Genomic DNA, 71,522 nt, shown 5'->3' with positions numbered 1-71,522 from the left:
TATATAATTTATATATTTGAATATTATTTCACATTTGATTTGTAATGTTGAATGTTCAATAAAAAATGTATGTTAGAAAGGATGTACTTGAATTATTATTATATATTATCATTATGTCAGTGTTTTAAAATGGTCTTACAACGGTGCCGACAATATTATCGTTTATCGCAATAATTTCTGGGAAAATGTATCGTCCAACAAAATTAATTATCGTGACAGGCCTAAGTTAGACTAAAAACATCATAGATACAGCCAACACATAAACACACATAGTTGAAGCCAGCTTTCGACATAATGATTAAGACAAAGCTTCATGCATTTATTTTAAGGCAGGTCAGACTGAAACAAACAAAGAGCCTTAGGGGAATCATGCTTTAGCAGGGTGGATGCTTCTATCATATAACCTCAACCATCAATTTCTTTCTACAGGGAGACTCAGGTGGACCAATGATGATCAAAAAGGGTTCAGTCTGGGTCCAGAGTGGCGTCGTGAGTTTTGGACTAGGCTGTGCCTTGCCGAAGTTTCCTGGAGTTTACGCCCGTGTGTCCCAGTACGAAGACTGGATCAAAAATCACACTGGCTCCAGCAAACCAGGCTTTGTTGACTACATGTCCCAGGGAGTTGATAGCGACTTGGACTTTGTCTGTCCCACCGCCTATCCCACCACCCAACACCCCTATCCCACCACCTATTACCCCTATCCCACCGATGACGGCAGTGTGTTTGGCAGTGGTGAGAGAGTGATCTCCTCACTCGGCCTTCTCCTTATGTCTCTCTATGTGCTGGTTGGAGGCATATAAACATGGAGATGTTGAAGTAAGACAAGTTTAGGGTTTCTGTGCCCAAATGGCTCATTCACTTGATTTGATATGAGCCCTAATTGTTCGAAAATAGAAAATATGATTTAAGATATATAACTGAAATGTTTTAATTAGCGATAACCCTTCTTGTGATTTAAAATTATATAATAATTAAAATGTGATTTTCCTCATTTCTTCCTTTAATCAAAGTGTTAAACTTATCTTGATTCCATTTCCGGTGGATAGTCAATCATTTTGCAGATGACTGGATTAAGTTTGAAAAAAAATGTTCAATGATTTTGCATTGTCTTGTAAAGATTGTTTTTCCATACATAACGGGATAAAAAAATAAAATAAAGAATTATCTTTTGTGTAATAAAATTGTTTCCTTTTTGGGTCAGCAGGCCTATGAATAAGGTGACTAGTTTGGGTTGATGAGAGTCTTGAGAACGAACCAAAACAGTAAAGTTTGGGAAACCAAAACAGTGCGCTGAAAGACACTAAAACGCTAGTGCTAACTCTTTCTAGGTTAATTCCTGTATTGTATTATGTAGGGCTACCCTCGACTAAAGATTTTTCTAGTCGACCAATAGTCGTCAATTAAGGCGATTAGTCGACTAATCGGTGTACATGATACATTATGATTCTAAATTTTATTTATTTTTCTCCCAAAATGGTTTCAGTTCCAAAGGCTGATAAAGAGCGTTATTATAACAGCATGGTACGTTGTGCTGCACATAAAATATAAAATAAAACTGTAATAATTCAAAACAAGCATTGAGGTACCACACAGAACATTTAGTTCTAGTTTCTATTATTCATATCTGATGATAACAACCCAATAAATACTACAGAGGAAACAGAAACACATATGAGCGTTGGCAAAAATCCCTCCATGCAAGCTTTATCGTTTTGAGGTCAGAATGATTATATTGTAGCGTCTCGCTATAGGAACACAGGGAGGCTTTGTATGTCTTTTATCCGGGAGTTTATTAATAACGATCACAGGTTACTGTTGGCCGTAGTCACGCCAAAACAATTAAATTACTCGGTTAAATCCTCACTCACAGACTCAGTCAGCTCTCTCGTAGCATTCCCCAGCTCTCTCTCTCTAGGAACCTCAAAACAGTGACACGTTCGCTGATATTCTGAAAAATGTAGCTTTTTAAAAATAAATTATATAATTTTTATTTTTCAACTATTCGACTAATAGAAAATTGCTCGATTAATACTTTATTATTCGAATAGTGATTAGTCGACTATTTGGGGGCAGCCCTGGTATTGTGTGTGTGTTTATCTTCGTTTTGCTTTCGTTATAAAATTACCTTAATGTAGTTTTCAAAGTTTGTCCAAGTTGCAAGAATTGTTGACTCAACCTAAAGTTTAAGTAACATAACGTAACTTCCCAACTTTGTGCTAAACTAGGCTAAACACATAGATACATCTACCAGATTAACCTAACCCTAACCCCTAACCCTACCTAATCTAAAGTTTAAAGGGGACCTATTATGCAAAATGCACTTTTTGATTTCTTTTATACATAAATGTGTCCCCGGTGTGTCAGGGAACTCACAAAGTGTCAGAAAACACAACCCTCTCTTTTCCTCCGTACCCACATCTCTAAAAAAAAAAAAAAAGGGGGGGGGGGGGGGGGGGTGCTAACAAGCAGATCCAGAATTTTCGCTCCCATTACGTCATTGGCGACATCCGGCCGACGTGACACGTCCCGACCTATCGTCTCCGGAACACGTGACACGTCCCGACCTATCGTCTCCGGAACACGTGACACGTCCCAACCTATCGTCTCCGGAACACGTGACACGTCCCAACCTATCGTCTCCGTAAATACTGTAAAAAAAATTTTTTTTTTAAAACGGAAATTTTCTGGCGACGGGGGCGCCAGAAAATGTCCGTTAACATGTAAAAAAAAAGTTACTTACCTTACCACAAGTAGCCTCTATTACTGTAATTTTACATGAAATCTTTTTATTTTAACATATATTATTTGTTAGAATAGAGTCATAAACCTCTAGAAAACGGAATAATTATCTTTAAAAAATGATAAAAAAAAGCTAAAATACATAAAATTACTTTTATTATTACAAAAAAGTACCGTGTATCTAAGACCATTTACCATTAAAACACAAAGAAAATAATGTCATTTTACTTTGCAAAAGCCTTAGTTTACATTAACTATCACATTTTTTGCCAAAAAAATCTGTAATTTTACAGGAAATCTTTTTCTTTTAACATATATTAATTGTTAGAATAGTTATACACCTCTAGAAAAACTGAATAATTTTTTTTTTAAATGATCAAAAAAAGCTGAAAGAAAGAAGATTACTGTTGTCATTTGAAAAAATACCGTAAATTCAAGATTCAAGGCTTTATTGTCATTTGTACATTAGCTTCAGTGTAGACATGGCAATGAACAACTGAAGTCACAGGCTCCTCCAACAGTGCAACATATATATAGAACATAGAACAAATAAAATAGAATAGAAATAGTGCAAGAAGAGTCTATATGCAAGTAAACGGAATATGATTGCACTGCCGTACCAGGCCGTGATGCAGCCAGTCAGGATACTCTCTATGGTGCACCTGTAGAAGATGCAGAGTATCCTGGAGTCCATGTTGAACTTCCTCAGCCTGCAGAACAATTACATCATAATGTCCAGGGACTTTTCACACAGAGAGAAAACATACACATGTTGAGAGGAAACTGCATTTTTTTTAAAACCACCCATTCGAACAAATTCCAAACGTCATTGCATCACAACAGAAGGTGTTCATCTGTGGAATAACTGTAATGATGAGCTGAAATACTGTGCAACTTTATCTAAACTAAAACTCTTATTTAGAAACCAAATCCTGAATGGTTCCGAGCAGGACCTGACCAGAAACGTTTTTAAGCTAAAATACGATAAATATTATTGTTTGTTTTGTTTCTAACATGTTCAATAAATTGACTAATACAATTTTGTTTTTAAAGAGCCGCTGTTTTGGTGATGGTGTTAGTGTGATGAGTCCATGTCAGGTCCTCAGTGATGAGTCAGGTCCTCAGTGATGAGTCCATGTCAGGTCCTTAGTGATGAGTCAGGTCTTCAGTGATGAGTCCATGTCAGGTCCTCAGTGATGTGGACCCCGAGGAACCTGAAGCTGCTGACTCTCTCCACCGTAGTCCCATTGATGGCGATGGGGACGTGTCCCTCTCTCTGCTGCTTCCTGTAGTCCACAATCTGCTCCTTTGTTTTGCTGACGTTGAGATGGAGGTTGTTATCCTGGCACCAAGATGTCAGGTTTTCGACCTCCTCTCTGTACGCCGTCTCGTCGCCGTCGGTGATCAGGCCGATGACGGTCGTGTCGTCAGCAAACTTCATGAAATCTAAGACCATTTACATGTAAAACAAAGTAAACATGTCATTTTACTTTGCAAAAGCCCAAGTTTACATTAACTGTCCGATGTTTTGTAGAAAAAAAAATCACAAATATATACAATATATTATTGAAAATAATATACATCACAAAAATAAAAACAATAAATAAAATATATTTTAAGTAATAATAAAGCAGAATAGACCGGCAATGAAACATTTCAACATTTAACAATAGCCAACATTTTGTTCAAAAGATAACGATTATAAACACTAAAGAAATCTACCAGTTATGTGCGTGCGTGTGTACATGACTGTGTGTTTCAACTCTCTCCATTCAAAGTCAGCGACGTTTGTAATTAATGAATGCACCTTTATCTTTATCGAGTGCTGTTTGTGTTTGTATTCCTTCCTCTCCACTCTAGTCCCCTTGTCCGGATTGATCTTGAATAGGCACCTGTTAAGACAGAAGTACACTTACATTTAGTGTTTAATTACACATTCTGTGGATGATACAGCCATTAATTGTCTTTACAGTTATACAGCTTGAAGTCAAAGGGCAATGCTACTCTTAAATGTACTTTTCATTAACTGTTATGATCATATCTGTGCATTTAAAGCATTGGTTTGAATAGTTTTGTTATATAAAGTCGTCACTTGGCATCACTATCACACTGGACAGTATCGCAGCAGGTTTGTAAACAGGAGCAAGCGGTCACTTGAAGATCATTTGAATGTGGGTAGCTACGAGTCCCATCTTGAGAGGTTTGTGTGTAACTGGGGCAGATGAGGTGCATGTCAGTAGCAGAGTGAGCGGTGTAAAAGCATCGTAGTTAACCGAAATAAGTTTTAATGTGTTTGTTCACTGCAATAATACCAGGTTTTCTTTTGTTGTCGACAAACGGCCCTCTTTCCGTCATTTTCATTGAGCTGAAGTAAACATACCACCGATTGGCTAAGAGTGAGTTTGAGCTTTTAGGGAGGAGCCAAAGCACACCACTGCAAAGGAAAGGGGTACGCTGAATTTACAACCCAAGACAAAACGAGAGCATAATGCGAAACAGAATGCAGCACAATAATCTTTTTATCTCGATTATCTTGTATTGTCAGGAGCACTTATCGTGTGTCAGAAATGTGCACAATCCTCTACTCTGTGGTTTAAGATGGAATTACTTAATAATTACAATTCAAGTCTTACCTCTGCAAGAACTCCAGGGTAGCTCCCAGTTCTGAGCGATAACTGATGTTGAGGCAGTAATATGCTGCAAACATCAGCATCAGGGACAACATTTAGGACACTGCCACTGACGATGGTCTGGTCCTCTGCTATCATGTAGTGTCCAGCTGTCAGGGGAGAACTCCCTTAAGGTACACAACAGGAAAAAGTCACAAAACATTTATAAATCCAAAAAATATTTAGTGCAGATTGTTTTGTTTTTTTACTGGTGATCACATGGCCAATTGTATTTTAGGAATGATCAGCTCCTGCAGCTTTCTTTTCTTTCTTAAGTGTTTCCTAATGTTAACAGTGTAGAAAATGTCACATCATAAAGGGATAGTTTGGGTGTTTAAAGTGGGGTTTTATAAAGGTACTTATCCATAGTCAGTGTATTACCTAGAGTAGATGATGGCCGGCAGGGGCGGACTGGGAAACGGTGGACCTCTGTCGCCTGTCAGCTTAACTTCAATGATGCCGTTTAAAAACAGCAAACCGACCCGGCCGTTCGGTGATTCTACAGATGGTCAGTCCGCCCCTGCCGGTACCGAAGTGGGCCGAGTGGCCCGATCGGCCCATCGGGATTCGCCCCGAACGTCCCGATGGCCAGTCCGCCACTGATGGCCGGGATGCCCCGAGCAACCACCTGGAAGCAAAGCAATGTACTGCTCTGGACAGGGTCAGCAGAAAAACATATTTTAGCCACCTCTTGATGATTTCCATATCCTTTCACTGTTTGCATAGCAATACCATATAGGACATTGAGAATTTATAACACTTGTAATATGGCAAGAAATCTTACTTGAGGATCTCTGGCTGCTGTTTATTCTTGGTAGGTTGCAATTACTGGTACTGCAGCTACAGTAACAGCTGAGGGAAAAAAAAGAGACACAAGTTTGCACATGCTTAAGCAAAAATAACTTAAATAACACAGCAGTAGCTTTAAGTACAGTAATACCACTCAGAGTTCCCGTTATGACCGGTAAAATATGCTGAAGACCGGCAAATCTCTCTCCGGTCAAAATAATTTCCCTTTAGCACAATACCGCATCAGTTGCGCCACTTATGTGACAGACAAGAATAGTATGTGACAGACAAGAATACCGTAATTGCAATGCTAATACCAATTTAGCATAGTGGTAGCACTAACTGCTAACACGGTTTTGATATTCAGAGTCTGGCTGTTAGTGCATGTTCAATGTTATGGGCTAAATTGTACATGCTAGTGTGATAAGGCCTAGGGGAAGATGCTAATGTTATTTAACTTCTAGATCCTTTCATTTTTTACTTAGAGTGAAACTCAATATGTTTTTTGCATACTGTGCGCCAATCACTCTGTGTTTTAAATATTGAGTCACACATTTTAGAACATTGATACATTTCTAAAAGCTACTTTCCTAACAAACATGGTGCAGTTGTAGCAATCGCTACGAGAATGCACTCTGTGTTAGCTGCACAAGGCACTTTGCGGTAGCTTCACGTCTCTGATGATCTGAAAAGCTAAATGATGTCAGAAATGTACACAGCTTTTTCTTGTGTTGAAACAGATCAGTAGGTCAATGTTACTTGGGTTATGAACGCACAACAGTTGGTTGTTTGTTAGTAGAGTTGCTTTACTGTAATCGCAATGCTAATACCAATTTAGCATAGTGGTAGCACTAACTGCTAACAAGGTTTTGATATTCAGAGTAGGCTGGCTGTAAGTGCTTGCTAGCATGTTCAATGTTATGGGCTTATGCTAGTGTGATAAGGCCTAGGGGAAGATGCTAATGTTATTTAACTTCTAGATCCTTTCATTTTTCGCTTACAGTGAAACTCAATATGTTTTTTGCATACTGTCTGCCAATCACCGTTAGCTGCACAAGTGACTTTGCGGTAGCTTCGCGTCTCTGATCATCTGAAAAGCTAAATGATGTCAGAAATTGGCACAGCTTTTTCTTGTGTTGAAAGAGATCAGCAGGTCAATGTTACTTGGGCTGTGAACGCACCGAACACCACAACTGCTCCCTGGCGCCGGCTATCTGGCAGCCTCTCTGCGATCCCCTCTCCTATCCGCATGTGGTTGTGTTTGTGCATGTATATGCTCTGTGTGTTTGTGCATGTACAGTATATCCTCCCTGTGTGTGTAATGTGTTTAAACACAACAGAGTGGGGGAAGACATTTCCCTCTGAGTAATGAATACATGATATCTTCTTCTTCTTCTTCTTCTTAGAAATCATAAGTGAATGGTCACATTAGGTTTGCCTGCAGTGAATGCTGACAGCTATGAGCTAGTTTATAGATGTATCATGGCATAGCCAAATCAAATCAAATCAGGTTTTATTTATAAAGCACATTTAAAAGCGATTTTTTGGTCGAGCCAAAGTGCTGTACATGTAATAAAAAACACATTACTACAAATCACAATAAACGACAATAAATTACAACAGATATATCTTAAAAACAAAATAAAAATAAAACACACGGAAAAGTCAGGAGTCGTGCTCCGCTCTAACTAGAAGGCCAGAGAGAAGAAGTGTGTTTTTAGTTTAGATTTAAAAACCCCTAGGGTCTGGGCCGACCTCACATGGAGGGGCAGAGTGTTCCAGAGCCTAGGGCCAGCTGCTGCGAAGGCTCGGTGCCCTCGGGTTTTTAGCCTGGTCTTGGGCATTACCAGCAGCAGTTGGTCAGCAGACCTTAAAGCTCTGGCTGGGGTGTAGCGCTGGAGCAGTTCAGCTATATAGGCCGGAGCCAGCCCATTTAGTGCTTTAAAAACAAATAAAAGAATTTTAAAATCAATTCTGAACCGAACTGGAAGCCAGTGCAGTGAGGCCAGAATAGGGGTGATGTGGTCACGCTTTTTGTGGCCAGTCAGCAAACGTGCAGCAGCGTTTTGGACTAGCTGTAAGCGTTTAATTGAGGCCTGGTCCATACCCACATACAGAGCGTTACAATAGTCCAGTCTCGAGGTTACAAAGGCGTTAATAACCCTTTCTAAGTCATTAAAAGATAAATACGACTTGGTTTTGGCCAATAGTCTTATTTTAAAAAAGCAGGATTTTACTACGGTGCTGACCTGCTTGTCGAATTTAAAAGTGCTAGTGAAGGTCACTCCAAGGTTCATGACCGAGGGGAGGATGTTTTTTTTGATAGAGCCCAGAATATCAACCGGAGAGGCTGGAGGTTGCGGTCCAAAAAAGATGACCTCGGTCTTGCTCTCGTTGAGGTTGAGGAAGTTTTTGCTCAGCCAGGATTTTATCTCTGCTAAGCAGTCCATCAACTGCTGTAGTGAGTGTGTGTCTCCTATATAACCCACAGGCTGTTACTGGTGGGTTATAGTATCATTTTATATCTGAATTGTGCTCTGGTAGGAATTCGCACCCAACATGCTAACAGTCAAGTTTTTTTTTAACTCTATGGTTTTACACAGTTTTTATAACATGAAATTCACATATTTAACAATTAAATCTTCAAATTAATAGAAATGTAGCAATAAAGTGAAAGTCAAAATGTGTTAAAATGTAGTTTTTTTTTTACTATAATAGGATAGTCAATACCTGTGTTTTTTCAGTTTATCAATGTAAAGTAGTGGTTCAATTAAGCAAAATTACTAAATATTTCTTTCTTTACTCATATATTTTCTTGCAATTATACATTTTTTAAATGAGTATTAACAGTATTTGTTATGTATTTGACAGTTATATATAGCCATAACAAAAGTATTTTTTAGTAGAATTACAGAAAATGCAGCTAATTTTGCCAACAGAAAATCATTTATTTTTACGGTTAGTTTTGTTAAATTCGCATTTAAAAACTGCTAAAAAACAGATAAATAATGTATTCCATTTCTACAGTTTTTTTTTGTTAAAATACATGACACATTTCAATAAACCGTTTATTCTTGTAAATTGAATATGATTTTCTGTAATTATGAAATACAATAAAAAACTTTTTTTTTTTACAGTGTACAGTCGCAGCTGTGTGTCTGTGTATTTAGCAGGATGTCTGCTGGAGGCTTAGAGTAAAGTTGTTATATATATAATACATATAATGGCACTGTTCTAGCGGTAAACACTTAAGAAAGAACATGTCAAACTATGTGCTGTATCAGAAACAATGCACGGCGTGTTTTGGGAGTAATATGCTGTGTGTTTACATTAGCAAGCATGCTAACACTCAGAGCTAACCATGGAGCTAACGCTGTAGGCTACTGGAGAGAATATGTGTAACGTAAATGTCCTTGTGGTAAACCCTGCGATAAAGCTTGAAGTGGTTAGGAGCATAACATGGCATTTAATCACCGCAGTGTTTAGCTGAGATCTCCCGGTAGAAATCTCTCTCTAGCAGAGACATAAGAAGAAGACATAACTTCCATAATGTGTGCTGAGCTAGGCTGAACACATAGATACATCCAACAAATTAACCTAACCCGACTTCACCTCAAATTTAAGTGACATAATGTTAATTCAAGACTTTGTGCTAAACTAAGCTAAACACAGATACATCCAATAAATTAACCTAACCATAACCCTACCTTGTCTAAAGTTTAAGTAACATAACTTCCAGACTTCGTGCTAAGCTAAGCACATAGACACATCCAACAAATAGGTACATAGGGATGTCATTAGACCAATGTTTTAAGATAAAAATAAATATTGTGGCTCAAAACTAATATCTGTCAAGCGCTCCGTAATAAAATATGGACCTTTTTTGATCCACGTAGGGATATTATAAAAAAACATAATGTCCTTTGTAGAAGATGAACTCCACTCATAAGTCGACTGTGCAAACCTGAAAAACTGGAAGCTGTTCTGCTCTGTCATTCTCCAGATAGGAATCAGATCAGATAGGAATAGAGATTACTCATGGTAGCACACCCACACAAGAGCACACCCACACAAGAGCACACACACACACACACACACACACACACACACACACACACACACACACACACACACACACACACACACACACACACACACACACACACACACACACACACACACACACACACACACACACACACACACACACACACACACACACACACACACACACACACACACACGTTATCCTGGCAAGGAAGTGAAACTCTCCCCTGGCCTGCAGGATCAATGGTGTGAAAAATAGCATGCACTGATTCTAAGGGTGTGTGAGCACTCATTAGGTGTGTGTTTATGTGTGTGTGTGTGTGCGTGTGCGTGTGCGTGCGTGCGTGGCTGATCGAACAACTAACTAGCAAGCAGCCCGGAGGAACTGTCTCATTGTTGTTCCGTGGATGGGATTACTTTAGTCTCAGTGGTGTGAATTGTAAATCGAGAGAGCTTTCTATTGGTTTAGAATAAAATCACCAATGTTGCACTTGATGCAGAAGATTCTCACTGAGTTGAAACTCCTAACAAGCACAAAAAAAGGAATTTGTCGATTAACCACAGTCATTAAACGCATGGACATAGTGCTGAGAAGAGGTTTAATCAGCCATTACAAAATAAGACACCTATAGGCAGCTTGACAAACATTAAGCAACACTTTTTATCTACTAAACTTGGGTTATTGAACAGTGACGTCCAATGGAGCAAAAGACGGAAGAAAACAAAGGTCACGTTTTTTTTTTATGTAACTTATGACTGAACTTTCTAATCGTGAGAATTATTGTTTTTTTCATGTTAGACTAAAAGGAATCGTAAAAGTTAAAACTAAAAAGAAATGAATGTGAACTATTTCATTTATATCTGAATGAACTTTTATTTGAGATACCTCTGCAACACTGGGAGCTTCATGCATGCTGCAGACACAAAGGCAACAAGAAAAACAAGTTAAAATATGTGTTAACTTCTGTGTGATCGGTTGTCACATTTAGAAATAAAAAAATGTGGATGAAAGCTACGGTATAAAGTTGTGGGCGGAGCTAGGTATGAGGTATTAAATTATGAGCACAGAGGGAAGAAGGCACAGTGAAAATGGCTCTCTACCAATTTCTGTGTGGTTCAGCGGTGATGATCATCCTCTTATCCAATGGTGAGAACGTTTATGTGATTTTTCTTTAAACGATTACAAATGTTTTGTTGTTAAATGATATTATGCTAATGTGTTTGAGTTGATGTTGGTATCTCAAGGGACCAAAATAGTAGAGATTGTGTAGCTGATCTCTAAATCTTCCTTCAAATTAAAGAGTAAATATTTCCTCTACTAAAACTGGAAAATGACTGATTTTATAATGTAATCAAAAGCGCATGTGAAGGACAATCAATTAAAGTCACTGAAGTGTCAGAGTGCTTGTAATCCGTGCGGCTTGATTTTGATTTGTTTCTTGCACTATTTTCATTGGATCCACTCTTTCTATTTCTTTATTTAAAAAAGTATTAATAAAATGGTCAGCAAAAGTATTGGCACTTTGATTTGGGTTAATCTTTGAAATGGTTTTGTCTGCTGGAGAGGCAGTGCAGAAGTGAAATATTCCAAACCAGGTTTACCCATCTGGGTCAATGGACCGTAAAGTAATATGAAACCCATTGTAGTCATTGTGTTTTTTTTAAAATCCTCTCAAAAACACAAAAGGAATATTTTGTCTCCCCGTCGTTAGCAAATGAGTCGAATAAAAAAACAAAATAATTGGATTTAATAGAAAATTAAACTGGTTGAGCCGATTTTTTGTTGCCGTATATTCAATTTGTATTTTCTTTTGCACTCATGAGTTCTCTGGTGTTCTCGTGTTCACTTGTTCTGTTTGGTTGCTGAGAAAAAAATGAGCACGAGTGTGTGACAAAGTGTCACAATCTGTGAAGTTCATCAAACTAATGTCAAAAGTAAGGCATTATCAGTAAGTACATCAATAGTTTGGAATAGGCTAGACTGCAGATTTTGTGACACGACATCGCAGACTTTAAAGTGAACTGATAGGATATGTTTTAGTTTTCAAAACATTTCGGAAGAGTCCATTTCTGCCTTCAATAAAGCAGGCCCTCTGTTAAACTACCACATCTCAGGTCTGTTGTTGATGTGTGCTCATAAAGGCATGCAAGGGTGGAACGTAAGTGTATTTACTGAAGTACAATGATGAAGTACTTTACTTGAGTATTATCTTTTCATTCTACCTTAAACTTCAAATCCACTACAAATCAAAGGGAATATATTATGTACTGTAATACTTTCACTTATCTAGATACTAGGTAGTTTACAAAATAAGATGTTTACATTAAAAAAATTATTTATTTTTGTACAACAGAACTAGCCAAGTCAATCAATCAACAAGCCATGTTCTATGAATTATCAATTACACATTTATCCAACTATAGTCACTCATCTGACCTCAGTAAAATTTGTTTTTCACAGTGTGGTATTAGTAAGTTTACTTAAATAAAGGATGTGAATTGTTCGTCCACTAAATGCTTGTCATCGTTTGTTTCAACCAAGACGTTTGCATAACATTTTTCTGTCTGTGTTCTCAATTTCAGGATGTCATTCACAACAGCAGCCAGGTAAGCGTATATGAGCAACATAACAAGTTCTTCAAGATTCCTTCAGTGAGTTATGTGTGGAGGAAACTTCTGTGTAGTAATGCATGGAGTCACCGACTCAGGAAGGAGACACGGTGAGAGTTGGAGCTTTGATGTCAAACACTGATGGGTTTATTCAGAGTATTCGGCCGGAGGATTCACATCACAAATCAAAGAGTCAGAGGTTCTGACCACACGGTAGAGTTGCCACGTCAATTCTGAAGAACCTCTCTCTATGCTAGACCTTTTAACAGGTTCACAGAGAGAAATCAACATCTCTGAAGGAGTAGACTAAACACTGAATCACCTGCGTCCGACGCTCATGGCCTCAAGGATTTCACATCCTAGAGCCCACAAACACCGATAAAGAAGTGCCTCAGTGTTCCCACAACAATTACCCTTCGTGCCAGTCAAGTTGACCGGTCACACACTGGTGACAACAACACATATGGCACCAAGGCCTTTCCTTAAAGGAGATAACATATGTCAGAGTAAAAGGTTAGATATCTAGAAGAATTATTCCTTAACAAAGCACTGGTTCTACATGTCCATGTCTAATCCGTTATCTTTTCTCTGTCAGCATGTGGCCAGGCACCAAACAACCCCAGAATTGTGGGAGGTCAAAATGCGGCGGCAGGAAGTTGGCCCTGGGTAGCCAGTATACAAGTGAATGGCAAGCACCTTTGTGGAGGGTCTCTGATCAGCGATATGTGGGTTCTGACTGCTGCTCACTGCGTCATTTAGTAAGGAGTCACCATTGATCAAGTTTTCTTTTAGACATTTTACAGGAATTGTTCATTTGTTGCTTCCTAGTTGAGAGCCAGATGAGACAATTGATATCAATCAGTACTCTGGATGCTAAAAGTCACAAAAATACATGTACTATTTTTATTCTTTGTCTTCAAGTAATCCCCTCACCATGACGGTTGTTCTGGGCCTCGAAAGCATGTCTGGTCCAAACTTGAACAACGTGTCAAAGGCAATTGATAAGATCATAGTCCATCCTTTGTTCAACATCTGGAATTACTACTATTGGTACAACAACAACGACATGGCTCTTCTGAAGCTGTCGAGCCCGGTGAACTTTACAGACTACATCCAGCCAGTGTGCTTGGCCTCTGCAAACAGCACCTTCTACACCGGTGTTAGCAGCTGGGTCGTTGGTTTTGGTGCCATCTCAAGTGGTAAGCTCACTGACTAAAGACACAATGATGTCTATTGTCTTTTTTAACACCAATATTAATCTTAACGTTTGAACTATCTCTGATTAGGTGGCCCCTATGCCAACACCCTGCAGGTCTCAGTAGTGGGAAACAATGAGTGCAAATGTTCCAACCAGTACTACCCCTATTTCACAGACAACGCTATCTGTGCTGTGTTCAGAGCTGGAGGGAATGATTCATGTCAGGTAACCAACTTTTTGTGATTTACTTTGTGACACTTTCTTCAGAAATGTATTGTACAGGCCAGGGGGATGAAAGAGAGAAGGAAAATCTACATTTTTAAAAATGTCAATAGGCGTGTGGCTTTTATAACCAGTAGATACGTTTCAAAATAATCCTAATATGCATCCCTGAATTATGATCTGTAATATAATATAAATGAGCTGCAATTCATGCACGTTTACAAGCTTGACTTTTTACTTTTGCTATAGTTATGTTAGAATTACTTTATTTACAAGGTGTGTCCCTGTTGCATGAAGTGTTGACTTAAGTTTAAGCAATAGAACGTCACTGAGGGAAAAACCTCCGCACTTTGTGTTAAGCTAGGCTGAAAACATAATAGATAGAGCCAACAAATAAACACACAGAGTTGAAGCCAAATTTAGTTCTTGTAACTTTTATTCAGACATGGAAAAAGCCAGCTTTCGACATAATGATTAAGATAAAGCTTCATACATTTAATTTAAGGGAGGTCAGACTGAAACAAACAAAGAGCCTTAGGTGAATCATGCTTTAGCAGGGTGGATGTTTCTATCATATAACCTCAACCATCAATTTCTTTCTACAGAGAGACTCAGGTGGACCAATGATGATCAAAAAGGGTTCAGTCTGGATCCAGAGTGGCGTCGTGAGTTATGGAACAGGCTGTGCCGCGCCGAATGATAATGAAGTGTACGTCCGTGTGTCCCACTACGAAGACTGGATCACAAATCACACTGGCTCCAGCAAACCAGGCTTTGTTGACTACATGTCCCAGGGAGTTGATAGCGACTTGGACTTTGTCTGTCCCACCGCCTATCCCACCACCCATTACCCCTATCCCACCGAGGACGGCAGTTTGTTTGGCAGTGGTGAGAGAGTGATCTCCTCACTCGGTCTTCTCCTTATGTCTCTCTATGCGCTGGTCGGAGGCATATAAACATGGAGATGTTGAAGTAAGACAAGTTTAGGGTTTCTGTGCCCAAATGGCTCATTCACTTGATTTGATATGAGCCCTAATTGTTCGAAAATAGAAAATATGATTTAAGATATATAACTGAAATGTTTTAATTAGCGATAACCCTTCTTGTGATTAAAATTATATAATAATTAAAATGTGATTTTCCTCATTTCTTCCTTTAATCAAAGTGTTAAACTTATCTTGATTCCATTTCTGGTGGAAAGTCAATCATTTTGCAGATGACTGGATTAAGTTTGAAAATAAATGTTCAAAGATTTTGCATTGTCTTGTAAAGATTGTTTTTCCATACATAACGGGATAAAAAAATAAAATAAATAATTATCTTAATAAAATTGTTTCCTTTTTGGGTCAGCAGGCCTATGAATAAGGTGACTAGTTTGGGTTGATGAGAGTCTTGAGAACGAACCAAAACAGTAAAGTTTGGGAAACCAAAACAGTGCGCTGAAAGACACTAAAACGCTAGTGCTAACTCTTTCTAGGTTAATTCCTGTATTGTATTATGTAGGGCTACCCTCGACTAAAGATTTTTCTAGTCGACCAATAGTCGTCAATTAAGGCGATTAGTCGACTAATCGGTGTACATGATACATTATGATTCTACATTTTTATTTATTTTTCTCCCAAAATGGTTTCAGTTCCAAAGGCTGATAAAGAGCGTTATTATAACAGCATGGTACGTTGTGCTGCACATAAAATATCAAATAAAACTGTAATAATTGAAAACAAGCATTGAGGACACACACATAACATTTAGTTCAAGTTTCTATTATTCATATATGATGATAACAACCCAATAAATACTACAGAGGAAACAGAAACACATACAGATGGAGCCTCTTATTTTGGACCCCAGCATACAGCTTCCTGCCGACTGCCAGTCAGTTGCCAGCCAGTTGCCTGCCAAAGACCAGTATTCAGAAATGTTAGGCCCTCCCACTATTCTCCAATTTCAGGGTTTAACCAGGAGATGGCGCTGTATATTAAATAACTAAGACTTAGTTTTTCACAATAGAAAATGCAGATATTATATAAAAAACTAAAGTTAAAATCTTGTTTTTAATGCCCCAAGAGCAATAACATCTTGTCACAAGCTTTTTGGAAGAAAAAGACTGACTCAAGAGACCTGTAGTTGACTAATTACAGGCCTCAATAAAGTTCTGCCATTGGTTGTGAAAAACAACGGTGGACATAGTGGAAAGTGAAATTGACATTGTCGAATTTAATAAAAATACAAGATAATGTATCTGTGTACGTGTTTTACTATGTGATCTGCACTTATCAAACATCTAATTAAGGCGAGACACGAATTTAGGCACGTTAATAACATTTTAATGAAGTTGAATACAGTATATTCATATTTGTCAGTGATTTCATGAAAAGTTAAAACAAAAAAGAAATGAAAGTGAACTATTTCATTTATATCTGAATGAACTTTTATTTGAGATACCTCTGTAACACTGGGAGCTTCATGCATGCTGCAGACACAAAGGCATCAAGAAAAACAAGTTTAACTTCTCGTGCATTGCTTCTTCAAATATGTGTTGACTTATGTGGGATCGGTTGTCACATTTAGAAATAAAAAAATGCGGATGAAAGATGTACGATATAAAGTTGTGGGCGGAGCTAGGTATGAGGTATTAAATGATGAGCACAGAGGGAAGAAGGCACAGTGAAAATGGCTCTCTACCAATTTCTGTGTGGTTCAGCGGTGATGATCATCCTCTTATCCAATGGTGAGAACGTTTATGTGATTTTTCTTTATGCGATTACAAATGTTTTTTTGTTAAAGGATATTATGCTAATGTGTTTCAGTTGATGTTGGTATCTCAAGGGACCAAAATAGTTGAGATTGTGTAGCTGATCTCTAAATCTTCCTTCAAATTAAAGAGTAAATATTTCATCTACTAAAACTGGAAAATGACTGATTTTATAATGTAATCAAAAGCGCATGTGAAGGACAATCAATTAAAGTCACTGAAGTGTCAGAGTGCTTGTAATCCGTGCGGCTTGATTTAGATTTTTTTCTTGCACTATTTTGATTGGATCCACTCTTTCTATTTCTTTATTTAAAAAAGTATTAATAACATGGTCAGCTAAAGTATTGTTACTTTGATTTGGGTTAATCTTTGAAATAGTTTTGTCTGCTGGAGAGGCAGTGCAGAAGTGAAATATTTCATACTAGGTTTACCCATCTGGTTCAATGGACCGTCAAGTAATATGAAACCCATTGTAGTCATTGTGTTTTTTTTTAAATCCTCTCAAAAACACAACAGGAATATTTTGTCTCCCCGTCGTTAGCAAATGAGTTGAAAAAACCCCAAAAAGAATGGGATTTAATAGAAAATTAAACTGGTTGAGCTGATTTTTTGTTGCCGTATTTTCAATTTTTTTTCCTTTTGCACTCATGAGTTCTCTGGTGTTCTCGTGTTCACTTGTTCCGTGCGATTGCTGAGAAAAAAATGAGCACGAGTGTGTTATTGGAGAAAGTGTGCTGTGTGAAGTTTATCAAACTAATGTCAAAAGTAAGGCATTATCAGTAAGTACATCAAGAGTTTGGGATAGGCTAGACTGCAGATTTTGTGACACGACATGGCAGACTTTAAAGTGAACTGATAGGATATGTTTTAGTTTTCAAAATATTTCGGAAGAGTCCATTTCTGCCTTCAATAAAGCAGGCCCTCTGTTAAACTACCACATCTCAGGTCTGTTGTTGATGTGTGCTCATAAAGGCTTGCAAAGGTGGAACGTAAGTGCATTTACGGAAGTACAATGATGAAGTACTTTACTTGAGTATTATCTTTTCATTCTACCTTAAACTTCAACTCCACTACAAATCAATGGGAATATATTGTGTACTGTAATACTTTCACTTATCTAGATACTAGGTAGTTTACAAAATAAGATTTTTACATTAAAAAAATACCACAGTGTGGTATTAGTAAGTGTACTTAAATAAAAGATTGTTGTTGAAGATAAATTGTTCCACCACTAAATGCTTGCCATCCTTGGTTTCAACCAAGACGTTTGCATAACATTTTTCTGTCTGTGTTCTCAATTTCAGGATGTCATTCACAACAGCAGCCAGGTAAGCGTATATGAGCAACATAACAAGTTATTCAAGATTCCTTCAGTGAGTTATGAAAAGCACTGGTTCTACATGTCCATGTCTAATCTGTTCTCTTTTCTCTGTCAGCATGTGGCCTGGCACCAAACAACCCCAGAATTGTGGGAGGTCAAAATGCGGCTGCAGGTAGTTGGCCCTGGGTAGCCAGTATACAAGTGAATGGCAAGCACCTTTGTGGAGGGTCCCTGATCAGCAATATGTGGGTTTTGACTGCTGCTCACTGCAACCCAGAGTAAGGAATCACCGTTGATCAAGTTTTCTTTTAGACATTTTACAGGAATTGTTCATTTGTTGTCTCCTAGTTGAGAGCCAGATGAGACAATTGATATCAATCAGTACTCTGGATGCTTAAAGTCACAAAAATAAATTTACTATTTTGATTCTTTGTCTTCAAGTCGCAACATGATGGTTGTTCTGGGCCTCGAAAGCATGTCTGGTCCAAACTTGAACAACGTGTCAAAGGCAATTGATAAGATCATCGTCCATCCTATGTACAACTTCTTCGATAACGACAACGACATGGCTCTTCTGAAGCTGTCGAGCCCGGTGAATTTTACCAACTACATCCAGCCGGTGTGCTTGGCCTCTGCAAACAGCACCTTCTACACCGGTGTCAGCAGCTGGGTCGTTGGTTTTGGTGACATCTTTAGTGGTAAGTTCACTGACTACAGACTAGGGATGTTAAGATTCACCGATTCACATCGGTGCACCGGCATAAACGTTCAAGATGCGAGAGCACCGGTTGAAAGAGTGCACATCGGCTACAGTTTGGGTTGAACTCGCGATGCATCGATTGTAGCGTCTTTGCATCGGTAAAAAAACGATTCATTCATATAATATCCTCTCATCCTGTCAGCACTCAGCAGAGACGATGTTTGATCTTTGCTTCGCACTACGGAGGCCGAGAGTCTCAGTTATCAACACACATGGAAGTCGAGGAGAAAGAGAAACACAGCGCACCGAAAAATACCTACAAATAGATAGATAGATAGATAGATAGATAGATAGATAGATAGATAGATAGATAGATAGATAGATAGATAGATAGATAGATAGATAGATAGATAGATAGTACTTTATTGATCCCAAATTGGGAAATTGTTGTTGTTACAGCAGGCATTTTACAATAAAACAAAACTACAAAATATACAAGAATAGAAAGAAAAATAAAATAAAATATAAAATATAAAATATAAAATATACATGTCGAAATAGAAAATATACATGCAGATATTATATATATATATATTCAAAATATATGGAATATGGAGTATAAATATTGAACAGATTATAGAGTAAAATGTACAACGTGGTTTTATTTCAAGAGAAACTATGGAGCAGAGAGTTCTCTTCCAGCCAGAGGTGATTTATTGTACAGAGTTATTGCAGTGGGCAGGAATGTTTTCCAGTATCAGTCCTTGTGACAGGGGAGCTGCAGCAGTCTGTTGGAGAAGGAGCTCCGTTGACTGTCCAGCTGCAGGTGGAGAGGATGGCTGGGGTTATCCATGATGGACAACAGCCTGTTCAGTGTCCTCCTCTCCACCACAGCTTCAAACGTTTGGCAACACTTCGGATTTTTCTAGAAAGACGGTCAACTTGAAAAATCGCTCGCAAATTGTAAACGATGCCGTGCCGCTTTAAAGTACACAAGTAGCACGAGGAACTTAGCGACGCACATAAAGAGGCGACATGGGGTCTGCGGCTGAAAAGAAAAACCTGAAATTTAGACATTTGAGTTAAATCACTCAGTGAGGTGTAATGTCAGAGAGAGTGGTGTTTAGTTTACAACAGCCTGTGACTGCCAATAATAGTTTAAATGTCTTCCTTACAATTGTAAGCATTTATGAAATACCTGTTTGTGAAAGGTTATTTGTATTTTTGTATTGTTCGTATAGAAACCACACCACTGCTTTCTGCTCACTGGTCAGTTAGCCTATGGATGAGTGTTAAGCACATCAGGCTGGCAGTTGTATGGGCATTGCACTATGGTAGTTGTTATTTGCACATTGTTAATCATGGGCAATGCATCCTTAAATTGTTTAACTGTGAGGTGTTATACAATTGTACTGTACTCTGGAGAGTTTTTTAAGATAAAAAAGGTAAAAAAAAGAAACAGCATGATGGGATGCGCAGTACTAGTAGAGAGAACCAAATATGTAAAGCACTTTTTTGTTAATGTATGATTTGCTGCATATAAGGAATAAAACAAAAATCCTCTGTAGTACCATATTGAAGTATCATTATTTTGCATTGTGTTGAATCGCATCGTATCGCCCCGTATCGCATAATGTTGAATCAAATCGTATCGAACTGTATCGCAACAGGGGTGAATTGTATCGTATCGCATCGCCTGGTGTTTCAAATGTATCGTATCGTGGTAACGTATCGAGATGCGCATCGCATCGGCCTCAGTGATGGAGATGCACATCCCTACTACAGACACAATTATGTATTTTGTCTTTTTTATCACCAATTTTAATCTTAACGTTTGAACTATCTCTGATTAGGTGGCCCCAATGCCGACACCCTGCAGGAAGTGAGGGTCCCAGTAGTGGGAAACAACGAGTGCACATGTGCCTACCCATTTCTCACAGACAACATGATCTGTGCTGGGTTAAGAGCTGGAGGGAATGATTCATGTCAGGTAACCAACTTTTTGTTTATTTACTTTCTTTAAATACACTTTCTTCAGAAATGTCTGAAAGACTTTAACCACCTTTTTTTAACTTTAACCCCAATAATGACAATACACATAGGGGACTTTAACCATCTACGGAGGGCCTTTGATCGCAAAAGCACGCAGGGGACTCCAGCCCCTATAGACGTGGGGGACTTTAACCAACAAAGCAACAAATAAACACAGAGTTGAAGCCAAATTAAGTTCTTGTAACTTTCATTCAGATATGGAAAACCTACGGGGGGACTTTAACCCCAATAATGAAAGGTACATTCATTTAAGTTACAGTGCAGTGTGAGATACACACATCTGAAATGTTTAGGTGTGACTCTCAATCATTGCTACATTTTTAGCAGAAATAGATTTCTATGACCTTTCTTTCTTTTTTAAAGTATCCTTTAGTAATCTCAAGTATTTCATGCTAAACAAACCCCCCTTTGGAAAATTCTAATCTAATCCCATGGTACCTTTTAGTTTTTGCCGAAACTATTCCTCTTTTTTAAATGCACATTAGTTAAGTTTACCTTGTCTTTCTAGGACTTTTTTGGTATCCTCCGCGAACCAGGGTTTTGAAACGTTTTCAAAACGGCATACGGGGGGGACTTTAACTCCCAAAACACGCAGGGGACTCCAGCCCCTATATACGTGGGGGATTTTAACCAACAAAGTAACAAATAAACACACAGAGTTTAAGCCAAATTAAGTTCTGGTAATTTTAATTCAGACATGGAAAAAGCCAGCTTTCGACATAATGATTAAGATAAAGCTTCATACATTTATTTTAAGGGAGGTCAGACTGAAACAAACAAAGAGCCTTAGGGGATTCATGCTTTAGCAGGGTGGATGTTTCTATCATATAACCTCAACCATCAATTTCTTTCTACAGGGAGACTCAGGTGGACCAATGATGATCAAAAAGGGTTCAGTCTGGGTCCAGAGTGGCGTTGTGACTTTTGGACGAGGCTGTGCCTTGCCGAAGTTTCCTGGAGGTTACACCCGTGTGTCCCAGTACGAAGACTGGATCACAAATCACACTGGCTCCAGCAAACCAGGCTTTGTTGACTACATGTCCTCAGGAGTTGATAGCGACTTGGACTTTGTCTGTCCCACCGCCTATCCCACCACCCAACACCCCTATCCCACCACCTATTACCCCTATCCCACCGATGACGGCAGTGTGTTTGGCAGTGGTGAGAGAGTGATCTCCTCACTCGGTCTTCTCCTTATGTCTCTCTATGCGCTGGTCGGAGGCATATAAACATGGAGATGTTGAAGTAAGACAAGTTTAGGGTTTCTGTGCCCAAATGGCTCATTCACTTGATTTGATATGAGCCCTAATTGTTCGAAAATAGAAAATATGATTTAAGATATATAACTGAAATGTTTTAATTAGCGATAACCCTTCTTGTGATTTAAAATTATATAATAATTAAAATGTGATTTTCCTCATTTCTTCCTTTAATCAAAGTGTTAAACTTATCTTGATTTCATTTCTGGTGGAAAGTCAATCATTTTGCAGATGACTGGATTAAGTTTGAAAATAAATGTTCAAAGATTTTGCATTGTCTTGTAAAGATTGTTTTTCCAGACATGACGGGATAAAAAAAATATATAAAGAATGATCTTTTGTGTAATAAAATGGTTTCCTTTTTGGGTCAGCAGGCCTATGAATAAGGTGACTAGTTTGGGTTGATGAGAGTCTTGAGAACGAACCAAAACAGTAAAGTTTGGGAAACCAAAACAGTGCGCTGAAAGACACTAAAACGCTAGTGCTAACTCTTTCTAGGTTAATTCCTGTATTGTATTATGTAGGGCTACCCTCGACTAAAGATTTTTTCTAGTCGACCAATAGGCGATTAGTCGACTAATCGGTGTACATGATACATTATGATTCTACATTTTTTATTTATTTTTCTCCCAAAATGGTTTCAGTTCCAAAGGCTGATAAAGAGCGTTATTATAACAGCATGGTACGTTGTGCTGCACATAAAATATAAAATAAAACTGTAATAATTAAAAACAAGCATTGGACACACACAGAACATTTAGTTCTAGTTTCCATTATTCATATCTGATGATAACAACCCAATAAATACTACAGAGGAAACAGAAACACGTATGAGCGTCGGCAAAAATTCCTCCATGCAAGCTTTATCGTTTTGAGGTCAGAATGATTATATTGTAGCGTCTCGCTATAGGAACACAGGGAGGCTTTGTATGTCTTTTATCCGGGAGTTTAATAATAACGATCACAGGTTACTGTTGGCCGTAACCACGGCAAAACAATGAAATTACTCGGTTAAATCCTCACTCACATACTCCGTCGGCTCTCTCGTAGCATTCCCCAGCTCTCTCTCTCTAGGAACCTCAAAACAGAGACACGTTCGCTGATATTCTGAAAAATGTAGCTTTTTAAAAATAAATTATATCATTTTTTTTTCAACTATTCGACTAACGAAAAATTGCTTGATTAATACTTTATTATTCAAATAGTGATTAGTCGAATATTAGGGGGAAGCCCTAGTATTAGGTGTGTTTTTATCTTCGTTTTGCTTTCGTTATGTTAAAATGACCGTAAGTTTGTCCAAGTTGCAAGAATTGTTGACTCAACCTAAAGTTTAAGTAACATTACGTAACTTCCCAACTTTGTGCTAAACTAGGCTAAACACATAGATACATCTACCAGATTAACCTAACCCTACCTCATCTAAACTTGAAGTAACATAACTTCCAGACTTCGTGCTAAGCTGGGCTGAACACATAGATACATCCAACCAATTAACCTAACCCGACTTCATCTAAAGTTTAAGTAACATAACTGCCAGACTTTGTGCTAAGCTAGGCTGAACACCAACATCCAACAAATTAACTTAACCCTAACCCTACCTCATCTAAAGTTTAAGTAATGTAACTTCCAGACAATGTGCTAAGCTAGGCTATACACATAGATACATCCACCAAATAAGTACATAGAGATGTCATTAGACCAATGTTTTAAGATAAAAATAACTGATGTGGCTCAAAACTATTATCTGCCAAGAGCTCTGCAATAAGATGAGATGGACCTTTATTGATCAACCATAGGGATATTATAACATTATAAGTCGACTGTTCAAACCTGAAAAACTGGAAGCTGTTATTTTTCTGCTCTGTCATTCTACATAGCGCTCATCAGATAGGATTACTCATGGTAGCACACACACACACATATATTTATGTTATCCTGGCAAGAAAGTAAAACACTCCCCTGGCCTGCCGTTGGAGGTCCCGCCGACTACTGTCCTGCCGGGGGTCCTGCCAACCCTATGTCCTGTGCCGTTGGAGGTCCCGCCGACTACTCTTCTGCCGGGGGTCCTGCCAACTCCATGTCCTGTTTCGTTGGGGGTCCCGCCTACTACTCTTCTGCCGGGGGTCCTGCCAACCCTATGTCCTGTGCCGTTGGAGGTCCCGCCAACTACTGTCCTGCCGGGGGTCCTGCCAACCCTATGTTCTGTGCCGTTGGAGGTCCCGCCGACTACTGTTCTGCCGGGGGTCCTGCCAACCCTATGTCCTGTCCCGTTGGGGGTCCCGCCGACTACTCTTCTGCCGGGGGTCCTGCCAACTCCATGTCCTGTGGCGTTGGGGGTTCCGCTGAGGGTCCTGCCAACACCACGTCCAGTGTCGTTGGGGGTCCTGCCGACACATGATCCGCTGTGGGTCCTGCAAACCCCATGTCCTGTCCTGTTGGGGGTCCCGCCGACACCTGCTCCGCCGGATTTCATGCCAACACCAGATCCTGTCCTGTTGGGGTTCCCGCCGACACCTGCTCCGCCGGGTTTCCTGCCTACACCATATCCTGTCCTGTTGGGGGTCCCGCCGACACCTGCTCCGCCGGATTTCCTGCCAACACCAGATCCTGTCCTGTTGGGGTTCCCGCCGACACCTGCTCCGCCGGGTTTCCTGCCAACACCATATCCTGTCCTGTTGGGGGTTCTGCTGACACGTGCTACGCCGGGGGTCCTGCCAGCTCCATGTTCTGTTCCGTTGGGGGTCCTGCCGACACCTGTCCCGCCGGGGGTCCTGCCAACTCTGTATCCAGTCCTGTTGGGGGTCCCGCCGACACCTGTTCCACCAGGGGTCCTGCCAACTCTGTGTCCTGTTCAGTCGACACCAGCCCTTGCTCCATCCGGTGTCCCATTGACACCAGCCCATGTCATGTCCAGGATCCCGTCTACGCCTGTCCCGTCGGCTCCAGTTCCTGTCCGGCCGACACCGGGTCCTGCCCGGCCTCCGGAGCTGTCCCGTCAGCGCCTTCCTGCCCGTCCTCCGGAGCTGTCCCGTCATGGCCTTCCTGCCCATCCTCCAGAGCTGTCCCGTCACCCGCCTTCTTGTTCGCCCTCGAGCCCGGCCCCCTGAGTGCCGCGGCCTTCGCCCTCGAGCCCGGCCCCCTGACTCTTCCAGCCGCTGCCTTCGCCCTCGAGCCCGGCCCCCTGAGTGCCGCGGCATTCGCCCTCGAGCCCGGCCCCCTGAGTTCCCCAGCCGCGGCATTCGCCCTCATGCCCGGCCCCCTGATTCGCCCGCTGTGGCCTTCGCCCCTTTTTTAACTCTGCCTTGCACGTCTGGGATCCGTCCCTTGAGGGGGGGGTAATGTCACGATCTGTCTGTGTTGTGTTTTGTCTTGTCTTATTCTGTCTCTGGTTTCCTGTTTTATTTTGAAAGGTGTTCACCCCCTGTCTTGTCTGTTGATTCCTGTCTCTGTGTTTGCCCTCCTGTGTCTGATTTCCTGATTGTGTTCACCTGGTGCCCCTGTGTTTTCTCCTCCCTCCTCACCTGTGTCTTGTTGTGTGATTAGTCTTGTGTGTATTTAAGTTCTGTTTTTTTTTGGTTAGATCCTCGTTTGTCTTTGACTGTGTCACGGGGTAGTGTTCTGTTTTCGACTTTGTTACCTTGGAATAAAGGAATTATCTTTGAAATCTGCATTTGGGTCCTGCCTGCTTCACTCAACCCTGACATTTTTACTCTCTAAACGTTAATTTTCAAATATTCACACATGAATGCGACTCCTATCCCAAGCAGGCCGCCGCGCATCGTTTGTGAAAAACCTGCAATATGTTCTGCGTGGCTGATCGGAAAACTAACTAGCAAGCAGCCCGGAGCAACGGTCTCATTGTTATTCCGTGGATGGGATTAGTCTCAGTGGTGTAAATTGTAAATCGAGAGAGCTTTCTATTGGTTTAGAATAAAATCACCAATTTTGCACTTGATGCAGAAGATTCTCACTGAATTGAAACTCCTAACAAGCACAAAAAAAGGAATTTGTCGATTAACTACAGTCATTAAACACATAGAAATAGTAAGCCATTGCAAAAGAAACACCTATAGGCAGCTTGACAAACATTACCGAACACTTTTTATCTACTAAACTTGAATTATTGAACAGTGACGTCCAATAGAGTAAAAGATGGAAGAAAACAAAGGTCACGTTTTTTTTTTAATGTAACGTATGACTGAATTTTCTAATGGTGAGAATTATTGTTTTTTTTATGTTAGACTAAAAGGAATCGTAAAAGTTAAAACAAAAAACTGGTGAAATTAATATGAACCATTTCATTTATATCTGAGTGAACACTGCAACACTGGGAGCTTCATGCATGCTGCAGACACCAAGGCATCAAGAAAAACAAGTTAGACACAAAGGCATCAAGAAAAACAAGTTAGACTCAAGGATTTTTGTTCACATTCCCGTGCATAGCTTCTTCAAATATGTGTTAACTTCTTGTTGTTACGTGTAACAATAGAAAAATGCGAGTTAAAGGTGAACGGTTTAAAGTTGTGGGCGGAGCTAGGTATGAGGTTCAGGGTATTAAATGATGAGCACAGAGGGAAGAAGGCACAGTGAAAATGGCTCTCTACCAATTTCTGTGTGGTTCAGCGGTGATGATCATCCTCTTATCCAATGGTGAGAACGTTTATGTGATTTTTCTTTAAACGGTTACAAATGTTTTGTTGTTAAATGATATTATGCTAATGTGTTTGAGTTGATGTTGGTATCTCAAGGGACCAAAATAGTAGAGATTGTGTAGCTGATCTCTAAATCTTTCTTCAAATTAAAGAGTAAATATTTCATCTACTAATAACTAGAACATGACTGATTTTATAATGTGATCAAAAGGAGTTCAAGTGCATATGAAGGACAATCAATCAAAGTCACTGAAGTGTCAGAGTGCTTGTAATCAGTGCTAACCGTGCAGCTTTATTTGGATTTTTTTCTTGCACTATTTTGATTGGATCTAGTCTTTCTCTTTCTTTATTTAAAAAAGTATAAATAACATGGTCAGCAAAAGTATTGGTACTTTGATTTGGGTTAGTCTTTGAAATTGTTTTGTCTGCTGGAGAGGCAGTGCAGAAGTGAAATATTTCAAACTAGGTTTACCCATCTGGGTCAATGGACCGTCAATTAATATGAAACCCATTGTAGTCATTGTGTTTTTTTTTAAATCCTCTCAAATATTTGGCTCCCATCGTTAGCAAATGAGTCGAAAAACCCCCCAAAAGAATGGGATTTAATAGAAAATTAAACTGGTTGAGCTGATTTTTTGTTGCCGTATTTTCAATTTTTATTTTATTTTGCACTTATGAGTTCTCTGGTGTTCTCGTGTTCACTTGTTCTGCGCGATTGCTGAGAACAAAATGAGCACAAGTGTGTTATTGGACAAAGTGTCACAATCTGTGAGGTTAATCAAACTAATGTAAAAAGTAAAGCATTATCAGTAAGTACATCAAGAGTTTGGGATGGGCTCAACTGCAGATTTGGTGACACGACATGGCAGACTTTAAAGTGAACTGATAGGATATGTTTTAGTTTTAAAAATATTTCGGAAGAGTCCATTTCTGCCTTCAATAAAGCAGGCCCTCTGTTAAACTACCACATCTCAGGTCTGTTGTTGATGTGTGCTCATAAAGGCTTGCAAAGGTGGAACGTAAGTGCATTTACTGAAGTACAATGATGAAGTACTTTACTTGAGTATTATCTTTTCATTCTACCTTAAACTTCAACTCCACTACAAATCAATGGGAATATATTATGTACTATAATACTTTCACTTATCTAGATACTAGGTAGTTTACAAAATAAGTAAGATAAAATAAGTTAATTTATTTTGGTACAACAGAACCCGCCAAGTCAATCAATCAACAAGCCATGTTTTATGAATTATCAATTATACATTCATCTAACTATAGTCAATCATCTGACCTCATTAAAATGCCAATACAGGAACTATGTGTGTAGTATTTTCACAGTGTGGTATTAGTAAGTATACTTAAATAAAAGATTGTTGTTGAAGATAAATTGTTCCACCACTAAATGCTTGCCATCCTTGGTTTCAACCAAGACGTTTGCATAACATTTTTCTGTCTGTGTTCTCAATTTCAGGATGTCATTCACAACAGCAGACAGGTAAGCGTATATGAGCAACATAACAAGTTCTTCAAGATTCCTTCAGTGAGTTATGAAAAGCACTGGTTCTACATGTCCATGTCTAATCTGTTCTCTTTTCTCTGTCAGCATGTGGCCTGGCACCAAACAACCCCAGAATTATGGGAGGTCAAAATGTGGCTGCAGGAAGTTGGCCCTGGGTAGCCAGTATACAAGCGAATGGCAAGCACCGTTGTGGAGGGTCCCTGATCAGCGATATGTGGGTTCTGACTGCTGCTTCCTGCAGCTTTTAGTAAGGAATCACCATTGATCAAGTTTTCTTTTAGACATTTTACAGGAATTGTTCATTTGTTGCTTCCTAGTTGAGAGCCAGATGAGACAATTGATATCAATCAGTACTCTGGATGCTAAAAGTCACAAAAATAAATGTACTATTTTTATTCTTTGTCTTCAAGTAACCCCCTCACCATGACGGTTGTTCTGGGCCTCGAAAGCATGTCTGGTCCAAACTTGAACAACGTGTCAAAGGCAATTGATAAGATCATAGTCCATCCTATGTACAACTTCTTCGATAACGACAACGACATGGCTCTTCTGAAGCTGTCGAGCCCGGTGAACTTTACAGACTACATCCAGCCAGTGTGCTTGGCCTCTGCAAACAGCACCTTCTACACCGGTGTCAGCAGCTGGGTCGTTGGTTTTGGTGCCAACTCAAGTGGTAAGCTCACTGACTACAGACACAATGATGTCTATTGTCTTTTTTAACACCAATATTAATCTTAACGTTTGAACTATCCATTAGATGGCCCCCTAGCCGACACCCTGCAGGAAGTGAGGGTCCTAGTAGTGGGAAACAATGAGTGCACATGTGCCTACCCGTACAAAGATCTCACAGACAACATCTGTGCTGGGTTCAGATCTGGAGGGGAGGGGTCATGTCAGGTAACCAACTTTTTGTGTATTTACTTTGTGACACTTTCTTCAGAAATGTATTGTACAGGGGGATGAAAGAGAAAAGGAAAATATGTATTTCAATAGGCGGGTCGCTTTTATAACGAGTAGATACGTTTCAAAATAATCTTAATATGCATCCCTGAATTATGATCTGTAATATCACATAAATGAGCTGCAGTTCATGCACGTTTACAAGCTTGACTTTTTACATTTGCTATAGTTATGCTAGAACTACTTCATTTACAAGGTGTGTCCCTGTTGCAAGAATTGTTGACTTAAGTTTAAGCAATATAACGTCACTGAGGGGAAAACTTCCAGACTTTGTGTTAAGCTAGGCTAAACACATAATAGATAGAGCCAACAAATAAACACACAGAGTTTAAGCCAAATGAAGTTCTTGTAACTTTCATTCAGACATGGAAAAGCCAGCTTTCGACATAATGAGTAAAGGGGACCTATCATGCAAAATGCACTTTTGTACGTCTTTTATACATGAATATGTGTCCCCGGTGTTCCAGGGAACTCACCAAGTGTCAGAAAACACAACCCTCTCTATTTTCCTCCATACCCAAATCTCTAAAAACGGGGCTGCAACGGATCTGATAAAAACTGATCCAGATTTGAACACTGTCCTGACGTCAGGACGGTGGCGCTACGGCTATTGGGCCAACCCTCCACCTATCAGGGGAATGTGGGGTTGGGCCACGGCCGGCCATTGCCGCTCGAAAGCACTGGAGACGCTGTAGTACATATGCCAGGCCTGTAAGTGGCGCTGTAGTCTGCCACAAAAGCAGCGAAGAAGACTTCCCGCCCATAGTTACCATGGTTACCCTTCTGTTTATTTTGCAAATTAGAAAAGTGCTGGTCAAAGGTCTTCTTTGTTATTTATTGAGCTTTAAAACAAATGAATAACGACTCTATAGGCCTATAATAATATAATAAAACCATAGACTGTATATATAAATAAAACACGGAGGACGGAGATCTATTTTTCTCCCCCTCTTCTGACTTGATCAGAGCACGCTCCCCTCTCCTGAAGGCGGCGTGGTCAGCTGCAGCTCACATAATCAGTCCCCTGCAAAAACAGGGATGGAGAACAGCAAATAGAGCGAAATGAGGCATGGCTAAAATGCATGATCTGTTTGGTATTTTTAAAACAGAAACGTATAAATATACCTTATATAGGTATGGCCCTACAATATATAATTTAAATATAGCATGATAGGTCCACTTTAAGATAAAGTTTCATACATTTATTTTAAGTCATGTCAGACTGAAACACACAAAGAGCCTTAGGGGATTCATGCTTTAGCAGGATGGATGCTATCATATAACCTCAACCATCAATTTCTTTCTACAGGGAGACTCAGGTGGACCAATGATGATCAAAAAGGGTTCAGTCTGGGTCCAGAATGGTGTCCTGAGTTTTGGGGGAGGCTGTGCCTGGCCGAATTTTCCTGGAGTTTACGCCCGTGTGTCCCAGTTTGAAGACTGGATCAAAAATCTCACTGGCTCTAGCAAACCAGGCTTTGTTGACTACATGTCCCAGGGGGTTGATAGCGACTTGGACTTTGTCTGTCAACCAATCCCCACCCCCACCCAACACCCCTATCCCACCACCCATCACCCCCATACCACCGATGACGAAAGTTTGTTTGGCAGTGGTGAGAGAGTGATCTCCTCACTCGGTCTTCTCCTTATGTCTCTCTATGTGCTGGTTGGAGGCATATAAACATGGAGATGTTGAAGTAAGACAAGTTTAGGGTTTCTGTGCCCAAATGGCTCATTCACTTGATTTGATATGAGCCCTAATTGTTCGAAAATAGAAAATATGATTTAAGATATATAACTGAAATGTTTTAATTAGCAATAACCCTTCTTGTGATTTAAAATAATATAATAATTAAAATGTGATTTTCCTCATTTGTTCCTTTAATCAAAGAGTTAAACTTATCTTGATTTAATTTCTGGTAAAAAGTCAATCATTCTGCAGATGACTGGATTAAGTTTGAAAAATAATGTTCAAAGATTTTGCATTGTCTTGTAAAGATTGTTTTTCCAGACATAACGGGATAAAAAACAAAAATAAAGAATTATCTTTTGTGTAATAAAATTGTTTCACTTTTTGGGTCAGCAGGCCTAGGTGACTAATTTGGGTTGATGAGAGTCTTGAGAACGAACCAAAACAGTAAAGTTTGGGAAACCAAAATAGTGCGCTGAAAGACACTAAAACGCTAGTCCTAACTCTTTCTAGGTTAATTCCTGTATTGTATTATGTAGGGCTACCCTCGACTAAAGATTTTTCTAATCGACCAATAGTCGTCAATTAAAGGTAGGGTAGGTAAGTTTGAGAAACCGGCTCGAGATACACTTTTTGTTATATTCCATGGAATGCTCTTAACATCCCGATAGCAATGAATATCTTAAGTGCTTTGACAAAAAATCCATAAAAACATGTCATCTGTGGAAGCCGTAATACTGTAAAAAGCACGACCAATCATTTTAGCCGGCCCGGCTAAAATAACTGGATGGCCTAATTGGTGTACATGATACATTATGATTCTAAATTTTTAATTTTTTTTTCTCCCAAAATGGTTTCAGTTCCAAAGGCTGATAAAGAGCGTTATAACAGCATGGTACGTTGTGCTGCACATAAAATATAAAATAAAACTGTAATAATTAAAAACAAGCATTGAGGTAACACACAGAACATTTAGTTCTAGTTTCTATTATTCATATATGATGATAACAACCCAATAAATACTACAGAGGAAACAGAAACACATATGAGCGTCGGCAAAAATCCCTCCATGCAAGCTTTATCGTTTTGAGGTCAGAATGATTATATTGTAGCGTCTCGCTATAGGAACACAGGGAGGCTTTGTATGTCTTTTATCCGGGAGTTTATTAATAACGATCACAGGTTACTGTTGGCCGTAACCACGGCAAAACAATGAAATTACTCGGTTAAATCCTCACTCACATACTCTGTCAGCTCTCTCGTAGCATTCCCCAGCTCTCTCTCTCTAGGAACCTCAAAACAGTGACACGTTCGCTGATATTCTGAAAAATGTAGCTTTTTAAAAATAAATTATATAATTATTTTTTCTTCAACTATTCGACTAATGAAAAATTGCTCGATTAATACTTTATTATTCGAATAGTGATTAGTCGAATATTAGGGGGAAGCCCTAGTATTAGGTGTGTGTTTATCTTCGTTTTGCTTTCATTATGTTAAAATGACCTTAAGTTTGTCCAAGTTGCAAGAATTGTTGACTCAACCTAAAGTTTAACCTCTTAAGCACGGCGGTCCCCCCATTGGACCCCTCCCACCGTTTTTTTTTTCGAGATAATGTCTCAGGGCTTTTTAACATTTATGAAACTATTAATGTGTAGCACCAGATTAATGGGAAGAATCTCAGCTAACTGAAGATATGAACCATTTTTACCAAAACAAAACACAAGTCTCATAAGAAGCGTCTAAATGACCCCTGAGCGAAAAAATTCTAACGCACTGCGGCACACAATTCAAGATAAAGATACCCTTATTACTTATCGTAGCTGCACATACAATATAGCCGATTAAAGCTGAGACTCCACAGATTATTTAGGTATAGTATCATCACTGAGCGATCCGAACTTGCGACAGGGGAAGCAAACACAGACATCACAACACGTACCTTTACAGAGCTTTTACGGCAGATCGTCTCACCGTAGCTGTCAATTAGGTCAAAAGATGTGTTCAATGGCATTAAAACGAAGACAAAAAAATGCTACAACTGTTGATCCATAGGTTGATAATGTACCTGTGCCTTTGAAAAAATTATTTATAATCCATAATTCCATTTTTTATGTAAACATCGGAGCGGAAAAGTTAGCTGCTAATGGTAGCCACCAGAGTGTATGCAGCTTCCGGTGTTGGTAACGCGTCACTCTCACTCCTTATTTGTTAACGTTTTGGTGTGTATATAACTTTCCCTCGATTCCATTGGCTCTAGCGGTTATAAAGAGATTTCATTCATCAAAATCGAGCAAGGGGGGCCAGAGATAGGTCAAATTCACCCAAATGACCCCAGAAGTGGGGTTTTTTGGCTAAATCTCTCTAAAAAGGTCAAATTTCACTTGTTTTGCATCAATCTTGATACAGGGTACTTATTATATGTAGTACTTTGGATTCCTAAAGCTTTTAGTCTACTAACCCATCATCCAAGGGTAGTTTTCCCTATAAGTAAAAAAGAATTTTTGGACGGACACTATAATTTACAGTTTTTTACTATGTAAAATCTGAATTTTCTTTAAAATAAAAAACATCTATATTGATTCTGACTTTTCTACATCCAACTCACAGGTTTATCATTACTTTGAGAATAAAGATTATTAATTTAACCCTTTTAGAAGGGAAGATATGGTCATTTGTTCTGGGAATGTCATTTTCGAGCCTGAGACCTGAAAAACAGGCTCAGGGCTTAAGAGGTTAAGTAACATAACGTAACTTCCCAACTTTGTGCTAAACTAGGCTAAACACATAGATACATCTACCAGATTAACCTAACCCTACCTCATCTAAACTTTAAGTAACATAACTTCCAGACATCGTGCTAAGCTGGGCTGAACACATAGATACATCCAACCAATTAACCTAACCCTAACCGAACTTCACCTTAAGGTTAAGTAACATAACGTAACTTCAAGACTTTGTGCTAAGCTAGGCTAAACACATTGATACATCCAACCAATTAACCTAACCCGACTTCATCTAAAGTTTAAGTAACATAACTGCCAGACTTTGTGCTAAGCTAGGCTGAACACCAACATCCAACAAATTAACCTAACCCTAACCCTACCTCATCTAAAGTTTAAGTAATGTAACTTCCAGACAATGTGCTAAGCTAGGCTATACACATAGATACATCCACCAAATAGATACATAGAGATGTCATTAGACCAATGTTTTAAGATAAAAATAACTGATGTGGCTCAAAACTATTATCTGCCAAGAGCTCTGCAATAAGATGAGATGGACCTTTATTGATCAACCATAGGGATATTATAACATTATAAGTCGACTGTTCAAACCTGAAAAACTGGAAGCTGTTATTTTTCTGCTCTGTCATTCTACATAGCGCTCATCAGATAGGATTACTCATGGTAGCACACACACACACATATATTTATGTTATCCTGGCAAGAAAGTAAAACACTCCCCTGGCCTGCTGTTGGAGGTCCCGCCGACTACTGTCCTGCCGGGGGTCCTGCCAACCCTATGTCCTGTGCCGTTGGAGGTCCCGCCGACTACTCTTCTGCCGGGGGTCCTGCCAACCCTATGTCCTGTGCCGTTGGAGGTCCCGCCGACTACTGTTCTGCCAGGGGGCCTGCCAACCCTATGTCCTGTCCTGTTGGGAGTCCCGCCGACTACTCTTCTGCCGGAGGTCCTGCCAACTCCATGTCCTGTGGCGTTGGGGGTTCCGCTGAGGGTCCTGCCAACTCCACGTCCAGTGTTGTTGGGGGTACTGCAGACACCTGATCCACTGTGGGTCCTGCCAACTCCATGTCCTGTTTCGTTGGGGGTCCCGCGGACTACTCTTCTGCCGGGGGTCCTGCCAACCCTATGTCCTGTGCCGTTGGGGGTCCCGCCGACTACTCTTCTGCCGGGGGTCCTGCCAACCCTATGTCTTGTGCCGTTGGAGGTCCCGCCGACTACTCTTCTGCCGGGGGTCCTGCCAACCCTATGTCCTGTGCCGTTGGAGGTCCCACCAACTACTGTCCTGCCGGGGGTCCTGCCAACCCTATGTCCTGTCCCGTTGGGGGTCCCGCCGACTACTGTCCTGCCGGGGGTCCTGCCAACCCTATGTCCTGTGCCGTTGGAGGTCCCGCCGACTACTCTTCTGCCGGGGGTCCTGCCAACCCTATGTCCTGTGCCGTTGGAGGTCCCACCGACTACTGTTCTGCCGGGGGTCCTGCCAACCCTATGTCCTGTCCCGTTGGGAGTCCCGCCGACTACTCTTCTGCCGGAGGTCCTGCCAACTCCATGTCCTGTGGCGTTGGGGGTTCCGCTGAGGGTCCTGCCAACTCCACGTCCAGTGTCGTTGGGGGTCCTGCCGACACCTGATCCACTGTGGGTCCTGCCAACTCCATGTCCTGTTTCGTTGGGGGTCCTGCCGACTACTCTTCTGCCGGGGGTCCTGCCAACCCTATGTCCTGTGCCGTTGGGGGTCCCGCTGACTACTCTTCTGCCGGGGGTCCTGCCAACCCTATGTCTTGTGCCGTTGGGGGTCCCGCCGACTACTCTTCTGCCGGGGGTCCTGCCAACTCCATGTCCTGTGGCGTTGGGGGTTCCGCTGAGGGTCCTGCCAACACCACGTCCAGTGTCGTTGGGGGTCCTGCCGACACATGATCCGCTGTGGGTCCTGCAAACCCCATGTCCTGTCCTGTTGGGGGTCCCGCCGACACCTGCTCCGCCGGATTTCATGCCAACACCAGATCCTGTCCTGTTGGGGTTCCCGCCGACACCTGCTGCGCCGGGTTTCCTGCCTACACCATATCCTGTCCTGTTGGGGGTCCCGGCGACACCTGCTCCGCCGGATTTCCTGCCAACACCAGATCCTGTCCTGTTGGGGTTCCAGCCGACACCTGCTCCGCCGGGTTTCCTGCTAACACCATATCCTGTCCTGTTGGGGGTTCCGCTGACACGTGCTACGCCGGGGGTCCTGCCAGCTCCATGTTCTGTTCCGTTGGGTCCCATTGACACCAGCCCATGTCATGTCCAGGATCCCGTCTACGCCTGTCCCGTCGGCTCCAGTTCCTGTCCGGCCGACACCGGGTCCTGCCCGGCCTCAGGAGCTGTCCCGTCAGCGCCTTCCTGCCCGTCCTCCGGAGCTGTCCCGTCATGGCCTTCCTGCCCGTCCTCCAGAGCTGTCCCGTCACCGCCTTCTTGTTCGCCCTCGAGCCCGGCCCCCTGAGTGCCGCGGCATTCGCCCTCGAGCCCGGCCCCCTGAGTTCCCCAGCCGCGGCATTCGCCCTCATGCCCGGCCCCCTGAGTTCGCCCGCTGTGGCCTTCGCCCCTTTTTTAACTCTGCCTTGCACGTCTGGGATCCGTCCCTTGAGGGGGGGGGTAATGTCACGATCTGTCTGTGTTGTGTTTTGTCTTGTCTTATTCTGTCTCTGGTTTCCTGTTTTATTTTGAAAGGTGTTCATCCCCTGTCTTGTCTGTTGATTCCTGTCTCTGTGTTTGCCCTCCTGTGTCCGATTTCCTGATTGTGTTCACCTGGTGCCCCTGTGTTTTCTCCTCCCTCCTCACCTGTGTCTTGTTGTGTGATTAGTCTTGTGTGTATTTAAGTTCTGTTTTTTTTTGGTTAGATCCTTGTTTGTCTTTGACTGTGTCACGGGGTAGTGTTCTGTTTTCGACTTTGTTACCTTGGAATAAAGGAATTATCTTTGAAATCTGCATTTGGGTCCTGCCTGCTTCACTCAACCCTGACATTTTTACTCTCTAAACGTTAATTTTCAAATATTCACACATGAATGCGACTCCTATCCCAAGCAGGCCGCCGCGCATTGTTTGTGAAAAACCTGCAATATGTTCTGCGTGGCTGATCGGAAAACTAACTAGCAAGCAGCCCGGAGCAACGGTCTCATTGTTATTCCGTGGATGGGATTAGTCTCAGTGGTGTAAATTGTAAATCGAGAGAGCTTACTATTGGTTTAGAATAAAATCACCAATTTTGCAGTTGATGCAGAAGATTCTCACTGAATTGAAACTCCTAACAAGCACAAAAAAAGGAATTTGTTGATTAACTACAGTCATTAAACACATAGAAATAGTCAGCCATTGCAAAAGAAACACCTATAGGCAGCTTGACAAACATTACCGAACACTTTTTATCTACTAAACTTGAATTATTGAACAGTGACGTCCAATAGAGTAAAAGATGGAAGAAAACAAAGGTCACGTTTTTTTTTTAATGTAACGTATGACTGAATTTTCTAATGGTGAGAATTATTGTTTTTTTTATGTTAGACTAAAAGGAATCGTAAAAGTTAAAACAAAAAACTGGTGAAATTAATATGAACCATTTCATTTATATCTGAGTGAACAATGCAACACTGGGAGCTTCATGCATGCTGCAGACACCAAGGCATCAAGAAAAACAAGTTAGACTCAAGGATTTTTGTTCACATTCCCGTGCATAGCTTCTTCAAATATGTGTTAACTTCTGTGTGATCGATTGTTACGTGTAACAATAGAAAAATGCAAGTTAAAGGTGAACGGTTTAAAGTTGTGGGCGGAGCTAGGTATGAGGTTCAGGGTATTAAATGATGAGCACAGAGGGAAGAAGGCACAGTGAAAATGGCTCTCTACCAATTTCTGTGTGGTTCAGCGGTGATGATCATCCTCTTATCCAATGGTGAGAACGTTTATGTGATTTTTCTTTAAACGGTTACAAATGTTTTGTTGTTAAATGATATTATGCTAATGTGTTTGAGTTGATGTTGGTATCTCAAGGGACCAAAATAGTAGAGATTGTGTAGCTGATCTCTAAATCTTCCTTCAAATTAAAGAGCAAATATTTCATCTACTAATAACTAGAACATAACTGATTTTATAATGTGATCAAAAGGAGTTCAAGTGCATGTGAAGGACAATCAATTAAAGTCACTGAAGTGTCAGAGTGCTTGTAATCAGTGCTAACCGTGCAGCTTTATTTGGATTTTTTTCTTGCACTACTTTGATTAGATCTAGTCTTTCTCTTTCTTTATTCAAAAAAGTATTAATAAAATGGTCAGCAAAAGTATTGTTACTTTGATTTAGGTTAATCTTTGAAATTGTTTTGTGTGCTGGAGAGGCAGTGCAGAAGTGAAATATTTCAAACCAGGTTCACCCATCTGGGTCAATGGACCGTCACGTAATATGAAACCCATTGTAGTCATTTTTTATTTTTTTTTTTAAATCCTCTCAAAAACACAACAGGAATATTTTGTCTCCCCGTCGTTAGCAAATTAGTCGAAAACCCCCCAAAAAGAATGGGATTTAATAGAAAATTAAACTAGTTGAGCAGATTTTTTGTTGCCGTATTTTCAATGTTTTTTCTTTTGCACTTATGAGTTCTCTGGTGTTCTCGTGTTCACTTGTTCCGTGCGATTGCTGAGAAAAAAAGTACGGCTTCCACAGATGAATTTTTTAAATGTATTTACTGTCAAAGCATTTAATATATTTGTTAAGTATTACTTTGTAATAGTACCCTTACTCCATGTTTAATGGTACGTCCCATTGTGACGTCATAAGCATGATAAGCGCAGAGCGCTATATGTCACATGTTGATTATGCAGCACTGCCATGCTGGTTCATGTCCCTGAATAAATGGATGAGAGAAGAAAAGAGACTGCGCATACTTTATTAGTTTAACAATATTCATTGCTATCGGGATGTTAAGAGCATTCCATGGAATATAACAAAAAGTGTTTCTGAAATAAATTACATACCCCACCTTTAACTGATAGGATTGAAGATTGAAGAAGATTGAAGATTCAACTTATTGTCATTACGTAGTACAGGCACTATGTAACGAAAGGGTTTCTCTGCATTTGACCCATCCTAGTGTTAGGAGCAGTGATAGCAGGATATATCTTAGTTTTCAAAATAAGTAGTTAAACTATCACATCTCATGTCTGTTTTTGATGTGTGCTCATAAAGGCATGCAAGGGTGGAACTTAAGTACAATGATGAAGTACTTTACTTGAGTATTATCTTTTCATTCTACCTTAAACTTCAACTCCACTACAAATCAAAGGGAATATATTGTGTACTGTAATACTTTCACTTACCTAGATACTAGGTAGTTTACAAAATAAGATTTGCATTGCAGAAGTGCATTTAACAGAACTAGCCAAGTCAATCAATCAACAAGCCATGTTCTATGAATTATCAATTACACATTTATCTAACTATAGTCACTCATCTGACCTCAGTAAAATTCCAACACAGGAACTTTGCATGTAGTATTTTCACAGTGTGGTATTAGTAAGTGTACTTAAATAAAAGATTGTTGTTGAAGATAAATTGTTCCACCACTAAATGCTTGCCATCCTTGGTTTCAACCAAGACGTTTGCATAACATTTTTCTGTCTGTGTTCTCAATTTCAGGATGTCATTCACAACAGCAGCCAGGTAAGCGTATAGGAGCAACATAACAAGTTCTTCAAGATTCCTTCAGTGAGTTATGAAAAGCACTGGTTCTACATGTCCATGTCTAATCTGTTCTCTTTTCTCTGTCAGCATGTGGCCGGGCACCAAACAACCCCAGAATTGTGGGAGGTCAAAATCTGGCTGCAGGAAGTTGGCCCTGGGTAGCCAGTATACAAGTGAATGGCAAGCACCGTTGTGAAGGGTCCCTGATCAGCGATATGTGGGTTCTGACTTCTGCTTCCTGCAGCTTTTAGTAAGGAATCACCATTGATCAAGTTTTCTTTTAGACATTTTACAGGAATTGTTCATTTGTTGCTTCCTAGTTGAGAGCCAGATGAGACAATTGATATCAATCAGTACTCTGGATGCTAAAAGTCACAAAAATAAATGTTGTATTTTAATGATTTGTCTTCAAGCCGCCCCAACGATGTGACGGTTGTTCTGGGCCTCGAAAGCATGTCTGGTCCAAACTTGAACAACGTGTCAAAGGCAATTGATAAGATCATAGTCCATCCTTTGTACGACATATTGGATTACTACGGGGGGGACCACAACAACGACATGGCTCTTCTGAAGCTGTCGAGCCCGGTGAACTTTACAGACTACATCCAGCCGGTGTGCTTGGCCTCTGAAAACAGCACCTTCTACACCGGTGACAGCAGCTGGGTTGTTTCTTTTGGTGCCATCTCAAGTGGTAAGCTCACTGACTACAGACACAATGATGTCTATTGTCTTTTTTTTAAACCAATTTCAATCTTGAACTTTCTCTGATTAGGTGGCCCTTATGCCGACACCCTGCAGGAAGTGAGGGTCTCAGTAGTGGGAAACAATGAGTGCAAATGTTCCAAACAGTACTCCCCCTATATCACAGACACCACTATCTGTGCTGTGTTCAGATCTGGAGGGAATGATTCATGTCAGGTAACCAACTTTTTGTGTATTTACTTTGTGAAACTTTCTTCAGAAATGTATTGTACAGGGGGATGAAAGAGAGAAGGAAAATAAAAAATAAATGTATTTCAATAGGCGGGTGGCTTTTATAACCAGTAAATACGTTTCAAAATAATCTTAATATGCATCCCTGAATTATGAACTGTAATATCACATAAATGAGTTGCAGGTCATGCACGTTTACAAGCTTGACTTTTTACTTTTGCTCTAGTTATGTTAGAATTACTTTACTTACAAGGTGTGTCCCTGTTGCATGAAGTGTTGACTTAAGTTTAAGCAATATAACGTCACTGAGGGAAAAACTTCCAGACTTTGTGTTAAGTTAGGCTAAAAACATAATAGATACAGCCAACAAATAAACACACAGAGTTTAAGCCAAATTAAGTTCTTGTAACTTTAATTCAGACATGGAAAAAGCCAGCTTTCGACATAATGATTAAGGTAAAGATTCATACATTTATTTTAAGTCAGGTCAGACTGTAAGAAATAACAAACAGTATTAGGAGATTCATGCTTTAGCAGGTGGATGCTTCTATCATATAACCTCAACCATCATTTTCTTTCTACAGAAAGGCTCATATGGAGCAATGATGATCAAAAAGGGTTCAGTCTGGGTCGAGATTGGCATCGTGAGTTATGGACGACGCTGTGCCACTCCGAATGTTCCTGAAGTGTACACCCGTGTGTCCCAGTACGTAGACTGGATCAAAAATCACACTGGCTCTAGCAAACCCGGCTTTGTTGACTACATGTCCTCAGGAGTTGATAGCGACTTAAACTTTGTCTGTCAACCAATCCCCACCCCCACCCAACACCCCTATCCCACCACCCATTACCCCCATACCACCGATGACGACAGTTTGTTTGGCAGTGGTGAGAGAGTGATCTCCTCACTCGGTCTTCTCCTTATGTCTCTCTATGTGCTGGTCGGAGGCATATAACATGGAGATGTTGAAGTAAGACAAGTTTAGGGTTTCTGTGCCCAAATGGCTCATTCACTTGATTTGATATGAGCCCTAATTGTTCGAAAATAGAAAATATGATTTAAGATATATAACTGAAATGTTTTAATTAGCGATAACCCTTCTTGTGATTTAAAATAATATAATAATTAAAATGTGATTTTCCTCATTTCTTCCTTTAATCAAAGTGTTAAACTTATCTTGATTTCATTTCTGGTGGAAAGTCAATCATTTTGCAGATGACTGGATTAAGTTTGAAAATAAATGTTCAAAGATTTTGCATTGTCTTGTAAAGATTGTTTTTCCAGACATAACGGGATAAAAAAATAAAATAAATAATTATCTTAATAAAATTGTTTCCTTTTTGGGTCAGCAGGCCTATGAATAAGGTGACTAGTTTGGGTTGATGAGAGTCTTGAGAACGAACCAAAACAGTAAAGTTTGGGAAACCAAAACAGTGCGCTGAAAGACACTAAAACGCTAGTGCTAACTCTTTCTAGGTTAATTCCTGTATTGTATTATGTAGGGCTACCCTCGACTAAAGATTTTTCTAGTCGACCAATAGTCGTCAATTAAGGCGATTAGTCAACTAATCGGTGTACATGATACATTATGATTCTACATTTTTATTTATTTTTCTCCCAAAATGGTTTCAGTTCTTAAGGCTGATAAAGAGCGTTATTATAACAGCATGGTACGTTGTGCTGCACATAAAATATAAAATAAAACTGTAATAATTAAAAACAAGCATTGAGGACACACACATAACATTTAGATCTAGTTTCCATTATTCATATCTGATGATAACAACCCAATAAATACTACAGAGGAAACAGAAACACGTATGAGCGTCGGCAAAAATTCCTCCATGCAAGCTTTATCGTTTTGAGGTCAGAATGATTATATTGTAGCGTCTCGCTATAGGAACACAGGGAGGCTTTGTATGTCTTTTATCCGGGAGTTCATTGATAACGATCAAAGGTTACTGTTGGCCGTAACCACGGCAAAACAATGAAATTACTCGGTTAAATCCTCACTCACATACTCCGTCAGCTCTCTCGTAGCATTCCCCAGCTCTCTCTCTCTAGGAACCTCAAAACAGAGACACGTTCGCTGATTTTCTGAAAAATGTAGCTTTTTAAAAATAAATTATATCATTTTTATTTTTCAACTATTCGACTAATGGAAAATTGCTCGATTAATACTTTATTATTCGAATAGTGATTAGTCGACTATTTGGGGGCAGCCCTGGTATTATGTGTGTGTTTATCTTCGTTTTGCTTTCGTTACAAAATTACCTTAATGTAGTTTTCAAAGTTTGTCCAAGTTGCAAGAATTGTTGACTCAACCTAAAGTTTAAGTAACATTACGTAACTTCCCAACTTTGTGCTAAACTAGGCTAAACACATAGATACATCTACCAGATTAACCTAACCCTACCTCATCTAAACTTGAAGTAACATAACTGCCAGACTTTGTGCTAAGCTAGGCTGAACACCAACATCCAACAAATTAACCTAACCCTAACCCTACCTCATCTAAAGTTTAAGTAATGTAACTTCCAGACAATGTGCTAAGCTAGGCTAAACACATAGATACATCCACCAAATAGGTACATAGAGATGTCATTAGACCAATGTTTTAAGATAAAAATAACTGATGTGGCTCAAAACTATTATCTGCCAAGAGCTCTGCAATAAGATGAGATGGACCTTTATTGATCAACCATAGGGATATTATAACATTATAAGTCGACTGTTCAAACCTGAAAAACTGGAAGCTGTTATTTTTCTGCTCTTTCATTCTACATAGCGCTCATCAGATAGGATTACTCATGGTAGCATACACACACACATATATTTATGTTATCCTGGCAAGAAAGTAAAACACTCCCCTGGCCTGCTGTTGGAGGTCCCGCCGACTACTGTCCTGCCGGGGGTCCTGCCAACCCTATGTCCTGTGCCGTTGGAGGTCCCGCCGACTACTGTTCTGCCAGGGGGCCTGCCAACCCTATGTCCTGTCCCGTTGGGAGTCCCGCCGACTACTCTTCTGCCGGAGGTCCTGCCAACTCCATGTCCTGTGGCGTTGGGGGTTCCGCTGAGGGTCCTGCCAACTCCACGTCCAGCGTCGTTGGGGGTACTGCAGACACCTGATCCACTGTGGGTCCTGCCAACCCTATGTCCTGTTTCGTTGGGGGTCCCGCCGACTACTCTTCTGCCGGGGGTCCTGCCAACCCTATGTCCTGTGCCGTTGGAGGTCCACCCAACTACTCTTCCGCTGGGGGTCCTGCCAACTCCATGTCCTGTTTCGTTGGGGGTCCCGCCTACTACTCTTCTGCCGGGGGTCCTGCCAACCCTATGTCCTGTGCCGTTGGAGGTCCCGCCGACTACTGTTCTGCCGGGGGTCCTGCCAACCCTATGTCCTGTCCCGTTGGGGCTCCCGCCGACTACTCTTCTGCCGGGGGTCCTGCCAACTCCATGTCCTGTGGCGTTGGGGGTTCCGCTGAGGGTCCTGCCAACACCACGTCCAGTGTCGTTGGGGGTCCTGCCGACACATGATCCGCTGTGGGTCCTGCAAACCCCATGTCCTGTCCTGTTGGGGGTCCCGCCGACACCTGCTCCGCCGGATTTCATGCCAACACCAGATCCTGTCCTGTTGGGGTTCCCGCCGACACCTGCTCCGCCGGGTTTCCTGCCTACACCATATCCTGTCCTGTTGGGGGTCCCGCCGACACCTGCTCCGCCGGGTTTCCTGCCAACACCATATCCTGTCCTGTTGGGGGTTCCGCTGACACGTGCTACGCCGGGGGTCCTGCCAGCTCCATGTTCTGTTCCGTTGGGGGTCCTGCCGACACCTGTCCCGCCGGGGGTCCTGCCAACTCTGTATCCAGTCCTGTTGGGGGTCCCGCCGACACCTGTTCCACCAGGGGTCCTGCCAACTCTGTGTCCTGTTCAGTCGACACCAGCCCTTGCTCCATCCGGGGTCCCATTGACACCAGCCCATGTCATGTCCAGGATCCCGTCTACGCCTGTCCCGTCGGCTCCAGTTCCTGTCCGGCCGACACCGGGTCCTGCCCGGCCTCCGGAGCTGTCCCGTCAGCGCCTTCCTGCCCGTCCTCCGGAGCTGTCCCGTCATGGCCTTCCTGCCCGTCCTCCAGAGCTGTCCCGTCACCGCCTTCATTTGGGTCCTGCCTGCTTCACTCAACCCTGACATTTTTACTCTCTAAACGTTAATTTTCAAATATTCACACATGAATGCGACTCCTATCCCAAGCAGGCCGCCGCGCATCGTTTGTGAAAAACCTGCAATATGTTCTGCGTGGCTGATCGGAAAACTAACTAGCAAGCAGCCCGGAGCAACGGTCTCATTGTTATTCCGTGGATGGGATTAGTCTCAGTGGTGTAAATTGTAAATCGAGAGAGCTTACTATTGGTTTAGAATAAAATCACCAATTTTGCAGTTGATGCAGAAGATTCTCACTGAATTGAAACTCCTAACAAGCACAAAAAAAGGAATTTGTCGATTAACTACAGTCATTAAACACATAGAAATAGTCAGCCATTGCAAAAGAAACACCTATAGGCAGCTTGACAAACATTACCGAACACTTTTTATCTACTAAACTTGAATTATTGAACAGTGACGTCCAATAGAGTAAAAGATGGAAGAAAACAAAGGTCACGTTTTTTTTTTAACGTAACGTATGACTGAATTTTCTAATGGTGAGAATTATTGTTTTTTTTATGTTAGACTAAAAGGAATCGTAAAAGTTAAAACAAAAAATTGGTGAAATTAATATGAACCATTTCATTTATATCTGAGTGAACAATGCAACACTGGGAGCTTCACGCATGCTGCAGACACCAAGGCATCAAGAAAAACAAGTTAGACTCAAGGATTTTTGTTCACATTCCCGTGCATTGCTTCTTCAAATATGTGTTAACTTCTGTGCGATCGATTGTTACGTGTAACAATAGAAAAATGCAAGTTAAAGGTGAACGGTTTAAAGTTGTGGGCGGAGCTAGGTATGAGGTTCAGGGTATTAAATGATGAGCACAGAGGGAAGAAGGCACAGTGAAAATGGCTCTCTACCAATTTCTGTGTGGTTCAGCGGTGATGATCATCCTCTTATCCAATGGTGAGAACGTTTATGTGATTTTTCTTTAAACGGTTACAAATGTTTTGTTGTTAAATGATATTATGCTAATTTTTTTCTTGCACTATTTTGATTGGATCTAGTCTTTCTCTTTCTTTATTTAAAAAAGTATTCATAACATGGTCAGCAAAAGTATTGGTACTTTGATTTGGGTTAATCTTTGAAATGGTTTTGTCTGCTGGAGAGGCAGTGCAGAAGTGAAATATTCCAAACTAGGTTTACCCAGCTGGGTCAATGGACCGTCAAGTAATATGAAACCCATTGTAGTCATTGTGTTTTTTTTAAATCCTCTCAAATATTTTGTCTCCCCATCGTTAGCAAATGAGTCGAAAAACCCCCCAAAAGAATGGGATTTAATAGAAAATTAAACTGGTTGAGCTGATTTTTTGTTGCCGTATTTTCAATTTTTATTTTATTTTGCACTCATGAGTTCTCTGGTGTTCTCGTTTTCACTTGTTCTGCACGATTGCTGAGAACAAAATGAGCACGAGTGTGTTATTGGACAAAGTGTGCTGTGTGAAGTTTATCAAACTAATGTCAAAAGTAAAGCATTATCAGTAAGTACATCAAGAGTTTTGGATGGGCTAGACTGCAGATTTTGTGACACGACATGGCAGACTTTAAAGTTAACTGATACAGATGGAGCCTCTTATTTTGGACCCCATCATACAGCTTCCTGCCGACTGCCAGCCAGTTGCCAGCCAGTTGCCTGCCAAAGACCAGTATTCAGGAATGTTAGGCCCTCCCACTATTCTCCAATTTCAGGGTTTAACCAGGAGATGGCGCTATATATTAAATAACTAAGACTTAGTTTTTCACAATAGAAAATGCAGATATTATATAAAAAACTAAAGTTAAAATCTTGTTTTTAATGCCCCAAGAGCAATAACATCTTGTCACAAGCTTTTTGGAAGAAAAAGACTGACCCAAGAGACCTGTAGTTGACTAATTACAGGCCTCAATAAAGTTCTGCCATTGGTTGTGAAAAACAACGGTGGACATAGTGGAAAGTGAAATTGAGTGAGTGATATCTCTTTGTATCACTCCATAAATCAGAAAATACTGTCAACAGCCCTAAAATATCAATTTTCACCATGTTTTTAGGTATAAAATGTTATATAATTCAGGCTATGAATTATATATGACCAAACCCTTCTGTAAAAGCCTTCATAATATTGATAGGAATATAACTGGAAGGTTTGGTGTATGTAACTGCTGAGTGATTCTACAATTTAGGGTACATTCCATGTCCATTGATGTCCATTGATGATAATTATAATTATTCTAACTATTTTCTTCAAAAATATCATATTTTGCCTATTATTGGAAAGCATGTTATAATATCACACAAACATTATGTGCATCCTATGCTTTATTTAGCTTGAAATGTGTCATGATGTTCTTAAATTGTCAGTTTTTGCTATGTCCGTTTTTCAGTTGAGGGTGTCTTGGATTCAAAATAATGAATAAAAACCATTAAAGTAAATTTAAAAAATGATTCATTTATTTCAAAAGTCTAAATACTAAAGAATAATAACATATTTTTAATTGATTTCCCCCTTTAAATAATTTAAATATCTTAATATATGAATGTCCGCAAAAGTTCTGTCAACTATGTTACTAACAGAACTTCCCCCTTTAACTCAAAAATTGTTTGTCCCAATACCATGTCACCAGCATCACATGATGCCATGTTCCTCTTTGGCAGACATTTTGAACACACTGTGGTGATTGTCCTCTACATTTTTACAATATTTTATGTATAATAGCACATGGTCAATTAATATACTCATTGACAATCAACAATGTTACGTACATTGTTATGGTTTACAATTGTTTAATGATTTTAATTCAATTATATGTGCAAATGTGATGTTAACCTGTTCAAGAAAATGACATGTGGTCATCCAGGCAAGGCCTACCATTGAAATGATGGGTCAAAATAGGGAAATTGTCAACTAGGTTACCTGTCAACTGAGTTACCCAGTACTGTAATAACTGTAGTAACTTAGTTGACAGGTAACCTAGTTGACAATTTGTACGACATGTAGACGTCATTACACATCATTATCAATGGAATTTTGCACTTCTGCCTTGAAATTAACATAGTGCTGATGGTTAATAATGTGTCCAGTCAACTATGTTATTTGCGTCAAATGTTTGACTTTCATTGTCAACTATGTTGCACCTCATTTTTTCAAATTTAAAATATCTAAAATAGTGCTTCTGATATCCTTTATAGTATAATGTATATCTACACAGGTTGGAGTTTTACATGACATCTCTTAAAACTATCAAAATGACCTGTATGGTAGTTTTATAATACAAAATATCCCTAAAATGTGCGTAAGGCGCCGTGCTGGTGGCTGCCTGTTGCATGCAGCTCCCGGTGTTTTATTGTTCTTTGTCTTTTTGTTTACTTTTATTCTCTTAGTTGTACTTTTTTCTTTGGATATTTATTTTGTTTTGCAGCGAACTATGGCCACGTTTTACTTCGAACGTTTTCTGGTCATTCTTCTGCTACTTTTTTCACTTTTTGTGTCGGAGAGCCATGCTCAGAGGAGTGATGGCATTGTTTACACGCGTGAGCAGCTGATTGCGCTGTGCCGACCCGTGCTGCTGCCTGGAGCCAGGCATGACATCCCGGAGGAGCTTCGGAGGCTCAAGCGGGGCTGCAGAGCTGGGGCCAAGCTGAGGATGAAGAAGAAGATGAGGTACAAACCCTGTGTACCGGCCATCATAATGGGGAACGTGAGGTCTTTGGGGAATAAGATGGACGAGCTCCGCGTGCTGACGAAGACGCAGTGGGAATACCGTGAGTGTAGCATCATGTGTTTTACCGAGACTTGGTTGCACTCGCTCATCCCGGATAATAACACGGCTCTCCCCGGCTTCACGAGTGTTCGGGCGGACAGGGACGTTATTCTGAGCGGTAAAAAGAAAGGAGGAGGGATTGCACTGTATGTGAACGAACGATGGTGTAATCCTGGACATGTTACTGTGAAGGAGCGTTTCTGTAGCCCGGACATTGAACTGCTAGCTGTGGGATTACGTCCATTTTATCTACCTAGAGAACTTTATTCTGTCATCGTAGTTGCTGTCTATATTCCACCGAACGCGGACGCGGAGGTGGCTGGTGACGTCATTCACTCCTCTGTGGCCAAACTCCAAACTCTTCACCCAAATGCATTCATAACAATAACTGGGGATTTTAACCGTGCAAAACTGGACAAATCTCTGCCTACATTCACTCAGTATGTGAAATGCCCCACCAGGGGAAATAATACTCTGGATCTTCTATATGCTAATACCAAGAATGCATATTGTGCCACTGCCCTCCCCCCCCTGGGCAGATCTGACCACAACCTCGTCTTTTTGGCTCCTAAATATGTCCCACTGGTGCAGAGGCAGCCTGTATCCACCAGGACTGTGAGGAAATGGACTCCAGGGGCTAATGAGGCTCTACAGGACTGCTTCGAGACCACTGACTGGGACGTGCTTTGTGTGCCACATGGAGAGGACATCAATAATATGACTGACTGCATCACAGAATACATCAACTTCTGTGAACAAACAATATTACCGGCTAAAACTGTCAACTGTTTCCCCAATAATAAACCCTGGATTACTAGTGACCTGAAAACTCTTTTAAATAAGAAAAAGGAAGCTTATAAGTCTGGGGACAAATCAATGCTGAAGAGTATCCAGCATCAACTGAGAGACAATTTGAGGAGGGGCAGAGATTCGTACAGGAAGAAGCTGGAGACTAAGCTCCAGCTGAACAATAGCAGGGATGTCTGGGCTGGGATGAAGGCTATCACTGGCTTCAAAGGGAGAGACAGACTGACTGTGGGCACCCTGGAGAGGGCCAACGAGCTGAACACCTTCTTCAATAGGTTTAGCTCTCCGCCCGCTGCTGTCTCCTCCACTTCCTCTTCTCACCTCACCTCCTCCTCTCAGCCTGGCGTCAACATCCCCCCTCTGCTCACCACCTACACTTCACACCTCTCCTCCACCACCCAGCCTGGCTTCTGCACCCCCCCTCTGCTCACATTGCCGCTGACCCCCCCCCCCCCCCCTCTGCTCATCTTGCCTCAGACCCCCCCCCCTCTATCCCCCCTGCCATCAAGCCCCCCCCCCCGCTTCACTGTGAGCACAGGACAGGTCCAGAGTCAGATGGAAAAACTCCACCAAGGCAAGGCTGCTGGCCCTGATGGTATCAGCCCCAGGGTCCTGAGGACCTGTGCACGCCAGCTGGCTCCTGTTCTCCAGTATATATTCAACCTGAGCCTGCACTTGGAGACCATCCCGGTGCTGTGGAAGACATCATGCGTTGTTCCGGTCCCTAAAAAGACAACTCCTTCTGGGCTCAATGACTATCGCCCTGTAGCACTCACATCTCATGTGATGAAGGTGCTTGAGAGACTGGTCTTGGCCCATCTCAGACCGCAGGTGAGATCATTCCTTGACCCTCTGCAATTTGCCTACCAGCCTCACCTGGGGGTGGACGATGCCATTATTTACCTGCTGCAGCGTGCTCACTCATACCTGAATGGATCGGGTTGCACTGTGAGAATCACCTTTTTTGATTTCTCCAGTGCATTCAACACGATCCAGCCTCGGCTACTGAGTGACAAGCTGCAGGCTATGAGGGTAAACTCGTCCACCATCTCCTGGATTACCAACTACCTCACGGACAGACCACAGTACGTCCGGCTGGGCAGTGTGCTGTCTGATGTGGTGGTTGGTAGTATTGGAGCCCCACAGGGGACTGTGCTGTCTCCTTTCCTGTTCACCTTATACACCTCTGACTTTCTATACAACTCAGAGTCATGCCACCTGCAGAAGTTTTCGGATGACTCTGCAGTGGTAGGGTGTATAAGGGATGGACGGGAGGAGGAGTACAGAGCGCTGGTGGGTGATTTTGTTGAGTGGACTGGAAGAAATCATCTGCTTTTGAATGTGGCCAAGACCAGAGAGATGGTCATTGATTTCAGGAGGAAGAGGACATCTCCTCCTCTGCCCCTGTGCATTCTGGGAGAGGATGTGGCAGTTGTGGAGGTCTACAAGTACCTGGGAGTGCACTTAGACAATGGGCTGAACTGGAGGATCAACACTGACGCTGTGTACAAGAAGGGGATGAGCAGACTCTATTTTCTGAGGAAGCTGAGATCCTTCAACGTATGCAGTAAGATGCTGGAGATCTTCTATCAGTCTGTTGTGGCTAGTGCACTCTTCTTTGCTGCGGTCTGCTGGGGGGGCAGCATCAGAGCCGGTGACACCTGCAGGATCAATAAACTGATCAGGAAAGCTGGGTCAGTCATCGGCATCAAGCTGGAACCCTTTGAAGCTGTGGTGGAGAGGAGGACACTGAACAGGCTGTTGTCCATCATGGATAACCCCACCCATCCTCTCCACCTGCAGCTGGACAGTCAACGGAGCTCCTTCTCCAACAGACTGCTGCAGCTCCCCTGTCACAAGGACAGATACTGGAAAACATTCCTGCCCACTGCAATAACACTGTACAACAAATCACCTCTGGCTGGAAGAGAACTCTCTGCTCCATAGTTTCTCTAGAAATAAAACCACCTTGTACATTTTACTCACACATAATCTGTTTCATATTTAATACTCCATAATTCCATATATTTTGAATATATATATATTTGTATATTTGTATATATATATATATATATATATAATATCTGTATGTATATTTTCTATTTTGTATTTTGACATGTATATTTTATATTTTATTTTATATTTTATTTTATTTTATTTCTATTCTTGTATATTTTGTTTTATTGTAAAATGCCTTTTATGCTGCTGTAACAAAAACAATTTCCCAATTTGGGATCAATAAAGTACGATCTATCTATCTATCTATCTAATGACAGTGCTGAACATATCACATGAAAAAACAAAACTTTAATACAATTATTTTTTAAACTTTAAAAAATCTTTGGATATATGGTAGAATAGACTCAAGAGCCTTTCAAATTTGATTTTACTTGAAGTGCAGGACTTAATCAAATGATTGTAATGACATCAAGTTTGTCCGTAACATAGTTGACAAACTGAGTAGTGAAAACATCCTTTCCCTTAAAATAAAAAAATATATAAAAATGTTTAAGCTTTGCAACTAGTGGATATGTTACACTGAGGAATATACTAACTTGAACCACTGATTGTTCTATCTATACATTTTATTTGGCATTAGTAAATAATTATGCACATTTACAGATATTTTACATGATATGAGTGATAACACGTGTTATAAGGGCTATTTCGCACAATAGGTGTGCCTTGAGATTTTTACTTGTCCTTTGGTGTGCCTTGGGCACAAAAAGTTTGGGAACCACTGCTGTAGAGAAATGTAAACGTTCACCATCCCCCACCCGCCTACTGTATGTTGCTTTTTGACATGTAAATGGGTAACTACCTCCCTCTGAGTGAATACCTGTTGTACCTGTCCGGGGCTAAGCCCATAGGACGATGCTCTGATGTCATCACCCTCGCACATTGGTCATGTGTTTACAAAAAACGATGTTAACACTTTCTCGTTCTTAATATATGCTATATTTAGGGTCGATATGTGTTGAATTTACTTTAAAATAGCAGATCACTGTGATTCACTTCTCCGCGGCTCCTCCGTGCAGAGAGGCCCCCCCCCCGTTGACAATTCACGAGCGTCTAACTCTCTCCCCCCTGCGAAGAGATATCACAGGGGGGGGTTGGGACACACACATTCCGATGGCCAATTCGTTTTAAACAAAGAGTGGGGTGGGGGCTGGTGAACGGTATGGTCAATGTTTGTAAACACTGTGACATTTTGACTTTATTTGATAATTTCAGTTAAAAACTAACGTTCATATTTCATATTACTGTTTTGCCTGGCTGGACCTGTAATTTACAGGAAAGGAGTGCACGCTACTAAAGAGACACGCTACCATGGAAACCAAACAATGGTGTTGCTGTATTGAAGTCCGAGTGGAAACAGTCATATTTGGAGCGTTATGTTAGAATGAAACAGCGAGGTCGTGACTCACAAAAAAAAAGTGTTACTTCACTAACTGTAAGCTTGTCACTCAGAGTAACCTACAGTTAACTTAACTGTTGGAAAAGAAAGATCAGAGTTAGGAGTGTGAACACACAGCTGAGAGCTGCAGTTTCATTCTGACTGTTTAAAAAACGGTAACAACGGACTATTTTTCTTAGCGGATGCATGTAAATTTAAATCAATACATAGAACTATGTTTTAAATCAATAAAATATTTTCTAAATCCATAAAAGCATTTTAATTAATATTGGGAGTCATGTCGTTACTTTGTTGAGAATGTGGCCATGTAATAAGCGGGATAATTTGCAGCGACTTGGTCATTATGGGGAAAAATAACACCCAGGGATCAAGATCCCTCCGCGACGCGGAGGGATCAGTAATTTTTAGTGAATTACTGAGTTTAGGCACGTTAATAACATTTTAATGAAGTTGAATACAGTATATTCATATTTGTCAGTGATTTCATGTCAATTCGGCGAACATAAACGATTAAATTAGGATTAAAAATCGAGAGCCGGCTGCTGTTCGTTACGGTAACCCAACTAGGACACTTGACACAGTGGCTTTTGGCAAAGCACACAAAGAAAACAAAAAAAACCGAGAGAGATGAGTTATTGTTATTACAACGTGACTTCACTATTATTTAACAACTATTTTTATTGGGTTCTTTTATTTGGGGTTAAGTACATTGTCAGAATAAGTGAGAAATGGATTTAACTTCTGTTAGACAGCTATCATACTGAATAAATATTTATGCAAAAATGTATGGCATTAATAATGTATATCTAATTACATTAACTGTGAATGTCTTTCATTTTATTTAAAATGAAATAAAATTACATAAAACATTTTCCATAAAAAAGTTGATTCAAGAACAAATCAGTACTTTTCTTATATGACTATTATTGCTAAATTTGAAAGGTCTTTACCAGCTTTGGAATTATATATATATATATATATATATATATATAGCACCTTCTGCCATCCCATCTCTACTGACATATGGATCTTAACAAAGATCCGCTATACATTAGTACCAGATATACTGTACACGGACATTTTAGTGAACCAGACCAGCTGTTTCCGCCGGGTCTTCGCTTCCCGGGCATCACGTTGTTTACAAGTGTGTTCAGATGCTAAATAAAAGTTTAGCTTGTACTTTTGATACCCCGCCTCTCGGCACCACAACATCCAGTTTACTGTATTTCACATGAGCGATGTCGAACATTGAAAAGTCCTTATAAAATCTCTGTTATTAGATCAGTACTTTTCTTATATGACTATTATTGACTTGAACACTGAGAATGTATTTATTAACTTCAGACATTTGAAATATTTGAAATCAGATGAAAACAAACTGTAACGAAGCCTGCCGTGTTATCTATGATTACTATGCCTTACTGTACATTCATAATTTCAGCCGGAGGTAGGTGGTAGGCGTTGCGGAGGAGCAGATTGCGAGTGAGGTGCCTGTTCTAAACGAACTATTCCAGCTGTTATAAAGCATTAAATAAAAAGTAAGCAAGGAATACAGAATGTTTCGTTACGTAACTTTGTTGAGAATGTGGCCATGTACATGTACATAATACATGGGATCATTTGCAGCGACTTGGTCATTGTGGGGAAAAATAACACCCATCCTGATCGTTTCAATGAAGTTGAATACAGAATATTCATATTTGTCAGTGATTTCATGTCAATTCGGCGAACATAAACATCAATGATGATGATTAAATTAGGATTAAAAATCGGGAGAGCCGGCTCGTTCGTTTTTTCCGACTAAACAACATTATTAACAACAGAGAAGTTGATTTCACATGACTCCAGTGTGGAACCCCACTGCACCCCATGGTGGATCAATGATCCATTGCAGCTGGCTTCACAATAATTAAATGTATTTATCATGGGGGCGGTATCAAGTCTGACTGGGGGCCGGCCGGCCATCACGGAACGTGCACGAACCGATCACGACCCTCGCATTTTAAACTGTCCAAAATAAGACGCTTCATCTGTAGGATATGTTTTAGTTTTCAAAATATTTCGGAAGAGTCCATTTCTGCCTTCAATAAAGCAGGCCCTCTGTTAAACTACCACATCTCAGGTCTGTTGTTGATGTGTGCTCATAAAGGCTTGCAAAGGTGGAACGTAAGTGCATTTACTGAAGTACAATGATGAAGTACTTTACTTGAGTATTATCTTTTCATTCTACCTTAAACTTCAACTCCACTACAAATCAATGGGAATATATTATGTACTGTAATACTTTCACTTATCTAGATACTAGGTAGTTTACAAAATAAGATTTTTACATAAAAAAAATACCACAGTGTGGTATTAGTAAGTGTACTTAAATAAAAGATTGTTGTTGAAGATAATTGTTCCACCACTAAATGCTTGCCATCCTTGGTTTCAACCAAGACGTTTGCATAACATTTTTCTGTCTGTGTTCTCAATTTCAGGATGTCATTCACAACAGCAGCCAGGTAAGCGTATATGAGCAACATAACAAGTTCTTCAAGATTCCTTCAGTGAGTTATGAAAAGCACTGGTTCTACATGTCCATGTCTAATCTGTTCTCTTTTCTCTGTCAGCATGTGGCCGGGCACCAAACAACCCCAGAATTGTGGGAGGTCAAAATGCGGCTGCAGGAAGTTGGCCTTGGGTAGCCAGTATACAAGTGAATGGCAGGCACCATTGTGGAGGGTCCCTGATCAGCGATATGTGGGTTCTGACTGCTGCTCACTGCATCGTTTAGTAAGGAATCACCATTGATCAAGTTTTCTTTTAGACATTTTACAGGAATTGTTCATTTGTTGCTTCCTAGTTGAGAGCCAGATGAGACAATTGATATCAATCAGTACTCTGGATGCTAAAAGTCACAAAAATACATTTACTATTTTAATTATTTGTCTTCAAGCCGCCCCAACAACATGACGGTTGTTCTGGGCCTCAAAAGCTTGTCTGGTCCAAACTTGAACAACGTGTCAAAGGCAATTGATAAGATCATAGTCCATCCTTCATTCAACATCTGGAATTACTACTATTGGTACAACAACAACAACAACGACATGGCTCTTCTGAAGCTGTCGAGCCCGGTGAACTTTACCAACTACATCCAGCCGGTGTGCTTGGCCTCTGAAAACAGCACCTTCTACACCGGTGACAGCAGCTGGGTCGTTGGTTTTGGTGCCAACTCAAGTGGTAAGCTCACTGACTACAGACATAATGATGTCTATTGTCTTTTTTAACACCAATATTAATCTTAACGTTTGAACTATCCAGGTTTGGATGGCCCCCTAGCCGACACCCTGCAGGAAGTGAGGGTCCTAGTAGTGGGAAACAATGAGTGCACATGTGCCTACCCGTACAAAGATCTCACAGACAACATCTGTGCTGGGTTCAGATCTGGAGGGGAGGGGTCATGTCAGGTAACCAACTTTTTGTGTATTTACTTTGTGACACTTTCTTCAGAAATGTATTGTACAGGGGGATGAAAGAGAAAAGGAAAATATGTATTTCAATAGGCGGGTGGCTTTTATAACCAGTAGATACGTTTCAAAATAATCTTAACCTGTTAAGCCCCAAAGACCCCGTCGGCGGGTCCTTTTTTTATTTCATCTTTTAATTTTTTTTTTTTTTCTTTGGATGGAATGAATACCTATGGTGATAATTCAATGTAATACACCATTTTTATAGTCTGGTACCTGAAAAAGGTCAAATGGCACTGATGGAACCAGATGTACCCAAATGTGCCCAAAGCTTATTCCGCCTGGACCTTTTTTTTGCTAAACCTCTCTAAAAAGGTCAAATTTCACTTGTTTTGCCTCAATCTTGATACAGGGTACTTATTACATGTTATACTTTGGATTCCAAAAGCTTTTAGTCTACCATCCCATCATTCAAGGGTGGTTTTCACTATAAGTAATGTTTTTTCTTTCGGCGGAGGTAAGAATTGACCTTTTTTTGCTATGTTCCATCTGAATTTACTTTGACTGAGAAAAATCTATATTGATTCTGACACTTCTAAATCCAACTCACAGATGTAACCTTGCTTTGATAAAAGAAATTATTCATATAACCCTTTTAGAAGTTAAGTTGTAGTCATTTGTTTTGGGCATGTCATTTTCGAGCCTGAAACCTGAAAAACAGGCTCGGGGCTTAACAGGTTAATATGCATCCCTGAATTATGATCTGTAATATAATATAAATGAGCTGCAGTTCATGCACGTTTACAAGCTTGACTTTTTACTTTTGCTATAATTATGTTAGAATTACTTTACTTACAAGGTGTGTCCCTGTTGCATGAAGTGTTGACTTAAGTTTAAGCAATATAACGTCACTATGGGAAAAACGTCCAGACTTTGTGTTAAGTTGGACTAAAAACATCATAGATACAGCCAACAAATAAACACACAGAGTTTAAGCCAAATTAAGTTCTTGTTACTTTAATTCAGACATGGAAAAAGCCAGTTTTCGACATAATGATTAAGATAAAGCTTCATACATTTATTTTAAGGGAGGTCAGACTGAAACAAACAAAGAGCCTTAGGGGATTCATGCTTTAGCAGGGTGGATGCTTCTATCATATAACCTCAACCATCAATTTCTTTCTACAGGGAGACTCAGGTGGACCAATGATGATCAAAAAGGGTTCAGTCTGGGTCCAGAGTGGCGTCGTGACTATTGGAAGAAGCTGTAACTTGCCGAATTTTCCTGGAGTTTACGGCCGTGTGTCCCAGTACAAAGACTGGATCACAAATCACACTGGCTCTAGCAAGCCAGGCTTTGTTGACTCCATGTCCCAGGGAGTTGATAGCGACTTGGACTTTGTCTGTCCATCAAACCCCACCCCCACCCAACACCCCCATACCACCGATGACGAAAGTTTGTTTGGCAGTGGTGAGAGAGTGATCTCCTCACTCGGTCTTCTCCTTATGTCTCTCTATGCGCTGGTCGGAGGCATATAACATGGAGATGTTGAAGTAAGACAAGTTTAGGGTTTCTGTGCCCAAATGGCTCATTCACTTGATTTGATGAGCCCTAATTGTTCGAAAATAGAAAATATGATTTAAGATATATAACTGAAATGTTTTAATTAGCGATAACCCTTCTTGTGATTTAAAATAATATAATAATTAAAATGTGATTTTCCTCATTTCTTCCTTTAATCAAAGAGTTAAACTTATCTTGATTTCATTTCTGGTGGAAAGTCAATCATTTTGCAGATGACTGGATTAAGTTTGAAAATAAATGTTCAAAGATTTTACATTGTCTTGTAAAGATTGTTTTTCCATACATAACGGGATAAAAAACTAAAATAAAGAATTATCTTTTGAGTAATAAATCTTTTTTATTTTTGGGTCAGCAGGCCTATGAATAAGGTGACTAGTTTGGGTTGATGAGAGCCTTGAGAATGAACCAAAACAGTAAAGTTTGGGATACCAAAACAGTGCGCTGAAACACATTAAAACTTTTTTGATCCACGTAGGGATATTATAAAAAAACGTAATGTCCTCTGTACAGGATGAACTCCACTCATAAGTCGACTGTGCAAACCTCAAAAACTGGAAGCTGTTGTTTTTTTTCTGCTCTGTCATTCTCCATTTATGTGTGTGTGTGTGTGTGTGTGTGTGTGTGTGTGTGTGTGTGTGTGTGTGTGTGTGTGTGTGTGTGTGTGTGTGTGTGTGTGTGTGTGTGTGTGTGTGTGTGTGTGTGTGTGTGTGTGTGTGTGTGTGTGTGTGTGTGTGTGTGTGTGTGTGTGTGTGTGTAGGGTTAGGTGTGTCGGAAAACTAACTAGCAAGCAGCCAGGAGCAACTGTCTCATTGTTATTCCGTGGATGGGATTAGTCTCAGTGGTGTAAATTGTAAATCGAGAGAGCTTTCTATTGGTTTACAATAAAATCACCAATGTTGCACTTGATGCAGAAGATTCTCACTGAATTGAAACTCCTAACAAGCACAAAAAAAGGAATTTGTCGATTAACCACAGTCATTAAACGCATGGACATAGTGCTGAGAAGAGGTTTAATCAGCCATTACAAAAGAAGACACCTATAGGCAGCTTGACAAACATTAAGCAACACTTTTTATCTACTAATCTTGGGTTATTGAACAGTGACGTCCAATGGAGCAAAAGATGGAAGAAAACAAAGGTCACTTTTTATTTTTTAATGTAACTTATGACTTAACTTTCTAATGGTGAGAATTATTGTTTTTTTCATGTTAGACTAAAAGGAATCGTAAAAGTTAAAACAAAAAACTGGTGAAATCAATATGAACCATTTCATTTATATCTGAGTGAACAATGCAACACTGGGAGCTTCATGCATGCTGCGGACACAAAGGCATCAAGAAAAACAAGTTAGACACAAAGGCATCAAGAAAAACAAGTTAGACAATCGATCACACAGAAGTTAACTTCTGTGTGATCGATTGCTACGTGTAACAATAGAAAAATGCGAGTTAAAGGTGAACGGTTTAAAGTTGTGGGCGGAGCTAGGTATCAGGTTCAGGGTATTAAATGATGAGCACAGAGGGAAGAAGGCAAAAATGGCTTTCTACCAATTTCTGTGTGGTTCAGCGGTGATGATCATCCTCTTATCCAATGGTGAGAACGTTTATGTGATTTTTCTTTAAGCAATTACAAATGTTTTGTTGTTGAATGATATTATGCTAATGTGTTTGAGTTGATGTTGGTATCTCAAGGGACCAAAATAGTAGAGATTGTGTAGCTGATCAAATTAAAGAATACATATTTGATCTACTAATAACAAATGACTGATTGTATAATGTAATCAAAAGGAGTTCAAGTGCATGTGAAGGACAATCAATTAAAGTCACTGAAGTGTCAGAGTGCTTGTAATCAGTGCTAACCGTGCGGCTTGATTTGGATTTTTTTTCTTGCACTATATTCATTGGATCTAGTCTTTCTCTTTCTTTATTCAAAAAAGTATTAATAACATGGTCAGCAAAAGTATTGGTACTTTGATTTGGGTTAATCTTTGAAATGGTTTTGTCTGCTGGAGAGGCAGTGCAGAAGTGAAATATTTCAAACTAGGTTTACCCATCTGGGTCAATGGACCGTGAAGTAATATGAAACCCATTGTAGTCATTGTGTTTTTTTTAAATCCTCTCAAAAACACAACAGGAATATTTTGTCTCCCCGTCGTTAGCAAATGAGTCGAAAAACCCCCCGAAAGAATGGGATTTAATAGAAAATTAAACTGGTTGAGCCGATTTTTTGTTGCCGTATTTTCAATTTTTATTTTATTTTGCACTCATGAATTCTCTGGTGTTCTCGTGTTCACTTTGGTTGCTGAGATAAAATGAGCACGAGTGTGTTCTATTCTATATTGGACAAGACGTGCTGTGCGAAGTTTATCAAACTAATGTCAGAAATAAAGCATTATCAGTAAGTACATCAGGAGTTTCGGATGGGCTAGACTGCAGATTTTGTGTCACGACAAGTCAGACTTTAAAGTGAACTGAAAGGATATGTTTTATGTTTTCAAAATATTTCGGAAGAGGACATTTCTGCCTTCAATAAAGCAGGCCCTCTGTTAAACTACCACATCTCAGGTCTGTTGTTGATGTGTGCTCATAAAAGGCATGCAAGGATGGATCGTAGGTGCATTTACTGAAGTACAATGATGAAGTACTTGAGTATTATCTTTTCATTCTACCTTAAACTTCAAGTCCACTACAAATCAAAGGGAATATATTATATACTGTACTACTTTCACTTACCTAGATACTAGGTAGTTTACAAATACGATTTTTACATTGAAAAAATAAACAAATTGATTTTGGTACAACAGAACCAGCCAAGTCAATCAAGCAACAAGCCATGTTCTATGAATTATCAATTAAATATTTATCTAACTAAAGTCAATCATCTGACCTCAGTAAAATTCCAACACAGGAACTATGCGTGTAGTTTACTTAAATAAAATATGTGAATTGTTACATCACTAAATGCTTGTCATCGTTTGTTTCAACCAAGACGTTTGCATAACATTTTTCTGTCCGTGTTCTCAATTTCAGGATGTCATTCACAACAGCAGCCAGGTAAGCGTCCAAGAGCAACATAACAAGTTCTTCAAGATTTCTTCAGTGAGTTATGAAAAGCACTGGTTCTACATGTCCATGTCTAATCTGTTCTCTTTTCTCTGTCAGCATGTGGCCGGGCACCAAACAACCTCAGAATTGTGGGAGGTCAAAATGCGGCTGCAGGAACTTGGCCCTGGGTAGCCAGTATACAAGTGAATGGCATGCACCATTGTGGAGGGTCCCTGATCAGCGATATGTGGGTTCTGACTGCTGCTCACTGCAACCCAGAGTAAGGAGTCACCATTGATCAAGTTTTCTTTTAGATATTTTAGAGTAATTGTTCATTTGTTGCTTCCTAGTTGAGAGCCAGATGAGATAATTGATCAATCAGTACTTTGGATGCTTAAAGTCACAAAACTACATTTACCATGTTGATTCTTTGTCTTCAAGTCGCAACATGACGGTTGTTCTGGGCCTCGAAAGCATGTCTGGTCCAAACTTGAACAACGTGTCAAAGGCAATTGATAAGATCATAGTCCATCCTGCTTACGGCGACCTTCTCAACGAATTTGATAACGACATGGCTCTTCTGAAGCTGTCGAGCCCGGTGACGTTTACCAACTACATCCAGCCGGTGTGCTTGGCCTCTGCAAACAGCACCTTCAACACCGGAGACAACAACTGGGTTGTTGGTTTTGGTACTACATCAAATTGTAAGCTCACTGACTACAGACACAAGGATGTATGTTGTCTTTTTTAACACCAATTTTAACTTAATTCTGTAACGTGATCATTTTCACGGAGACTTGGCTCAACTCCGCTGTCCCGGACTCCGCCATTGCCCCCGACAAATTTACTATTTTTCGCCAGGATCGGACTGTTAATTCAGAGAGAAGCAAGGGAAGAGGTGTGTGCGTCATGATAAACAATAACTGGTGCACAGACGTGGGGATTATTTCTTCGTACTGTTCCCCTCATTTAGAACACCTCATGATAGGATGCCGGGCTTTCCATCGACCAAGATAATTTTCATCGGTTGTGATTACAGCTGTGTACATTCCCCCACATGCTGACAACAACACAGCGCTGGACGAACTGTTTGGTGTAATCGACAGGACAGAGACTTCCAACACGTTCTCACTCCCAACCCGCCACATGTTGACGGTCGGTCAGGGCCCCTCCCCGTCACCCTATTACGCACAGGGTACCCCTTGAGCGTCAGTTTTCAACGGGCAGGGCGTCCCATAGACCTTCATAGACCTCCCATAGCGTTGATAATAGACGCCATGAGAACGCTCCCCGGCAAATGCTCTACCCCGACGGTCGGTTGTTATTGTCAATATTAATATAATAATTATTTATTTTGTAATAGTCACACTCGATTTCGCCGATTTTCTTGTTGCCCCAGCTGGTTGACACCTCTTTTAGCAGAAACAAAGGCTACATTAATGTATTAAATCGATGTTAATCCATGTGTGTGGTTGTGGAATTAACGGACGTGCCGTTGTGCGATTGCGTTGCCTGAACAATTTACAAACTCTTCAACTACAACCCTAATTATATTTAAAAACATTTTAGAAGGCCTCACGAAATACTTTAATGTAAATTAAATTAAAATGAAAATGTGAAGGAATGTGTGTAATGTGGTGATTGACATTATTCACCCACGGATCTATTGTTCCGCACGGACATTTTAGTTAACCGGACTTCCTGTTTACCCCGGTCTTCGCTTCCCGGGCTTGAAGCTGTTTACATGTTGTTCTGATGCTAAATAAAAGTCTAGCTTGTACCTTTGATACCCTGCCTCCGACTCCCGTCTCTCGGCACTACTGTAATAACAAAATACATCTGTCATAAATAATACCGGAAACAGACGTAGGCAAGATCCTCAGCTCTGTGATTGGATGTTTTAGCCGCAATGCACGTTGGGATATGGTGTTTATAAGATGTGAAATCCGTTTTTTTTTTTTTTTTCTTTGTAACTGATATTATACATATGTATTATACTCTTATAAGATGTAGGTAGATAGTATAAGAAATGTGCAGAATATGACAGTTTAATGGTGGAGGTATACACACATATTGATAGATGTCTTGTAATGCACTGTTGAGGAACCTGCGACCCAAGTTTTTCATCTCCGACCTTGTCAGGTATTGAACATTCAATAAATAAAGAACACAGAATTATTAAATATAAAACACAGAATTTGTGTGATTATACTAATCCAGTTTTGAATAGTCTGCCGTGGTTCCATCCCATTTCAAAGTTCTGTTTGACGCTCGGCGTAACCCTCGGCGCACTGCCACTCAAACATCCAATCACAGAGCTTGAGGACAAACATAGCGGAGAGAATACTTACTTCCGGGTGTAAAATTCTCTAAAGCAACTACTATGAGCTGCTCCGACAATCAAACAAATAAATAAACACAAGGATAATTGTGTCTTATTGTTGAGTAAATAACAGTGTGTGGTTTAGAAAATAATACAAAATTAGAAGGAAAAAACGATGAAACAATACAGATTTCAGTTTTCTGAGCCCCTACTCTCCCCCTAACTGACGGCAACAAAAGTCCGACATTATTCAATTAAAATAAAGAAGTAAACACAATGAGTGTGGCTTGATATTGAGTAAGAAAAAGGTTGATAAACGCTGTGAGAATGGATCTGCGGAGAGCATTTCGCCGCGATCCCAACTCGTCTATTACCAACTTTCAGGGAGCTCTATGCAAGTCAATGGGACGCCCTGCCCGTTGAAAACTGACGCTCAAGGGGTACCATGTGCGTAATAGGGTGACAGGGAGGGAACGTGACCGACCGTCAACATGTGACGGGTTGGGAGTGAGAACGTGTTGAGACTTCACGGCCAGAGGCGGCTTTCATTGTGGCCGGGGATTTCAACACCGCCAATATAAAGGAAGTCCTGCCAAAGTACTATCAACACATCAGCTGCCCGACGCGCGGCGGAAATACACTGGACCATGTTTATTCCCCTTTTCGACATGGATATAAAGCTCTCCCTCACTCTCCCTCACTCTCCCTCGCCCTCCCTTCGGCAAATCAGACCATATCTCACAGCTGCTGCTGCCTGCTTACAAGCAGAAACTGAAACGGGACAGACCGGTGACACGGAGTAGACAGCTCTGGAGTGAGGAGTCAGACTCAGCTCTGCAGCACTGCTTTGAATCTACGGAGTGGTGTGTGTTGAGGACGAAAATATCAACACACTCACGGACACGGTTATTTGCTACATTGGGAAATGCATCGATGACGTGGTACAGAAGGTTACTGTACAGACATTCCCGAATCAAAAGCCCTGGATAAACAGCGAGGTGCGTACCAAGCTGAAAGCGCGCACTATCGTGCGTAGAGGTGGAGATTCAGAGGAGTACAAGAAATCTAGGTATGAACACCGGAGAGCTATCAGCATTGCAAAGAGACAATACAGAGACAAAGTGGAGTCTGACTTCAAAGGCTGTAACACCCAGAACATGTGGGCAGGACTAAGAACAATGACAGATTACAAGGGAGCAGCGGGGGTTACTGCGTGCGCATCTCTCCCAGATGAGCTGAACGTTTTTGTTTTGCCTATTCGAGAGCAGCCAGGCTGTGGAGGCACAGAAGGATCAGGAGCCCTGCCCTTTTGTTTTAGACAGGGCAGATGTGTGCAAATCCTTTAAAAGGGTTAATCCATACAAGGCTCCTGTACCTGATGGCATCCTTGGCCGTGTTCTCAGGGTGTGTGCAGTTCAGTTGGCAGAGGTGTTCACAGACATCTGCAGTCTGTAGTCCCCACATGTTTCAAACACTCCACCATCGTTCCTGTCCCCAGAGGGTCTAAAATCACCAGCCTCAACGACTACCGGCCAGTAGCACTCACCTCCATCATCATGAAGTGCTTTTAGCGGTTAGTCAAAACATTCATCACCTCCTCCCTCCCTGACTCTCTGGACCCCCTGCAGTTTGCCTACAGAGCAAACAGGTCAACAGACGACGCCATAGCCCTCACCATCCACACTGCCCTCTCACACCTGGACCAGAATAACACATATGTGAGAATGCTGTTCGTTTACTACAGTTTAGCTTTCAACACCATTGTGCCCTCCAAGCTGGTCATCAAGCTCAGAGACCTCGGGCTCAACAGCGCCCTCTCTGATTGGATCCTGAACTTCTTGACGGGCAGACCCCAGGCAGTGCGTGTGGGAAACATCACATCCTCCACCCTGATCCTCAACACCGGAGCCCCTCAAGGCTGCGTGCTCAGCCCTCTCCTCTACTCTCTATTCACACACGACTGCGTGGCCACACACAGCTCCAACACCATCGTGAAGTTTGCTGACAACGCGGCCGTCCAGATCACCGACGGCGACGAGACGGCGTACAGAGAGGAGGTCGAAAACCTGACATCTTGGTGCCTGGATAACAAACTCCATCTCAAGGTCAGCAAAACCAAGGAGCTGATTGTGGATTACAGGAAGCAGCAGGGAGAGGGACACGCCCCTATCGCCATCAATGGGAAGAACATACATAACATTCATCTGTTTGCAACTCATATATCAATATTCCAATTACTGTATATAGAATATTCTGCACTGTTATTATATTTTGTTTCTATTATATTCTATTTTATTGTATTTACTTCTACTATGTTATCTGTGTTATTGTGTTGAACTGTTGGAGGAGCCTGTGACCTAAGATTTTCATTGTCATAACTACAGTGTAGCTATGTACACATGACAATAAAAGCCTTGAAACTTGAATCTTAACGTTTGAACTATCTCTGATTAGATGGCCCCCTAGCCGACACCCTGCAGGAAGTGAGGGTCCCAATCGTGGGAAAAAATGAGTGCACATGTGCCTACCACGATCTCACAGACAACATGATCTGTGCTGGGTTAAGAGCTGGAGGGAATGATTCATGTCAGGTAACCAACTTTTTGTGTATTTACTCTCTATAAATACACTTTCTTCAGAAATGTCTGAAAGACTTTAACCACCTACAAAAACACGCAAGGGACTCAAGCCCCTATAGACATGGGGGACTTTAACCAACATATTTATTTATTGTATTTACTTTGTGACACTTTCTTCAGAAATGTATTGTACAGGGGGATGAAAAAATATATATTTCAATAGGCCGGTGGCTTTTTATAACCAGTAGATACGTTTCAAAATAATCTTAATATGCATCCCTGAATTATGAACTGTAATATCACACACATGAGCTGCAGTTCATGCACGTTTACACGCTTGACTTTTTACTTTTGCTCTAGTTATGTTAGAATTACTTTATTTACAAGGTGTGTCCCTGTTGCAAGAATTGTTGACTTAAGTTTAAGCAATAGAACGTCACTGAGGGAAAAACGTCCACACTTTGTGTTAAGCTAGGCTAAAAACATGTTGACACGGCCAACAAATAAACACACAGAGTTGAAGCCAAATGAAGTTCTCGTAATTTTTATTCAGACATGGAAAAAGCCAGCTTTCGACATAATGATTAAGATAAAGCTTCATACATTTATTTTAAGGGAGGTCAGACTGAAACAAACAAAGAGCCTTAGGGGAATCATGCTTTAGCAGGGTGGATGCTTCTATCATATAACCTCAACCATCAATTTCTTTCTACAGGGAGACTCAGGTGGACCAATGATGATCAAAAAGGGTTCAGTCTGGATCCAGAGTGGCGTCGTGAGTTTTGGAGAAGGCTGTGCCTTGCCAAAGTTTCCTGGAGGTTACACCCGTGTGTCCCAGTACGAAGACTGGATCAAATATCACACTGGCTCCAGCAAACCAGGCTTTGTTGACTACATGTCCTCAGGAGTTGATAGCGACTTAAACTTTGTCTGTCCAACAATCCCCACCCCCACCCCCACCCAACACCCCTATCCCACCACCCAACACACCTATCCCACCACCCAACACACCTATCCCACCACCCAACACACCTATCCCACCGAGGACGGCAGTGTGTTCGGCAGTGGTGAGAGAGTGATCTCCTCACTCGGTCTTCTCCTTATGTCTCTCTATGCGCTGGTCGGAGGCATATAACATGGAGATGTTGGAGAAAGACAAGTTTAGGGTTTCTGTGCCCAAATGGCTCATTCACTTGATTTGATGAGTCCTAATTGTTCGAAAATAGAAAATATGATTTAAGATATATAACTGAAATGTTTTAATTAGCAATAACCCTTCTTGTGATTTAAAATAATATAATTAATTCAAATGTGATTTTCCTCATTTCTTCCTTTAATCAAAGAGTTAAACTTATCTTGATACAATTTCTGGTGGAAAGTCAATCATTTTGCAGAGGACTGGATTAAGTTTGAAAAAGAATGTTCAAAGATTTTGCATTGTCTCGTAAAGATTGTTTTTCCAGACATGACGGGATAAAAAACTCAAATAAATAATTATCTTTTGTGTAATAAAATTGTTTCATTTTTGGGTCAGCAGGCCTATGGATAAGGTGACTAGTTTGGGTTGATGAGAGTCTTGAGAACGAACCAAAACAGTAAAGTTTGGGAAACCAAAACAGTGCGCTGAAAGACACTAAAACGCTAGTGCTAACTCTTTCTAGGTTCATTCCTGTATTGTATTATGTGTGTTTATTGTAGTTTTGGTCTAGTTATGTTCAAATGATCTTAATGTCGTTTTCAAAGTTTTCAAAGTTGCAATAATTGTTGACTTAACCTAAAGTTTAAGTAACATAACGTAACTTCCAAACTTCGTGCTAAACTGGGCTGAACACATTGATACATCCAAACAATTAACCTAACCCGACTTCATCTAAAGTTTAAGTAACATAACTTCCAGACTTTGTGCTAAGCTAGGCTGAACACATACATCCAACAAATTAACGTAACCCTAACCCAACTTCACCTTAAGGTTAAGTAACATAATGTAACTTAAAGACTTTGTGCTAAGCTAGGCTAAACACATAGATACATCCACCAGATTAACCTAACCCTACCTCATCTAAAGTTTAAGTAGCATAACTTCCAGACTTTGTGCTAAGCTAGGCTGAACAAATTGATACATCCACCAAATGGGTACATAGTAGGGATGTTAAGATTCACCGATTCACATCGGTGCACTGGCATAAACGTTCAAGATGTGAGTGCACCGGTTGAAAGAGTGCACATCGGCTACAGTTTGGGTTGAACTCGCGATGCATCGATTGTAGCGTCTTTGCATCGGTAAAAAAACGATTCATTCATATAATATCCTCTCATCCTGTCAGCACTCAGCAGAGACGATCTTTGATCTTTGCTTCGCACTACGGAGGCCGAGAGTCTCAGTTATCAACACACATGGAAGTCGAGGAGAAAGAGAAACACAGCGCACCGAAAAATACCTACAAAACAAACGTTTGGCAACACTTCGGATTTTTCAAGAAAGACGGTCAACTTGAAAAATCGCAAGTAGTACGAGGAACTTAGCGACGCACATAAAGAGGCGACATGGGGTCTGCGGCTGAAAAGAAAAACCTGAAAGTTAGACATATGAGTTAATTCACTCAGAGAGAGTGGTGTTTAGTTTACAACAGTCTGTGACTGCCAATACTAGTTTAAATGTATTCCTTACAATTGTAAGCAGTTATGAAATACCTGTTTGTGAAAGGTTATTTGTATTTTTTATTGTTCGTATAGAAACCACACCACTGCTTTCTGCTCACTGGTCAGTTAGCCTATGGATGAGTGTTAAGCACATCAGGCTGGCAGTTGTATGGGCATTGCACTATGGTAGTTGTTATTTGCACATTGTTAATCATGGGCAATGCATCCTTAAATTGTTTAACTGTGAGGTGTTATACAATTGTACTGTACTCTGGAGAGTTTTTTAAGATAAAAAAGGTAAAAAAGAAACAGCATGATGGGATGCGCAGTACTAGTAGAGAGAAGCAAATATGTGAAGCACTTTTTTGTTAATTTATGATTTGCTGCATATAAGCAATAAAACAAAAATCCTCTGTAGTACCATATTGAAGTATCATTACTTTGCATTGTGTTGAATCGCATCGTATCGCCCCGTATCGCATAATGTTGAATCAAATCATATCGAACTGTATCGCAACAGGGGTGAATCGTATCGTATCGCATCGCCTGGTGTTTCAAATGTATCGTTAATGTATCGTATCGTTGGCAACGTATCGAGATGCGCATCGCATCGGCCTCAGTGATGGAGATGCACATCCCTAGTACATAGAGATGTCATTAGACCAATTTAAAAATAAAATAAAACTACTGTGGCTCAAAACTAATATCTGCCAAGAGCTCTGTAATAAGATGAGATGGACCTTTATTGATCAACCATAGGGATATTATAACATTATAAAATAACATAAAGTCCTTTGTACGAGATGAACTCCACTCATAAGTCGACTGTTCAAACCTGAAAAACTGGCAGCTGTTATTTTTCTGCTCTGTCATTCTACATAGCGCTCATTAGATAGGATTACTCATGGTAGCACACACACACAAACACACCCACATATATATTTATGTTATCATGGCAAGGAAGTGAAACACGGTGGTGTGACAAATAGCATGCGCTGATTCTAAGTGTGTGTGAGCACTCATTAGGTGTGTGTTTATTGTGATTGTAGTAATGTGTTTTTATTACATGTACAGCACTTTGGCTCGACCAAAAATCGCTTTTAAATGTGCTTTATAAATAAAACTTGATTTGATTTGATTTATGTGTGTGTGTGTGTGTGAATGTGGCATTTGTGTATTGTACATCACATTGCCTTTAAATGCCTTTCAAGGTTCACAAAATCCAGATGATGAAATGAAGACCTAACTGGGCCAAATGTACCTTATTCTTTCATTCCCTTTTTTACTCTCTAAACGTTAATTTTCAAATATTCACACATGAATGTGACTCTTATCCCCAGCAGGCCGCCGCGCATCGTTTGTGAAAAACCTGCAATATGTTCTGCGTGGCTGATCGGAAAACTAACTAGCAAGCAGTCCGGAGCAACTGTCTCATTGTTATTCCGTGGATTACTTTAGTCTCAGTGGTGTAAATTGTAGATCGAGAGAGCTTTCTATTGGTTTAGAATAAAATCACCAATGTTGCACTTCATGCAGAAGATTCTCACTGAATTGAAACTCCTAACAAGCACAACACGATGAAAAAAAGGAATTTGTTGATTAACCACAGTCATTAAACGCAGAGACATAGTGCTGAGAACAGGTTTCATCAGCCATTACAAAAGAAGACACCTGTCAGCTCAGATTCATTATCTCCTCCTGAAGAAGCCGGATAGGCAAAACGTCGAGGAAACCCTCCCTTTTAAAACCCTCCCTTTTAAAACCCTTTTTAATTGTTTTTACAATTCCTTTAAAACCTTTTTTTTTTTTTTAAATGGTTTTACAAACTTTAACCATGTCTAACCCTAACCCTTCTCCTCCCTCCCTTCTACTCTCCCTCCCCATTCACCTAAACCTAAACTTTCCCCTCCCACGTCCTCTCCCCCTCTTCCTTCCCCTAAACCTAATCTCCCACCTCTCCCTGTTACCCCTCCTCCCACATCCTTTCCTCCCCCTACTACCTTATCTTCACCCTTTTCTGAACCCAGTTCTCCCACCAACCCTTCTTTACCTTCCAACCCTCCCCTCTCTTCTCTCCCTACCTCTCCTCGTCCCCCCTTCCCGTCCACCACACCATCTACTTCCCTAAGCCTCTGTACGTCGGGGGGGGCGGTGACGACGGGGGGGCCGGCGATGGTACCCAGCCCCCGCTGCCTCAACGTTACCCCAGACGGCGGATCCAGGTCGAGATCCATAAACTTCCCCAACAGGTACTCCGCCGCCTGGGTGCAGCCCGGGCTGATTCCTTAGCCTGCCCCTCCGTTGCCCCTTCCTCCCCTGCTTCTTCACCCCCACAGACAACAGACAACACCACAGAGCAGACACAGACCTTCAGTAATGTTGCTCTCCCATGCAGTAACACCATCTCTCCTCTCTCACCCACAGCCCCACAGTCCCCACAGCAGAGGGAGCCAGAGTTGTTTGCTGCAGAGCCCCTTGAAGGTATAAAATGGCCTCAGGTGGATGTAAACTCCACAGAAACAATGACGATGCAGGGCAAAACGAAATTCTTAATGAACTCAAGCCCATTATCTGAGGCATCCACCTCCCACCCGACCGGGGCATCTGCGGCAGCACCTGGCTCCCCACCCCGTCAGGAACCCTTTACTCACCCACACACCTTCAAAAAATTACAGATATGGGCGCTGGAAGTGCGGAAGAAGACACTCATCTTAGGTGACTCCAACTTTTCCCGGATCCCCACAGACCCCAACCTTCAGATAGACAGTTTCCCAGGTGCAAAATTCCATCACATAACAGCCATCCTGAAAAAACTCCCCCCCCTGCCACAACACCACTCAGGTAATAATTTCAATAGGACTTAATAACGGACTTTCAGAACACACACCGACTACATCCATCAAACAACTGCAGGCTATGTGGAAAGAGAGGAGAGTGTAGCCACCTTTCCAAACGCTACCATTTACATACCCATAATTAACTTCTCAAATAGACTGGACCAACTCAAACAGACACTTCTAACCACACTTAACGACACCATAGCCTGCAAATACACATTCATACCCGAGATAAACGCGCTACTTTTCCAGGTAAGATAGGACGACATCCACTGGACCACAAAGACGGCCGAGATGTTGCTGAGGTACTGGAAACAGCAGTTAAACTG

At 40.8% G+C, this 71,522-nt stretch overlaps 5 protein-coding genes across 6 annotated transcripts in view; all 5 read left to right on the top strand.

Annotated features, from left to right (window-relative positions):
• The window catches only part of LOC117494610 (serine protease 33-like), a 7,231-nt gene extending 6,131 nt beyond the window's left edge, over nt 1–1,100 (top strand). The window contains exon 6 of the mRNA XM_034145542.1: nt 430–1,100. Within this exon, the coding sequence (XP_034001433.1) occupies nt 430–801 (372 nt within the window). The 3' untranslated portion in view covers nt 802–1,100. The remainder of the gene's footprint in view (nt 1–429) is intronic.
• A 10,185-nt stretch (nt 1,101–11,285) lies between these two features.
• LOC117494612 (tryptase-like) lies at nt 11,286–15,532 on the top strand. Its single transcript, XM_034145545.1, has 6 exons — nt 11,286–11,392; nt 12,829–12,852; nt 13,451–13,613; nt 13,777–14,054; nt 14,142–14,278; nt 14,881–15,532. The coding sequence occupies exons 1-6, from the start codon at nt 11,335–11,337 to the stop codon at nt 15,229–15,231; spliced, it is 1,011 nt and encodes a 336-aa protein (XP_034001436.1). The 5' UTR covers nt 11,286–11,334; the 3' UTR covers nt 15,232–15,532.
• A 1,369-nt stretch (nt 15,533–16,901) lies between these two features.
• Nucleotides 16,902–22,694, top strand: LOC117494611 (tryptase-like). Its single transcript, XM_034145544.1, has 6 exons — nt 16,902–17,006; nt 18,335–18,358; nt 18,467–18,629; nt 18,793–19,049; nt 20,905–21,041; nt 21,961–22,694. Exons 1-6 carry the CDS (start codon nt 16,949–16,951, stop codon nt 22,330–22,332), a joined length of 1,011 nt encoding a protein of 336 aa, XP_034001435.1. The 5' UTR covers nt 16,902–16,948; the 3' UTR covers nt 22,333–22,694.
• A 4,208-nt stretch (nt 22,695–26,902) lies between these two features.
• LOC117494609 (venom protease-like) lies at nt 26,903–41,885 on the top strand. Of its 2 annotated transcripts, none has more exons than XM_034145541.1 (6): nt 26,903–27,012; nt 28,489–28,512; nt 28,621–28,783; nt 28,947–29,209; nt 40,404–40,549; nt 41,149–41,885. In XM_034145541.1, exons 1-6 carry the CDS (start codon nt 26,955–26,957, stop codon nt 41,518–41,520), a joined length of 1,026 nt encoding a protein of 341 aa, XP_034001432.1. In that variant the 5' UTR covers nt 26,903–26,954; the 3' UTR covers nt 41,521–41,885. The 2 variants fall into 2 exon arrangements, with proteins under 2 accessions (XP_034001432.1, XP_034001431.1); XM_034145540.1 differs by lacking the exons at nt 26,903–27,012; nt 28,489–28,512; nt 28,621–28,783; nt 28,947–29,209 and adding exons at nt 37,741–37,850; nt 39,587–39,610; nt 39,719–39,881; nt 40,045–40,322.
• Nucleotides 41,886–45,569: 3,684 nt separating this feature from the next.
• On the top strand, nt 45,570–66,851 carry LOC117494620 (transmembrane protease serine 9-like). Its single transcript, XM_034145554.1, has 12 exons — nt 45,570–45,679; nt 55,217–55,240; nt 55,349–55,511; nt 55,675–55,958; nt 56,040–56,185; nt 57,374–57,716; nt 59,208–59,363; nt 60,800–60,823; nt 60,932–61,094; nt 61,256–61,518; nt 65,592–65,728; nt 66,432–66,851. The coding sequence occupies exons 1-12, from the start codon at nt 45,622–45,624 to the stop codon at nt 66,849–66,851; spliced, it is 2,181 nt and encodes a 726-aa protein (XP_034001445.1). The 5' UTR covers nt 45,570–45,621.
• The last annotated feature ends 4,671 nt before the right edge of the window (nt 66,852–71,522 follow it).

Source organism: Trematomus bernacchii, unplaced genomic scaffold (genome assembly GCF_902827165.1).
Source record: "Trematomus bernacchii unplaced genomic scaffold, fTreBer1.1, whole genome shotgun sequence".
Taxonomy (NCBI): Eukaryota; Metazoa; Chordata; class Actinopteri; order Perciformes; family Nototheniidae; genus Trematomus; species Trematomus bernacchii.
This window is presented reverse-complemented; position numbering and strand designations above follow the sequence as displayed.

What these genes read in the sequence shown, in the direction of transcription:
- LOC117494611 (XM_034145544.1), top strand. Translation starts at nt 16,949, where the DNA reads ATGGCTCTCTACCAATTTCTGTGTGGTTCAGCGGTGATGATCATCCTC. An exon ending in TCATTCACAACAGCAGCCAG is followed by an intron (nt 18,359 to 18,466) that starts GTAAGCGTATAT and finishes TTTCTCTGTCAG; the next exon opens with CATGTGGCCTGGCACCAAAC. An exon ending in GAGGGAATGATTCATGTCAG is followed by an intron (nt 21,042 to 21,960) that starts GTAACCAACTTT and finishes TTCTTTCTACAG; the next exon opens with GGAGACTCAGGTGGACCAAT.
- LOC117494612 (XM_034145545.1), top strand. Translation starts at nt 11,335, where the DNA reads ATGGCTCTCTACCAATTTCTGTGTGGTTCAGCGGTGATGATCATCCTC. An exon ending in GATCATCCTCTTATCCAATG is followed by an intron (nt 11,393 to 12,828) that starts GTGAGAACGTTT and finishes TCTCAATTTCAG; the next exon opens with GATGTCATTCACAACAGCAG. An exon ending in GCTGCTCACTGCGTCATTTA is followed by an intron (nt 13,614 to 13,776) that starts GTAAGGAGTCAC and finishes TTTGTCTTCAAG; the next exon opens with TAATCCCCTCACCATGACGG.
- LOC117494609 (XM_034145540.1), top strand. Translation starts at nt 37,793, where the DNA reads ATGGCTCTCTACCAATTTCTGTGTGGTTCAGCGGTGATGATCATCCTC. An exon ending in TCATTCACAACAGCAGCCAG is followed by an intron (nt 39,611 to 39,718) that starts GTAAGCGTATAG and finishes TTTCTCTGTCAG; the next exon opens with CATGTGGCCGGGCACCAAAC. An exon ending in TTTTGGTGCCATCTCAAGTG is followed by an intron (nt 40,323 to 40,403) that starts GTAAGCTCACTG and finishes TTCTCTGATTAG; the next exon opens with GTGGCCCTTATGCCGACACC.
- LOC117494620 (XM_034145554.1), top strand. Translation starts at nt 45,622, where the DNA reads ATGGCTCTCTACCAATTTCTGTGTGGTTCAGCGGTGATGATCATCCTC. An exon ending in GATCATCCTCTTATCCAATG is followed by an intron (nt 59,364 to 60,799) that starts GTGAGAACGTTT and finishes TCTCAATTTCAG; the next exon opens with GATGTCATTCACAACAGCAG. An exon ending in TCATTCACAACAGCAGCCAG is followed by an intron (nt 60,824 to 60,931) that starts GTAAGCGTCCAA and finishes TTTCTCTGTCAG; the next exon opens with CATGTGGCCGGGCACCAAAC.